This window comes from Nipponia nippon, unplaced genomic scaffold, assembly GCF_047370975.1.
Source record: "Nipponia nippon isolate SJK-2023a ecotype South Korea unplaced genomic scaffold, ASM4737097v1 scaffold_3, whole genome shotgun sequence".
Taxonomy (NCBI): Eukaryota; Metazoa; Chordata; class Aves; order Pelecaniformes; family Threskiornithidae; genus Nipponia; species Nipponia nippon.
The window spans coordinates 71111947-71184035 of record NW_028262347.1 but is presented as its reverse complement, the minus strand read 5'-3'; the positions used below and the strand labels follow the sequence as shown (position 1 = coordinate 71184035).

At 38.9% G+C, this 72089-nt stretch overlaps 1 protein-coding gene across 6 annotated transcripts; it reads left to right on the top strand.

The window, feature by feature from the left end:
• Positions 1 to 20863: 20863 nt before the first annotated feature.
• Positions 20864 to 57870, top strand: SLC15A5 (solute carrier family 15 member 5). Of its 6 annotated transcripts, none has more exons than XM_009471046.2 (10): positions 20864 to 20987; positions 22782 to 23218; positions 25041 to 25263; positions 31345 to 31514; positions 35443 to 35663; positions 37680 to 37866; positions 42581 to 42769; positions 47080 to 47211; positions 55399 to 55507; positions 57383 to 57870. In XM_009471046.2, exons 2-10 carry the CDS (start codon positions 22849 to 22851, stop codon positions 57525 to 57527), a joined length of 1746 nt encoding a protein of 581 aa, XP_009469321.2. In that variant the 5' UTR covers positions 20864 to 20987; positions 22782 to 22848; the 3' UTR covers positions 57528 to 57870. The 6 variants fall into 6 exon arrangements, with proteins under 6 accessions (XP_009469321.2, XP_087622750.1, XP_087622751.1 ...); XM_087766624.1 differs by lacking the exon at positions 20864 to 20987 and adding an exon at positions 21926 to 22031; XM_087766625.1 differs by lacking the exon at positions 20864 to 20987 and adding an exon at positions 22076 to 22174.
• Positions 57871 to 72089: the final 14219 nt, after the last annotated feature.

Here is a 72089-nt window from a genome sequence, read left to right as displayed (position 1 = left end):
ATGTTTAATTCCCATTGAAACGGACCTCCACACATATGGTTGTTTCCCAGGTGTTTCTTGTCCCAAACAATTACTAACACCCATGAGAGATCTTTCTCTCTCTCAGAGACCGTACATGGTGAAATGAAGCTATGTCCTCAGAAACTGCCAGGGAGGTGCAAGGGAGGAGCGAGTACCACCCTAGCCTTTTCACATCTCTGACCAAAGCTAAAAATAAGCAGGAAGCCAGGGAGAAGCTGGTTTCCCAGTGGGACAATAATACTGCTGTCTTCTTGAAAGATGCTTTATGCCACTTGTGCTCCTGGGGACAATGGGCCCAAGTGATTCTTATTTTGTGTCCTAAGCTTGTCAGTGACCTCAGCACCCAGCCACGTTGCACAGTTTTCTGTCAGATTACCCAAGGCAAGCTCATCTCTGGGAATCTAAGACAGTATTGCCAGGAACTCCCACTGATGCAACAACTTCCTTTCATCACGAGCTGCAAAGTTAAAAGCGCACTTTGGTCTTAACTACAATATCAACGCTTGGCCAGGCTCTGGAATAGCTGCATCTTTGTTCCAGCAGATTCTCATTCAAGAAGTTAATGGCTACACAAAACATGAAGCCAGTTCTAACTACTTACCTTCTTGAGGTAGTTTCACTAGGAATTAGATATGGTCCTTCTGGTCCCAAATCATTGCCTCTTTTTTTAATAGTTTCCATGTTTCATTTCCAAGAATTTGAATTCAATGAGCATGAAGTGACATTTTTGTGTAGTTTGCCAGTTAGTGCAATACATGTAACAACACTGAAAACAAGTTAGGTCAAAGAGGCAATGCAGAGGCCTTGGTTCAGAATTTCCTCACCTCCTTGCTTCCTTTAGAGCAAACAAAATATTGATTTTTGTATTTGCCTCCTAGTTCTGTTTCTCTGCATTTAACCCAGTGACAGGTGAGAGCTAGGCATAATACCTGCTTAACAGCAAATACACGCCCAGCTCTGCTGCTGCTAATGAAAACTCCTCATGTCAAAAATCAGGTAAACATTACTCAGTGGTTTTGCACCAGACTAGGAATCTGTGCACTTTAAAACATTTCTTCATGTGAACTTGAGGAAGCCTGACAGCCCTGGAAAATAAAGACCCAGCACTGTGTACCAAGGAGTTGGTAGAGGAAGATGTTCAGTGTCCTCCTGCCTATCTGCAAATGTGCCTTCAACTCTGACCCACTTTAATGGGTGGCATCTCATGTAATCCTTTGTCTTTTAAGATTTACATGCGTAAATAACTGTATAATACTTATATATAATCTCTTCTGTCAGTGTAAATAGGCTGCTAAGCTCTGAAACTACCAGGGTGTACTAGATATAAGGTTCATCTCATTTCTGGGGGTGTTGTACAAGTTAAGATCAGCTTACTAAAAGTACGGGAAGACTGAGAATTAGTAATATCTGCAATGTGTAGTGCTTTATGTAATATCTCTTTAACTGGCAGTATTTCGTTCAAGTTATTGCCTAAGATACAGATTCTGTTCTGCTTTCAGAAGTTCCATTATTTCCACACGTCTACAGCTAACTATTTATTTGTGGCGAACAAAATTGAACTACTCGTTGTCTTTGTCATTTTGGGCTGGTCAGTTTACAGTTGCTAAATATCTGAAGTGTAAAATTTAACATCTTTTCCAAACATTTGTTCCTCAAAATTAATAATTCTATATATAATTTTTACTCTCTCCGTAAATATCCAGTCACTTTTTGTATCTTATCAAGTTCCTGGCTTCCAAGAGAAATTAATTTCAAAGTCCAATTATATGCTGGGCAAAAAGGTATTGTTTTTTCAGGGTTGGATTTTATTCTTCCTAATGGCATTGAATTGAATTTGTCTTCTGATTCTGTATTATGAGACAGTGAGAAAATAAGCTCCCTATATCTCAGTTACTGATACACACTTTCAGGATTATCTGTTTTGTAAAGGACAGTCTTATTATCCTTCTTTAAATAAGAGACAACAGCTCCAGGGATAGATGCAGTGATTAGCAGATGAATCATACTTACATTTCAAGTTAATATTCTCAGGTTCTTTTCTTCCTTAGTATTTGCTACTGTCACAACCGACTTCCAAGAAAGGCTTTCCATCTGCTGCCTGTGACCCCCCACTTTACCTGCAATAGTGAACCCTTTTCTTCCAACCACACGGGCTCCCAAGTCCAATAGAGATAGTGGAAGATTCCTATCAATTGCAAAAAGCCTGTAATCAGGTCATGGTGAAGTGCAGTCTTAAAGAGACAGTCTTCTTTCTTTTTTTTTTTTTCCCCCCCCTTCTAACTCAGCCTGGGAAGATTTGGCACCGTTTCCAGACTGCTTCAGTCTCGCTGCCCAGGATTTAGCTTAATTAATGTATGTAGAAAAAGTATAATATGCAAGGTGACCTTTTCTCTTAAATCTGGGATTCTTTCAGTGCCTGTTTATTCTGTTTAAGTTTCTACTTAATAGGCTGTTGCCCCAAGTTGTAGCTTCAGTTTTCTACAAGAACTAACTTGCTTCATTTGTCTGCCCCCATGATACAGGACTTTCCTCCTGAAATCATAACCCATATAAGCCATTGGTCTAATCAGTTCGACTATTGAGGAAGCTGATAAATCAACAGTAATCTAAACCCCAGCCTCCGTTCAAGTGCCAGCCTATGTCAAAGGGCTTTGGAGTTCATGCCGTCCTGTGTAATGAGCTCTGCACTGGGAGGACGGAGAAAATATGGCTTGATAGCTGATGAATGTTTGAGTCTCTTTCCCCTTCTAAGCAGCATTATGATTTTCCTGCATTTCAGTAAAATGCTTAAAAGCTAATTTAGTCAGTGTGTTGGTGGTGGTTAGATGTGGATGCTTGACCACTAAAAACTGAACTGGCAAGCTACACGCTCCTTTCTCCTTAAAGTCACTTAAGAGAAAGGGAAATGATTATCTAGAGTGAGCTGTCAACCTTTATGCCAGCTTTCCTCCTGATATGATTTATAAAACAGCTAAGATAACCTCTGGGGGGGAGCTTTGCAATGGAAATAGCAAGTGATTCTTATTCTAATGAACATAACACTGTCACAAGTTTAAAGTTCAAATCTGAGGTACGAAGGTTTGGGGGAAAAAAAGAGCCCGTAAAATATGAATGTGACAGCATATGTGTTCATTGCCTGCACAGTGTATGAAACAGGAGAAATAGGCAAACTTTCTTTTTCTAATGAGGTTTAAAATATTTTTCAGTCTTTATCAGGCAGAAGTTCCTCAACACTGGTTGGCTTTTTGTTGTGGGTTTTTTTTTTTGCTTCACACTCGCCCCAGTTGAGACGAGGCATTTTTCTCAGAGCAAGCTGTGCACCCTTTGGTCCTTCAGCATTGCAAAATGTACTGTCACAATTGGCACTCATTAAATAAGGCTTTGTTGGTAGCTGCAGCCAACAGGCAGAAAGCTGAATGGACTACAGGAATTTAAACTCCTGGAGAGGGCTTGTCCTGACCAGCATTTAGAAACACCAAAGAGGGGTTTATTGGAGAACTTATTTCTTCCTGTTCTGTTAAAAAAAGAAAAGGAAAAGAAAGAATCACATTACTGGGTATCTGACAGCTTTCATGGATATCTAGCCTACTTCAGAACTGCTTTAAAAAATAAAACCAGACCCTTTTCTAGAAACTGTTTCATGCAAAGAATATATATATATTAGAAAGTTTATAAATCAATGGCAGGTTAACCTGTCCCTGAACTTAACCAGCATATTTCTTATGACGAGAGCTGTATGAATGCAATTTAGATAGTCAGTGAACCATAGTATCTGCAGGTTTGCTGAGGCTGATAGCTTTTAGCTTTTCACTGTCTGGTCAGTATCTTTCTGTCTCAAGGCTAGAGTTGCACTAGATCCTTGCTATCAGCTGAAGTAGAAGGACTCAGGTGAGTAGAAAAGTACAGTGAGCTAAACAAACAACAAAAAACAAAGCTCTAATAACACTTAGAGTAATTTTGCTTATTAGCCTCGCTTTCTGAAGGTACATCTCACTTTGAAGCGTTGTATTAGTAGGAAGCTCGCATGTACTAGCTTCTGGGTGCACTGCCCAGTTGGAAATGGTGTGGTGGTGTCCTGTGGCATTCAAGAAATCTGTGTTGGTCTCTTCCTTAATGGCCCAGCCACCCCCGTCCAGGTACGGAAGGGGACACCATGCATGTGGCAAACTTCTGCTCAAGGGAAGCATGGAACTTGTCAGTGGGACATCAGTTGAATGCTTATGACTTGGAAGCAATATTGAATGTATCAGAAATCCAAAAAATCCCATCTGCTGGTTTGGTAGGTTTTGTGTGAGTTGTACAGTTCACAGCCAGTAAGAATACATGCCACTGCCATGTACTTGCTTGCTGTGGAGTCCTGCCATGATGAAGTTCCATAACTAGCAGCAATATTAATTTGGTCCCACTTGTTTCTCCGTCTCACACATATTCTGTGTACTTACAAATGGGTACTGAATAGCCTGAAGACATGAAGAATTAAAAATGAGGAAGAGTAGAGCTAAATTACATTCTCCAGTGTGGCACGTGATTGTAGCTTACTTTATTGTGTTCTGAAAAAAAGTATATAGTCTAACCTACTTTCAAAAAAAACCAAAAACATGCTTGGGCAGTATTTTCTTAAGCCTTACCTGCTTAAGTAACTAACTGATGGAACAGATGGTAGATAAAAGAAAGCTGGATCTCCAGGAAACCCCAACATCCTCCTTGAATTTTTGAAAAAAAAAACCCCAAAAACCCAAAAATGAACAGATCCTACAGCATTAGGAGGTTAATATTTACTCTGGGAACCCGACTGCATATGGGACCTACCTGACATTCAGGGAGCAGCAGCCAGGTGACAAGTACCCTGTCCCTCTGTGGCACAAAACACACACTGAGTGGGAACGATGTAGCTCAATATTTCTTTCCACAATAATATCTCCTGAGATGTGATCAGTACAGGTTTGGATTAGGGATACAAAAGCTCAGTATCGCAGCTTGTTGAAAAATCAGGAAAACACTGGAAAATCTTTCTCTTTGTTTTTTAGCAAAGTTTGAATTTCCACAGGGGAAATAAAATCAGTAATTCCTGATAAATACCAAGCTTAGTATCAAAAAATTTTGATGGTAATAAAAATAAGCATCCTCTCTGTTTTCCATTAGCAGGTGTCTGAAACCTTGTTGGGTCTCTTACTGGCACAGAGAGATGCTAAATGCAGTATTTTGCCACGATCATGGGATGATTTATCTATGGAATATAATTTTTTATGCAGCTGTTGTACCTCAAGTGGTAAATAAGGCCTTGTCTGTGCTCCAAAATTGTGCCACTTTAAATATACCACCATAGTTAGAGTAATGCAACCCACTGGTTGTTGTTATAGCCCTGTAAAACAGCATTCAGTCATGTAGTCGTCCCTGTATAGCGAGGGGAGCTACCTGTGGTGATTTTATACTGCATTGCACACTGAAGATTTTATTGGTGTTACAGTAACAGCTAAAAGAAAAAAGGCAACCAAAATGTTATGCTGGGAGAGGTCTTGAGTGCAGATAAGGCCCAAATCTGAAAGATTGTGAGCAGCTTCAGGTACAAACCATGTTTTCCTGTGGCCAAGGATAATGGTAGCACATTATGGGCTGCATTAAATATCATTAACGATGACAAGAGTGTGACAAAACCAGTTCACTGAGGCAGGAAAATACAAGGTTTCTGGCAGTAACATCACCAGTCTTACCACTGAGCACAGAAGAATTTCTCAGGATCCAACTCTTGTGCAGAATAAGACCATCTTATGTCTGCTCACTATCGGAAGCCACAGTGTCACCATGTTACGAAGCCACTCCTGAGAACTGAGTAGAAGTCTGTGCCATGGTAAAAAATTGCTAAATCTTGCAATACTTGGAGTATAGTATTTGTTTTCTGATTTCAAAAAGGCAGTGAAAAACAATTCTTGCCAAGGGTTTCCGATGAGGATTACAGCTGGGTAAGGCTTATTTTAGTGCCTGATTTTGGAAAAATCAGATTCACTTAAATTAATTGCCTTTTTGCAAAGCAGAGCAATTTAGAGAACGTCTGCCTGGAAAAATTCTGTGGGTTCAGGGCAGCAGTTATTCTCCCAACAAGGTGGACATCAACATAATGTTCAGTACCAGTGATAGAAAGGCTTTAAACAGTGTGCCCCACACATCAAGCCTATGATCTGATTGTCGAATGGTTGGATATTTTTAAAAGGCTTTTTTTTTTTTTCCCCCTCCCATGTTAAATTTGGAATGGCTTTGATTTCATCCTTATGTAAGTAGAGTAATTACTTAGGATCTTAGTCTCTCCTCTGATCTTATTTAGGGTTCTTCATTTCTATATTTGGTCCTGCTGTTGATTTGCAAGGAAGCCACAAATTCTCTGTATCATAAATGACCCATCTCTAGTGTGGCAAATAACATTCCCTGCCTATCTGACAGAAACGTGCCAGACTTAATTAGCAACAGACAATGTTTTCAAAAGTGACTAGTTAGAGAGATCCTGTGAAAACTGAGACTCTTGAAGGCTATCAGGTTGAGCCTCTGGATACGCATTCACACTTAAAAATTCACAAATAAGTTGTTGAAAACCAGTTGGTGCGCTGATAAGATGCATTTTAAACACACTACTATATATCATAGTGAATATATTAATGGCTACTTTCATACACATATTCTGAAACCTAACTCTTTCCCTTATTCAATGCCACAGACTTGAAATCCTACCTTCGTTTGGTTGATATACTCCATTTTCTCTGGCAGAGAAGGGCAAACTCTGCCAGACCTACTGAGAGTTACCTGCAAAATCCAGAGGTGAAACAGACTATGGACTATGAGAAGAAGTTTTAAAACTTAATATTCAAGCTCAGATCTGCTCAGGGTTTTACAACTCCATGAAAGCGTGCTTGTGTGACTGCCGAAATCTTTCACTGTGAAAAATATGTATTATAATTTCATCACCAAACTGGAAGCAGCAGCCACTTGCACAGCACACACAAGTGCTATACAGCTGTTTTCATGATGGATCTCTTGCTTGCTGACCTGATTTCAACTGGTGTCAACTCAACACAACACTGTAAACTTTTTTGGATGATTAGAAAACATTCCTCTGAAGTATGCGAACAAACATGAGCTGCAAGCACTGTGTTGAGAGATTATCTTTCAAATGTAACTTCGCTGCAGTGGGACTATATAACTATGCTATTTTTTTCTTCCATCAGCTGCCGGAATATTAACAGTTAGTTGCAATCATATTAAACATCTCCTTGCCATTTTTTTCAGCAGGAAGCATGATTCTTTTCTCTTGGAAGGAGCCAGACCAAGGTATGAGCTCTATCAACCATAAGTAAATGTAAGAACCAATCTGAATTCAGTGTTTATTTTGATGTAGTGAGGTATGGCAATCTGGGAGACATAAATTCATTGCAAGTCTTCCATGAAATGTGAACTTGAAATTATGGAAAGCCACTGGAACTAAAGGTGCCTTCCTCATCCCTTGAAACACTTGCCAAATAAGCTAAATATCTGTCTGTATTTAGTAACTGTATATTCCTCTGAAATCTCAGTTTTGTACACCCCAGAAGAATTGTTGGATTTGTAGCACTGGCATCTTCAGAAGATTCCCTTTGCACAGACCGTACTCCATCCCCTCCTGGCTCCTAAGTGTGTGGCAGACTACGGACAGCAACTACATACATTTTTGCTGGTTTTAGTGCTGCTGGCTGTCAGAAGCTGCTGGGACTCTGGGCACTGGAATGCAGAGGGGGAAAACTCCATTTCCCAACTGTCCCAGCTAGCCTTCATCCAGCCTGCAGTGTGGAGAGGGTTAAAAAAAAAAAAAATTCAACTTCATAGAGTTAGTCAGTATTTCAAAATAGTGTTTGTGGCAGCTTTGGAAGAAGACCCCAATATTTTAAAGTTCTCATCAATGGAAGCACCCATGCTGGTGTGTTCCAGCTGTTCCAAAGTCCAGCTGTTGGCCTGAGGATCCCAGCCCTGGTAGATGATTAAAGAGATGTAGGTTCTGGAGCATCTGTCACTCCTGACTTGAAGGCAGTCCAGCCAACAGGCTGCCATGGGAGTGGTGGACAGCAAGGCAGGCGAGTCTTGCACGAGTCTGGCCTGACAAGCATGAATATGCCGGATTTTTGCTAATCTGGACCCATGTGGTATAATTGTTTGATTTTTGAAGAACTGGCATATTCTAAGAAAAATAAATTCTCACCAGCTTCTGATTTTTTTCATCTTTCTTTGCGTCTCCATTCCCCTGACAGAAAAGGCAGCAAAACTGTAGAAAGGGAGAATGAAGGAAAAGGTAGTGATAACAAAAAGCAGTCTGTGAACAGACTGAAGAGGAATAACGATACAGAAATCTCAGTTCCTGCTGCTCTCTGCAGAGGAATAATAAGAATTTGCAGGGGTAGAAAAAAGTAAATAAAGGCCACGTTAAATTGGAGGTAAGTAAAAATAGCAGCAGGGCGGAGGAATGGAGAGGATGGGGCAGAAATTATAGCAAAGGAAAAAAGGTGGAGACTGGAAGGAAAAGGTGGAAGCCAACCTGATTTCCTTAGCTTAACACTTGGGGTTAGTAGTAGTCTGTAGCCCTACCCCTCTACTTCATCCACTCAACACTTTCCACACACTGCAAAAAGTAAGGCTGAGTTTTACAGAAACTCTCATTTCACGGCAATTATCCCCCAAGTAAATCCATCTTATGCTTTGAGATTATTAACAAATTTTATTTTTTAATTAAAGACTATTCACAAATCAGGAGAAAAAAAAAAGACTGAACAGATTTGCACAGGTCATCCAAAGTTAAACGCTTACTATTTTTGAAGTACTTGTCTTAAACTCTTACTGTTCTCTCAAGTATGTTTGTGGTGTTTTGTTTGGGAAAGGGGACTGAAGGGAATTCTATATAGCAGATAGAGAGATACCATGGCAGTAAAAACTAAATATAATCTTTACTAAATGTCTGCTTGCAAGATGCTGAGGTATTGGTTCCTTTTACATGTGTGCAGACTGATTTCTTGGGCCAGTTCCAGACTTTTTTCTGTTATAATCTGAGGCCTTCCCTCCAAAATTGATGCCCACTGTTACACATGGAGAAAGGCAAGCATTTTGGTGCTCCGGCTGTGTCATTGCTAAACAGTGTAGCCCGTGTGGTCCCCTTGTGCATCGCTTGGCACCTAGGCTTCTCCTTCACCATTCCAAGTTGGCCAGAGGAACTGGGTGAGGAAATCAGGGTGTCCCTTTGCTTTTCTTTTCCTTTCAGATCCTGGTGTGATGATAACAAAAACCTGGTTTGCATTCCTCCACCGTCATCTCTTCTGCCACAAATATAATTACTTGATGTACGTCTCACTAGGAGATTTCGTATCTAAGATCTTCAAAAAGTCTGTCAAGGAGAAAGCAATAGGGAGGAAAGCTGAGAAACTCAAATGTGGTTTCAGGTCAATGTGTAGCATGAATGTGACAAAACTTTACTGATGTACAAACGCTTATGTATCTAATTGTAAAATGTGAGCACCTAATACCAAATTTATTTCATTATTATTCCCTCTCTGTCTTTCTTTTTGAGTTTAGCCTTTCTTCCTGTAACAGTATCAATTATTTTTCAATAGTGTCTTGCATCCCAGTCTTCCTCATCTCTTTTTCAGTACTACCCTTTTCTCTGCTAAATCATCAAAGATATTTTTGTTCTTTTACCTATTGCAGCAGAGTCCGTAAACACAATCTTACAAAGAGAATTTCTAAGTGTAAGCATTTGTGATGTATTTGCACTAAAAGCTTTGAATTGCTATCTTTGATAAAGCTATTTGGTCTGATTATATTGTTTTGGAATCACACATTCAAGTGCACCTCTCTGAAAAAATGAATTTTTCAAAATGTAGTATATTGCATGTCTCAAACTGGGGGAGGATTATTTTTAAATATTGTGTAATCCATGTAAGCAATTGTATTTCTATCCTGAAATTCACACACCAGCAATTAAGAGTGAAATTTAAAGTCCAGTGTTTAAAAACCAACAACTGCTAATCTTAAAGATGTATCAAATATGAACAAAGTTAATAATAATTATTCTGGTTTTCATTCTCTTAAATTGCTTCCATGCTTTGAAGACTGCACAGACAGATATTGCAGGCGGTTCTTGTATTGAACATGACATGCATTCTACGTGAGCACTGAATAGCAGGTGTAACAGCCATTGACGGTTGTAGTATATTTTTTAAGCAGGAATAGAAAACAATATTTCCAAATACAAATTCAGATCTCATAGACTGGAATTTAGGTGGGTGTAACTATACTTTTGGAAATTCAGTGATGTCTTTAAACTGCCATAGGTAGTTAGGAAAAAGTGTATTCAAGTCATCAAATAGCAGAGGCCCAGAAGTACAGCTTGCTATAAAGTTACACGATGTATTGATTTCAGCCTTTGAGGCATGGGCAAACCTTCCCTTCATAAACCTTTACAGCTGAAGACATCACTACCCTGGGACAGACATCACAGCACCCACCAGTTCCATCAGTGGAAAGGATTATGTGAGCCCTCTTTAATCTGTTTCAGTCAAAATCAGTCAGGTTAAACAGTAACTGAAGTTGAAAAAGTTAATCCACTATGTTTAGATTGAAGTTAATTATCAGGGTTTTTTTTTTTACCTGCCATGTTCAATGGCAAGACATCCAGAGGAATTAAATATAGATGCTGCACACACTTACATGTTAACAATATATATTTCCTTATTCTCACACATCATCAGTGCAAGCCATTGAACATACTCTGAGTCTCATAATGTCCATTGATTTTCAAAAGCACCTTCTTGTCAGAGCTGAGCACCCTCTACTGAGAGTTTCAGTGGGCCTTTAAAATCACGCTTCTGCAATAATGATTCCTTGGCCATGTCCTTAATTTTTATTTTTTATAGTAACATACTATTTTCACTCTCTACTAACTTGGTTTCTGGTATCCCTCTCCTTTTTCTATGTATTGATGGTTTTAAAACAAGGAACTTAACTGCTTTTAATAAAAAAGCATGCTTTGTTTGAAATGATAGCTAAATCACTTATAATGTGTAACAGACACTGATCTGTCCTGTCTCCAGTAATAAATCAGTAACATACATGATGTCTTATCATATTAAAAGACCATACATGATGCTTTATCATATTAAAAGACAACTCAGGGTGCTTTATTATAAGCTGTACAGCGATTTAAAACTGTGTTTTACTCTAGCTCACTAATGAAAGCCAGGGCTAAAATGAGTGAATCCAAGGTTTCCTTCTCTTTTTGCCTGTGTACAGTGTACTCAACCTCTCCATTGCATCTCTTTGAAGGACTGTAGGAAGAAAGTACTAGGTGGATTCAGTGACAGCATTTTAGTACAGCATTAGTGAAACTCATAAGCAATCAGCTGATGAGATGGGTTGTGTTGAAATCTGGAAGCATTGGTGCCAGAAGATTGGTGTCTGAGTACATCCCGTGCCTTTCCATGGGCACCAGGCAGCCATAGCCTTTGCGGGTTGATGTGAAGACTGGAGGTGCTGAGCACGTCTGATAAGACAAACCATTCTTGCATTGAGACTGATATTTGGACCAAGGATTCTGCCTTTTGCTAAAGTTCCTGTGTGCTAGTGGACTAACATGTGGAGGCTGTAAAAATCCTAGAGGCAGATGTGGTGAGAGCTAAGCCTCTGTGCAGCCCCTTTCTCAAGCTCTGGTACAAGGGTACCGGGAAAAGGAACAACAAGGAAGAGAAGATGGAGACTTTACAGCCCATGCTACTGACTGAATATGGTGTGCTATCCCAAGCACCGGCTGACTTCCTTGGAAACTAAATAAAACCGTTTATGTGACCTGCTGCTGCACACAGGCTGTGCTTTCAGAAGCTGTGCATGGAATTGCCCAGAATTATTACTAAAATATTGAGTGTTTGTCATCTGTGTTTGAATATCAGAATTTGGAAGAGCTGAATTGAACAAAATGTGTACCGTATGTCTGCAGACCAATATGCTTCAAACAGCCATATGATGAGGGTGGCCTTTAGTCACTTCTGTGGTCTCACTATGCCATACAGGGAGAAGACAAGCAAAAGGAAGGCTGATTATTAGGATGCATATACATCTACATCTAAACATGCGGAAGTAACATGATACAATCCTCCTCAGCAAGAGGGAAACTCCTAATGACCTGCCTATTTGAAATTAGGGATAAACCTCATATCCAGGGGTTTTAGATCTGGAATTCTTATTTGGGCTCATTTTTCTTCACAAAGGTTTCAAAAGACTGGAGAAAATAAAGTAAGAGCTCAACCTGGATTGTATTGTCTGTAGTATGCTAAGAGACCTTTGATTTCTTATTTCCATAATTAAAAGTACAACTGCAGCTATATATTTACCCTTCCTTATGCTGGATTAAATCCTAGCAGTAGCATTTTGTACTACTTGTACGGTGTGCTGGGACATCAGTCAAAGGTCATTACAATAGTTAAATGCAGGTGACAGAGGCCCTGATGTAATTGTGTGCCAGAAAAAAAAAGAAGCTGCATGTGGCTTCTCACTTTAGAAGAAGCATGTGGCTTCTACATTAAATGTCAAACATAAGAGAAAGCTTAAAGAAATGCCCACACTTGGGAGATCACATCAGGATCCAGACTTGCCCAGGCCTGTTCAGACTCATGGTTTCAGTTCAGATCCATGTCTAGAAGACGTATCCTGAAACCCTTAGCAAAAAAAATCTGTGTTTGGATCGTGCTTGGTAAAAAATTTCAACCTGTCTGTCTTTACTGCAAGAATAAGAGCTAATTTTGAAACAGTTCTACTGTGCATATGCCTAGATTAGGAGGGTAGCTTCAGTTTCACTCATTTTAGGCAAATGGCTGACAATGGAGGACATCGTACCCAGTACTCGCAGACATGCCCTCATTAGTGCCGAGCAAAGTGGAAGGATCACCTCCCTTGACCTGCTCGCAGTGCTGACACCTTTCGTAAAGACTGACAACTCCATTAAAAAAACAATTTTAATAAGAAAATATTGGCCGTTACAAGGAGAAGCATTTTCAATTCTACCAGTTTCTCCCTCAACCAAGCCACATGAGGTACTGTAGACAGGGTCTGTAGTAACTCACACAATTTTCAGCTTGTGCACATTCAAGTTTGCAGCTGAATAAACAAAGTTATGTTACGTTCTTTCCTGTACCAGTTTACAAGGCTGAAATGTGTATGAACAGATGAGGGAAATAAAAAAGGTTTCAAGATGGCTATCTGAAACTTTCTGTTATCAACTTTTATGCGATCATCTGTCTATGAGAATTTCATATGGACAGACGATCTGGGTTTCATATGACCATTGATCCATCCCATGAAAATCTGTGAGATTCCAAACATAATTTTGCGGGCAAAACTGAAAACTTTCAAGTATTTCTTTTCCCTTTTTAAAAAGATGTTCTGCCTGCTCTAGCATTCAGCTCTCATTTTCTACCATTCTCCTACATCCAATGTGCCAAACTGTGCTTTTCTCAGATAGTGTTTCCTCACTCCTGTCTATTGAGGACTGTCTATGTTGTAGACATGATTAAGTATTCATTGACAAAGAGCCTTGAATTTGCCTCTCCCGAAATTCCAGGAGAGCAGCCCTGATCTCTAGGTTATAAAGGCAGCTTCCTTACAGCTCATAAAGCTTTACACAATGTGTTACAGCTCCAGCAGGAGAGATTAAGAGACTATCTGGGCACTGCAGTGGTTGGAAAGCTCTTCAGTGAGGTAGATCTACTGTCATTCCCCTGTCCTGATGAATATTTGCTTCTAAAAAAGATGCTGACATCTTTTCATGGCTTCTCTGAAACCAGTTACGTTGGATCAGGGATGAATTTAGAGCAGAAACTCCGCCATCACATAGTACTTATATATGTGTTTTAGAATACTAACCAGTCTACTAAATGGACTAGAATATAAATGAACCGTCACTGTGGGAGAATAGTTGAAATAATCTTGGATGTACAGATAATATTGTCTCAACTGTGAACCCTGCTTTAGAATCTCATTTCAGTCTGTACCTAAAAATCTATATGTCAAAAGAAAATATCCCGAGTGACATCTACAAACTATAACATGACACAAAAAAGCCATTTTTTTATATGATAGAGCTAATTCTAATTTTCCCATTAGACCAAACAACATCATAAAGAATATCTGCCAACAACATGATATAAAACCATACCATGCATCATGAAAAATAATTGCAATTCAATTACTCCTGAATTATAAAACCGTCAACTAGGTGCAATAAGACAAGAGCCTTAGAACATATGAAAAACTGCTTAGCATAGATAATTATAGATGTTTGAACAAAATCCCCAAAATAAAACGTGTGCAGTTTGAAGGAACAGGGTAATCATGCCAAAATAATTCTCATTTATAGCAAAGGTCTGAGGATCAGCAATTTTAAAACCATATCCCTGAAAAAAAAATTATAAAAGTAAATTAGCAAACCTTTCTCACTCATAGAGGGCATACCCAGCAACTGGGCAAGAAACTATTTTGGTTTTTTCCTCTATCGTCTTCTTGCTTAGATTCTGCTTTAGAAAAGTATTTAATGTTGCTGCTCAAAATCACAGAATGGTTGAGGCTGGAAGGCATCTCTGGCAATTGTGTAGTCCACTGCACCTGCTCAAAGCAGAGTCAGCTACAGCAGGTTGCTCAGCACTGTGTCCAGTTGGGTTTTCAATATCTCTATAGGATGGAGACTCCAAAACCTCTTTGGGCAACCTCTTCTGGTGTTTGACAACCACAGAAGTTCTTCCGTGTGTTTAAATTAAGTTTCCTGTGTTTCAGTTTGTGCCTCTTGTCCTGTAACTGGGCACCACTGCAAAGAGCCTGGCTCTGTCCTCTTTGCACCCTCCCTTCAAGTATTTATATGCATTAATAAGATCCCCCCTGAGCCTTCTCTTCTCCGGGCTGAACAGTCCCAGCTCTCTCAGCCTCTCCTCTTATGTGAGATGCTTCAGTCCCCTCATCATCTTCATGGCCCTTCACTGGACTCGCTCCACTATGTCCATGTCTTGTACTTTCTTGTACTTGCACTTGCTTAGCAACTGTGGAAAAAGCTGTGGAAGTTTTGCTTCCTGTTAGTTCTGTGCTTTAGCCACACGCCCTGCTTGAACAGGAGAAAGAGAGAGAAAAAAATTACACTGCGGAAAAAGTGTACATTCGGGGAGAAATGGCTACAGTGGTCTTTCGTAGGACAAGCAGAGAAAAGAAAGCTTTTTGCAGAAGAGGTCCTGTCTGCACTCTCCACAGGGACCTCCTGGGCATTCTTGAGAGAGGGATTTGATTCTTGGCATGTTACCTGTTGGCAAAATGAAAAAGAAAATGGCATTCCCACATAATTTTTAATTATGACTACACAAGGAAAAATAAACAAATATACTTCTTAAAATACAGCTTTGCTGCTAAAAGTCTCACCCTGGTCTTACACCTTCACAGACAAAAGTTGCCATGGAACAAGACAGGCATTACATCTGTCCTGCAGCAAGACAGAACTGGGCTAAGGTTCCTCGTTATATCTGGCTAAAGTGTGGAAAGTTTTGCAAGAATACTTACCAAAGGGTGAATAAAATTACTCAAACATGATGTGGTACCATAGTCCCAGAACTTCCCAGAGAATTTCTCACATAATGAGTAATTTTAATAACTGATTATTTCATAGATGCTATTTTTCAGCCTTCAAAGTGTACTTTTATAACATTTAACAGATCTTTACAAAATACAAAACAATTTTATTTGAGTAGATTTGCTAATCTAACAGATTCCACAAATAAGCTTTCTCAACCTCCTGATGACTACATTTCAGTTTCTTAATTGACCTTTTACATTATTTACAGAGCACTTGTGTTTTGTGTCTGTTTGTTCTTCTGGTATGTTGTCAGATAAATATTAGTCAGCATTTTTACTGATGCTGATGAGATTCTTCAGAAGGATCAGATACGGGTTTCAAACACTGTGAACTCTAAAAGAAGCACCGTCATATTCTATCCCAGTTCTGATTCAAGGCTATCTGCACAGCAGCCAGTGATAGGCAGTGCAGAAGTCACTAAAATAGTTGTCTGAGGTAAGATTTTAAATAGAAGTTCCATTATTCCCCTGTGAAATAGGATATAGGACATAGAGTATAAGACAGTGTCCGAAGTGACACCTAAAGATGAAAAAAGAACAAAAAAAGGTGACAGAAAAGGACAAAGAAAGTTCATACTGGAAGTTAAATCTATTTTTTTAATATGAACCTTTGCTTTACCCCTTCTACAGTTAAACTCTGTCCTCACAGACATTTTGAAGTCCTGTGAAGCACATTCACAAGTGGCAGGTCATCTCCAACCTGTATAAGACCATGGCTTCCAGCACTTGTTTTCTATGCCTCAAAAGACTTGTAATTTGCATTTGTTGATTTTTCGCCTACTATAGATGTAACTGCAGGGAAGGAAAGAAAAGAGAGAAGGATATACGTAATATCAAAGTGTCTGACCCTTTCTCTGAGGCCACACATTGCCCTAGATGAAAGCAAGTATGAGCAGCACCTGCAGAAAGCGATGGTTAGCTACCCTTGCTGAAGGACACCCTGCAGGGATCAAACCGGGGCTGGTAACTGCTGTTATGTGTTTAACAGTGCATTTCTCATGCACATAAGAGAAGTAAATTAAAGTGGTGATTCTGTGTCGTGGTTTAACCCCAGCCAGCAACTAAGCACCACACAGCCGCTCGCTCACTCCGCCCCCCGCCCCCAATGGAATCGGGAAGAGAATTGGAAGAGTAAAAGTGAGAAAACTTGTGGGTTGAAATAAAGGCAGTTTAATAGGTAAAGCAAAAGCCGCGCATGCAAGCAAAGCAAAACAAGGAATTCATTCACTACTTCCCATCGGCAGGCAGGTGTTCAGCCTTCTCCAGGAAAGCAGGGCTCCATCATGTGTAACAGTTACTGGGGAAGACAAACACCATCACTCTGAATGTACCCCCCTTCCTCCTTCTTCCCCCAGCTTTTTATTGCTGAGCATGACGTCATATGGTATGGAACATCCCTTTGGTCAGTTGGGCTCAGCTGTCCTGGCTGTGTCCCTCCCAACCTCTTGTGCACGTCCAGTCTACTCGCTGGAGGGGCAGTGTGAGAAGCAGAAAAGGCTGTGACCCTGTGTAAGCACTGCTCAGCAATAATGAAAACATCCCTGTATTATTAACAGTTTCCAGCACAAATCCAAAACACAGCCCCATGCAAGCTAATATGGAAAAAAATAACTCTATCCCAGCCAAAACCAGCACATTCTCCACCCCTTATTCCATACCATTTATGTCATGCTCAGGTCTGACACTCTCCAATACATCTTCATTAACCACCACCCCCCTTCCCATTCTTTGATATAATATACAGATATCATCCCCTTGGTCTATGGACCACCCCTGTAAAATGTCCATAAAATGTCCACAAATGTCCACAAAATGTCCATTGAGTTCATTTAGTCCATGACCTTGGGATCCATCTCTTATGGTGGTCACTCAGGACAGGAGAGGTGGTGTGTTGTGTGGAGCTATTGGGCACCAAAGCCAGCTCCGACTGGATCACTGCTGCACTTGCACTGCCTCATGTAAGCCTTGTCCTCCATTTGTTCAGGTGGTTCTTGCTACAGTAATTCCCATAACATGCAACTCACATCCTGGGTTACAACAATTTAAAGGTATTTCCATTTACAATCTCCACCCGTGGTCCCTTTGGACCAGACCATCGGGTTTAACATTACAATGAACTCCTCCCATTGCCCCTGATCCGGCTTAGACTCATCCACAGACTGCAGTCCTGCTCCAGATGGAGTCTTTAAGCCACCATCTCTCCAGGGGTATACCTGCTGCAGCATAGACTTATCCATGGCCACGTCACTTTAAGGTGCACCTGTTCCAGCATGGCCTTATCCATAGGCCACAATGCCTTCAGAGATATACCTGCTCCAAGGTGGCCTTACCCACAGCCACAGTCCCTTCAGAAGTAGACCTGCTCCAAAGCTGCAGCCTTACCCATGGCTGCAGTCCCTCCAGGGGTGTACCTGCTCTGTTGAGGGCTTATCCACAGTCACATGCTTTGAGGTGCTCCAGCATGACCTCATGCACAGCCACTGATGCTTCAAGGTGTACCTACTGCAGCATGGAAACAGCAGTGATGCCCTGGCCATCTGCCAGCCCAGGCGCATGGCCATTGCTGTTATCAAAATGTTCCCAGGCACAGCAGAGTAAGATGATAAGCAGTGCAGCAAGCAGCAGAAGCAAAAAGCAGCACTAGACTCTAATATACATTAGGGCAGCTAAACAGCAATAACGGCTATAAATTCAATCTAGCATGTTCCAATCAAATCTATTGTTATCTCGAACCCTTCGAGCCCCATGTTGGCTGCCAAAAAGGACTGTTGTGGTTTAAACCCAGATGGCAACTAAGCACCACACAGCTCACTCCCCTCCCCCCCCCGGTGGGACTGGGGAGAGAATCGGAAGAGTAAAAGTGAGAAAACTAGTGGGTTGAAATAAAGACAGTTTAATAGGTTAAGCAAAAGCCGCGCATGCAAGCAAAGCAAAACAAGGAATTCATTCACTACTTCCCATTGGCAGGCAGGTGTTCAGCCATCTCCAGGAAGGCAGGGCTTCATCACGTGTAGCAGTTACTTGGGAAGACAAACACCATCACTCCAAATGTCCCCTGCTTCCTTCTTCTTCCCCCAGCTTTTTATTGCTGAGCGTGACATCATATGGTATGGAATATGGTAAAGAAGAAATTCTTTACTGTGAGGGTGGTGAGGCACTAGAACAGGTTGCCCAGGGAAGTTGTGGATGCCCCATCCGTGGAAGTGTTCAAGGCCAGGTTGGATGGGGCTCTGAGCAACCTGGTTTAGTGGAAGGTGTCCCTGCCCATGGCAGGGGGGATGGAACCTGGTGATCTTTAAGGTCCCTTCCAACCCAAACCATTCTATGATTCAATTGTACTTGCAAAGCAGGGAGCAAACCATGGCCAGAGAGAAGCTCCTTCACAAAGCCTCGGTGTTGAACCATTCACAGCTCTGCGGCCCCGGCTTGAAAATAGCCCTTTGGTCAGTTGGGGTCAGCTGTCCCAGCTGTGTCCCCTCCCAACCTCTTGTGCACCCCCAGCCTACTCGCTGGTGGGGTGGTGCGAGAAGCAGAAAAGGCCTTGACTCTGTGTACGCACTGCTCAGCAATAATGAAAACATCCCTGTATTATCAACACTGTTTCAAGCACAAATCCATGCAAGCTAATATGGAAAAAATTAACTCTGTCCCAGCCAAAACAAGTGCATTCTGAAAAGCATGAAGTCTACTCTTAACTTGTGCTTTACCACATCTCTTTTTTCTGTCAGTAGCCTGTAACTCTTCTAATTAGCTCTTCTGCAGCTGTAGCAAGACACTTGGTGCCAGAAGCGTTCCTCCAAACTCGTCTTTGCAACATCTTCCTGCTTTCTCCCTTTCTGTCAACAAGCTTTGAGCTTTGTTTCTTTACTGTGGCTGCCTGCTCAACCTACCACCTTGGACCTGTGTTTACACCACCAGGCAGCAAACCCCAGGCAGGTTTGCCCCTGTTTGGCAATGCTCTCCCCCAGAGCTTTTGCTCTGCCTTTCTAATGTCTTTGAAATTGCAGTCCTCAGGACAGTGGTCATTGAGCCGGCTTCTCAACCCATGCAAGTTAATGGGAATCCTGGTGCTAACTAGAAAGATTTGACCCATGTAATTTTTTATTTACAGTGTCAAAATTGTTGTGTTGCACTGTCAATCTGTCCATGTCAATTATGCTTCCTCCCCAGATATTTAGCAGGAACCTATGCTGCTATGATGAAGGGTAACACCTCTCACATGTTCTTTAAAAGAGTAAGAGTAAAACTGAATTAAATTTGCTAAAACATTAGAGAGACTGACCCTTCTAGAACATAAACAGAGGTCTAGAGCCACTACTGACTTTTAGCCACAGGAACTGTTGTGCTGGACACTGAAGTTCTACCCCTTCAATTTCAATAAACTACCCCTGTAATAAAAACACTGACAACAACTGTCATTTGTCAGAGAAAATTAGGAGAAAATTTTGGTTCCGACCTGTCCAACTTAATTAATTGCCTAATGCTAATTTATAGGTTCCAGTATGGATAGAAGTAACCTTCTGCCTTGGTTGATAGGCTATCAAAGAGAAGCTCTTTTATTAATGGCCAGACCTCTAATGAGCTGACACTATCATATTAGAGCAAGAATTTTTATAAACCTCTCTCCAAGATCTAACTGTCCCATTTTGAGAGCTATCCTTTAAAGATTTGTTTAAAATACAAAGTCCTTACTGGCAGGCAGAGGTACTGCCAGAAGCAGGGCTGGATTTTGAAATAGCAGTTATTTGGTGCAGCTAGTTTCTAGCTGCTTCAGTATATATAAAGCTCTACATATGTTAATACAAATAATATAGTTTTTCATCAGGCATGATGCAGTCCTACTGCCTTGTGTATTAAGAATAAGCCAAGTGAATGCCAGGTGATTCAATTAGAATTCAACTAAAACCATGTCAAGTAGTTAGACAGACCACCTATAATTGCTGCAGAAATGATTAAAAAAATAAATCCATAAAGATCATATTGTTATATGAATTTGTATATTCTCTTAGCATTGAGCATGTTAACTCGTACTGATTGTGATCTGTGACTATCATCACCACCACACCCATATTAGTCACATGCAAAGACAATTCAAAAGTAACTATGAAAATCACCCACTTCCTCCTTCCTATGACATTTATAAGGCTCAGTCAATTATTTCTTTTCTGTAGCTTGTAACCCAAATTTAGGGTAAATGAAACCACATGAGGACTAAGATACAGCTATCCCAGCTAGTAACCCTGCTGTCTCCACTGGTTCCCATGATATGATTAATTTTGAATTGCTAGCACCCATGAGAACAGGTAAACTTTGCATTCTTTTAAGAAAAATAATTTGTAGGAAAAGAGACTATTTTACATTGAAATGTTTATGGGAGCAAGCATGTACTTATCCTGATGTTTTCTATCTGATTGTAAAATAGGCTCATATTTCCTTAGGAGAAAAAAAAAAAAGATAATTTTCTTTGTGAACAGTTACATAAGAGTAGCTTCATGCAACACAAGATATATGTGCCTTTTAGTCAAAAAAATATCATCTTTCCTGTTTTGATTTGGGATTGGCTTCATTAGGCTTTGATGGAGAAGCTAAGCTGAGTTACAAGTGATTTCTAGTTTGGATTTCTCTGGTTAGTTCATCTGAATGAAGATTGTTTTAGCTGTCATAGATCAGAAGACAAATAGTTCTTGGCATGCTACAAGTCACAGCTGTTTTCATCCCTAACTCGGTATCTCTGAAAACTATAACTTTGGTGTCTGAGTTCTTGCTTTAGACTCGTACTAGATTAAAAAAAATATATTTCAGAATTATTTTAGGGAGCAAACTATTCCTACTTAAATTTAAGCTTCAGAGCTTCTAGGCTTTGTGTGTGAATCACAGTTGCTTTAGAAACAAGCCAGGGAAGTAAATCAAAACTTGACAGCAACATTCAGAGATTTTTTTTTTTTTTTTTTTTTGAGATAAACTTGGAATCTATCCATACTGGTTATATACTATTGTGCATCTGTTTTGGGAGGTAGGAGTTCTCATATACTAAATAGATCTGAAGAGGTAAAATTTTAGTAGTTATATGGACAGATGGAAACAAACAGCAGAGCCTATATCTCAACAAATGTCATCAGAGGCATTGAGAGCTCTATTTGGAGAAGCAGGCCTGATTTATCACTGCCTTGTAACATGTGTATGCATTTGCGTTTGTGCAAAATAAATGTAGAATACTTCTCATTCTTGGTTGGGAGTATTTTGAACAGGTGTTAGTGATCTTAATGAGCTCCACAAAATGGAGAAACTGATCTGGGAAGTCTGCAGACTTTTCTGTGGTTAAGGTAGCAGGAGCATTATAAAGCACTGTGAGTTTGGCTCTTCCTAATTTCTTTTCAAGCTGGTGATTCCTTTTGGTTGATATGAGAGAACCCATCAGCTGTGCCACTGCCTGTTATGATGCATTGTAGCTATGGTGCAATACCTGGCTAGAGAAACAGTTCTGGTTTAGGTTGCTTTTGGATTGCTTTTTTTCTTGGCTAATACATTCAACTGACTTTCTTTTAAAATTTGCATTTCTAACTTAAATGTAGTAGCATTACTTATTTTTATAATTAACTTTATCTGAATTTCAAGCAAAAATAACAAGAAATGTAATAATGATTAGGTACTGTTAACCTTTTTTAAAAAAAAAAAAATCCTTCTCTTTATCTCTACTTGCAGTTTTTCACTTGTTGCCTAATTAAAGTATCAGATTATTCTAACAAAATTATTTCCTTGATCTGTTATTTTAATTCTGCTGAAAACGTTAGCTTTCCTGTGTATTTAAACTTTTATCTTTAATGTACAGATAGAGTTGCACATGCTGTATTGGATTCATATAATTTAATAAGTAATATAATTCTGGGGGAAAATCGTGTTCACCCCCAAATGTACTAATTAAATAAACAGATTTAGTTCCTGAGTGTTGCTAAATTGAAATGTTGATATAGCTCTTTGATTTTTTTGATGCTCTTTGATCCTATATGTAATGTCACAAAAGTGGCAGGTGACATAAGAAATTTTAGTAGTGAAGTGTGGAATTCAAAGCAAGAGTCTTACCAGTTTGCTAATTACAGTGGAGGAGAAGAGAAGTATACCTGTAACTTAAGCTGCTCTACTCAGGCGTACTCAAAAAAGTCAAGTATGCCTGGTGCAGACAGAAGAGAGATGCAAGAGAAGCAACTTTTGAACCACGTGGCTGACAAGGAGCAAAGACCATTATCTGAGAGAAGCAATCGTGCTGGAAACCTATCTCAACCTGAGAAGAAGCTCCAAGAGGCTATTTGTGTGCTGCTGGTGGAGCTGTGCGAGCGATTCACGTTCTTTGGCATTGTCTGCAACATGATCCTCTTCTGCACTGTCAAACTTGGCTATCGCAACTACCAGGCAGCTATTGTCAATATGTGCTTTGTAGGCACCTCCATGTTGACTCCAGTACTTGTTGGCTGGCTTGCCGAATGCCTTGTGGGGAGGATCAAGCTTGTGTGCATCTGCATGTTTCTACACTTCCTAGGTAGGTGACACCCTGGGGGCTGTTTCATGTTTTAGTAATTCTGTTGCAGAAATGCATTATTGAGCGTTGTGTTTGAAATCTGACAACTTTCTCCAACCTTGTGGCCACCTTCTCTAACAGCTGCTTAGTTTCTCCTCTACAAAATGCACTGCAGTATTTTTGCCTATGTACTTTTGTGAGGGAGTGCTTTGAACCAGATTAAGGAACATTTGCACGTGCATCTTGTGGATAGCTGGTGCACAAACTTGACTCCTCTAAAGCGGCTTAGCTATTCAGAACACAGATGCTCAACTCTTAAGATCGGTCCCTCTAACAAGCATCTAAGGTTATAAGTGTTTGGGGCAAATGTGAGGCTTTAGTCAAAGAGATGGTTTGAGAGAAAGTTTGGAAACTGTTTCCCAGCTGTTGGTGGTAAGATTTTATTGTATGTAAAGGTATATGACTGTTGTATTTGGACAAGAGGGAAAGATGTATTTAAGCACGTACCAGTATAAACAAATTTTGCCTTCATTAGAGAGGCTGTATTGTAATACCTGTATTGAAAGCCTGCTTTCTGTTAGCACGTTCTGAATCTTCCCCACATGTTATTCTGGAGATCCTTTACATAAAAACACTGTTCAAACTAAGTATGACTGTTCTGGAGCAATTGGTGCATCTTACAGCTGGTGGTTATTCTGTCAACTTAAAAAGTATTTCTCTCAGCCTGGTTTATTGGACCAGTTGTTGAGCATAAGCAAGTCTGATTTCTGCAATAGCCATCCAAATTGTTACTTAGACATGCAACAAAGTAAGGAAAAAATCAGAGTCATTCCTGAAATGTTCTTGAGCTGATTGCAAAACCATTGTGCAAGCAGCCTGGAAAAATGATGGCTGTTATGTTCCACTGTTTCTCCCATGGGCTTCTAGTTTGGCATCTCTTTCTGGCACTTGTTCTTTCAATGCATATCTTAAAGTAGAAGACTGGTGACACAAACAGAATTTGATGTATTCAGGTATTGTTTTAACCAGAACTTTTTTTTTTTTTTTTTTTTTTTGGGGGGGGCATAAATCATTAAACATTCCTGATGTATTAGGGTTCGATGCACGGTCATAGTCTTAATCATGGCTAATGTTGGTGGTGTTGACACAACAATATATTTTGAGTTTATTCCCCAATTACGACTTGGAGGATCTGTAGCTGATTAAATCTGAAAGACTTACTTTACAGACTAGAGGTGGTAAATGCAATTCATCACATTGCTTCTATAGGTAAAGTTTCTGAAAATCATGTATTTTCCATGAAGATGCAGCAGAAAAAAAAGAAAAATTTCCACAAAAATTTTGAGAATTTACTTGTTAAATTATGATTCTCATTACAATTCTGGGATTTAAAGAAGATGCAAAAAAGGCTACACTCCACCATGGGGTGGTTTTTTTGTTGTTGTTGTTGATCAGTGGTTCATCGGGTGAAGTTACATATTTTAACTTGGGCCCTTTGGCAAGTGGAGAGCTACTGCTCTCTATGCTCAGGCAATGGGGAAGGCCAGTGAGAGGAGCTATGTTTCCAGAGATCTTCAGTTGATTGAAGAACCTGAATCCTTACAAGCATTTCAGAAGAAGATTGCTTTCCTGGAGGACCTTAGTGGTCTTGCCTTACTATATATAGCAACATCCAGAAAGGTTCTGCCTCTCTGCAGAATTAAAACTCTCCCTCTTTGCACTCCTCTGTTGTGTATCTTTGATTTTTCATCTGTCTTTTCAACATAACATGCTTAAAAAATATGTCTTATTCATCAATCTGATTCTAATCCATTTCAAATGACAATTTTCTTTCCAATTCCAGGCACAGCCCTATTACCTGTTGTGGCATTCCCCTTTGAAGATATTTACATTGACAGACGACATGTTCTTCATACGCTAACCAAAAGGGAGCAGAAAATAGTATTCTACTTTGCACTACTCACAGCTAGTCTGGGAATAGGAGGGATAAGAGCTATAGTTTGTCCATTAAGTGCATACAACCTTGAGGACTGTGGACCGAAGGAACTTCTTTCTTTTTTCAACTGGTTGGTAACAATGTCAGATAAATATCTGTTGGGGATGATAGAGCATTGCCTTGAAATTCACTGCTGACTTACTAAGCAGATTCTACAGATGGTGGGTTTCATGTTTTGTTTTTAACTGCAAAACATTTAGATTTTGGAATAGTTTCCAAGAATTTCTGTAAAACCTTTTCTTAAATTTTTCCTTTTGCTAGGACCAGTAGGTGGTCATCTCTTTCAGCCTCCTGTAGAAATCTTCAGTCAGGATTAGGATGAACTGATTTGCCCAAATGCTCACAGACTTGATAGCCTAGCTGTTGTTAGAACAACATATTCCATTTGGTTTTCTACCTTTTACATGTCTATCCCTTTAGGATATTTTGCTGTTACTCCCTAACTAACAGTGGCAAAATTCAATGATATATTAGAATTTACAGTAGAGTAAATATTTAGCAATGACAGGCAGCAGTAGAGTCTGCTAATTTCTTGGGACTAGGGATTGCTGGTAGTCTCTAACTACTAAGCTCAGTGGCAAGGATCTGCTGTATTGTTTCAGTTCTGTTGCTGTGAAGTTTTGGTGTCAGATAAACCACTTGAGGTTTGTGTATCGTCTTGAATATTTTAAAGTTTTTAAGAAAACTTTGAGGAGAAATTGTTCCTAAGATGGTTCTTAAAATTCAAAAATTTTTTATATTAACTATTTGCCTCTCTCAGTGTGTCAGAGAGGTCATTTTTTATGATACGTTTGCCTTTATTTACCACTTCTGTAGCACTATACAGAGTGCTATATACATTCACCTGTACCCTCTGGTTAAACTGTGGAGTAAGGATCAAACAAGTCACAGTGGGAACCTCCAGATTCCTGCTTTGAGGCAGGGTGAAATAAGTCCTAAACTGCCCCCTTTTCTCTTCTTTCCTTGTGCATGCACAGTTATTAAAATCAGAACTGAGCACATTTGCATATTGACAATGCAATGCTGAAGAATCAATTAAGATCTTAGTGAATCAGCTCTCTCTTCCTTTGGGAATGGCTTTCCTGGCTATTCCTTTTTCCTCCAATTATGTTAATATCAGAGAGTTTTGAATTAAATCCAAACTTCAATGAATAAGGCAGCTTTAGCAAAGGTGGATGAGACTGTTTAGTTCCTTAGAGCAGATTCTGCTTCCTTGACCTGCCCATAGGAGAAAAGAAAAAAATATATCCTTCCTTTTTACTCTATTCTGAGTTTTAATCCTTAATTAGCAACATCATTTTGATTAAATAAGACTCTGGGGGATTAAGACTGGAGAGCAATCAGTTGTTCTGAAAGATAGCTCTGGAGAATTTATTGTACTGTGGTCTTAACCATTCAGAATTGTGTTTAATCAAAGTGACATTTCTCAGTGTTGATTACAAAGGAGACAAAATACGAATAAAAAGTTCCTTGGGGGGAATCCAAATGGGTCAGTTCTTGGGACTTTGGAAATATCAAGAAAGGCACATGTGCGATTAAAAAATTAATAATTTTTGCAGTGGCATCCAAAGAGGGGCTATTTTATTGCAATTTCAAGATTTAAAAAATTCTTAACATTCTTAATCTCATTAAAACCTCTTGGAATATAATCGTTTTCTCTTGGTAGGTGCTTGTCACAGGGCTGAATTTTAAAATAATACAAAATGAGATGATTGCATACTCTTGGTGAGTGAGAGTCTGTGTTCTTAGCCAAGTTCTATTTAAACAATCAGAATTATTGGGTTAAAGATTGGGTTAAAAGACCCTGTAAATACCTGCTGTCTAATTCAATCCTTGAAGAAGATTGCTTTGCACATCTAGGGCCTGGTTCTAACCCCTAGTATGAACTATGAGTCTGGTATTTTAAATAAACAGAGTATACCAATGCTAAGTGAAGAAGGGACTTGGATTCTGCTGGACTGTTTCTCTAAGGATGTCTGCTTTTCTGAGGTTAAGGTTGTGGACTGGTACTATTTTTGCAGCAGGAGAAATAAATTCTGTCTATGGGAGCAGAGAATGAGAGCAAAGGGTACAATCCAGACTAGGGATGAGAGTTAGCAGTGTTGTGTCTTGTCTTACTGATCTGCCAAAAAAAAAAAAAAAAAAAAAAAAAAAAAAGCAGAGAACATGGAAACAGTAATATTTTCCCTTTCCCTTCCCCTCTACAGCAGATCAGTTTCTGCTGTTATCCTGGATGCACTTTACTTTGACTTTTTAATATGTTTTTCTACCCCTTTGGGGTTTTTATTCCCCCACCTTGTCTTTGCAGAGAACTCCATAGTGACTCTGAAAAAAATGACCTCCTCCTACAAAGCTGTAGTACAGAAAAATATATAGCTTGGATACTGGTCCATACATGGAATATCTGGGTCTGAGTTTAGATAAATCAAAACTTAAATTATGAGAACTAGACATGCTTAAAAAATAAAAGCAAATAATATTTCAAGTGACAGGAAATCTACTGAGTCTTCAAAATTAATCTTAAAAAGTGACAAAAGGTCAATTTTAGAATATTTTCATATATTTTACTTGATATCAGATTGTTTCATTGAGCAGCTTCATCTCAATTGTTACATTAAGTAAAAGCTTTCTGAGTAATGTATGAACAAACTATTTTTAAACACTTTTAAATGGATGTTACTGGATGTTACTTCTTTAAAGTTATAACATTTTACAGAAATGTATTCATTGTGATAAGATTATTAAGTTTTTATGGGCATGTCACAATAACATTTAGGTTTGCATCTGGACTGCATTCTTGAAATTAACTTCTCAAGTTGGCATTTGGCTCTCATTGTGTGGAGACCTCAGAGTGCTGAAGCTCCAGGAATGAGCTGTTCCCTGCAAAGTTTGACATGATATTCAGTTTGCTGTAGTTAACTAATTCAGCTGTGCCCTACTGGGATCTCTGAGGCACTTTATGTAATGCAAGTCCAAATATTGCAATATTAGATAACTATGGTATATGAGAGCTAGCAAGATGTGTTTCTGTTAGTGTAGGTTCTGATCAGCTGCTGTCACTATGATTTGAGCAAATCACAAAATTCTGATGTGTGCGTTGAGGTTAGTTTATCTTTCTTGTTTGGTCCATAGGGATTGCTAAAACACATTGGGGTTGGGTTTGTTTTTTTTTTTTTTTCCTCATTTCTGCAAGAGGACGGGAGCTTTACATTTCAGTCTTACATTTCTTTGCTATATGGTGGTGAAAAACAAAAGCACTCTCCTGTACTCAAGGGTTTTCTTTGAAGGTTCCTACTTCCAGTGAAACAGTCGTAGAGTCATGAAAAGTGTCAGGACTTCAGGTAGCTCAGGCACATTTAGAAACTTTAGAAAGTTAGGAAAACAGCCACTGAAACTTCTAACTTCAAAATTGTCAGTTAGGAATTGTTTCAAAACTTCTACACAAGTTCCAGCTGACCCAGTTGTGTAACTGTATATATATTTTTTTTTTAAAGCTTTAGTTGAACAGGGGTCAATGTGTATGTACAAAATCCCTCCAACTATACCATCATCACAGAATAACATAATTCCAAAGTGCCTAGAGACTGCTTTCAGTGGAGTGGAAAAGTCCATGATTCTGATGAGTATCATCTCCTGAAAATGTAAATTACTTAAAGGAAACAGTAACTAGTTTGGAACTTCAGACATGTTTTGGTGTGACTTCAGAGAAATGCATGAAGCAGGAGACCTCACTGCTGTCCATGTCCTTGCTGCTTCCAGGAGAGCTGCTGCTGTGTGGCTCTTGGCAGCACAAGTGTTTGCCCTGGTGGAGTACATCATTTTTCTTCTGCCACTTGCCCTGGGTCCTGTGAGGCAAGCTGCATAGGCATGTTCCCATGCCTGTTGCTGCACAGCCCTGTGGTCATCTCCAATCCCTTAGCAGTGTGAGAGAGTGTTGTCTTTGTAACTGCGCAGACCTGAGTAGCATTACCAAGGTCCCTACTTCTGACATGATAAAGGTTTTGCTTTCTTGGCACTAGGTAGATGTGATGTAATGGGCAATGTCAGAACAAGTGGAGGGAGCACAGCAGGCACTTCAATACTTGCAATATCACTGTGGTTTGTCTTGGCAGTTATGGCAGGCCATCTAGAAGTCATTTTAAAGGAATGAAATGGGGTTGAGGAAGTCTCCTAAGTGTCAAGAGAGACATGCAATCCCCCTCTTAGGATTTTCAGCTCAAAATATTTTGCTGAGATTGCTGATACAGGGAGCTGCAATGGTAGGACGATACCTTGCTCCTGACCTACCCACTCATTTGCAGTTGAGGAGGGATCAAGCTGGAAAGCTTGGAAGTTGGATTGTTGAAGGGTAACTGGTCTTCTACAACATGTTAAGATTTTTCTTTTATTTTTGAGTAGGTAATTCTGGATTAATTAGGGACATAAATACTCAAGTCCAAATAGCATACATGAGGCAGAAGTGGCACCAGACAAGAAAGCAAGCTTTGCTTCCTCAAGCAATATGTATTAAGCTGTATAATTATGTATCAATTTATATTTTGCCTACAAATGAAACCATTTTGCTAGGTTTCCAGCAAAGGTGAAGGAAACTCCTCTTGCAGTTGCTTACAAAATGTAATTTGTGATATATTGAGGTAGTACTACTCCACTATGGGTCCCTCTTCTTTGTTTAAAATACAGTTGTTGTCTTTAAAGCCAACTTGGAACTTGAAAGTTTAGTCAAAGTTAAAATTCTTAACTTAAAATTTCAAAGGCTAAGTCTGCAAGCCAGAGTCAAATCTGAAGCAAAAATTGCTGAATGACTGACGCTGACTCTTCAAATGAAGTATCATACTAATCCCCGACAAGTTAGTATTTTTGGAAACTATGACTCCAACAAAGCAGGTCCTCCCTAAATCTAATCTCTCTGCTGTGAGATGCTGAATATTCACTGAGTCTGTTCTGTAGCCTCAAACCCCTGTTTTGTGAGAGAGTTGTGTTCGAAGGGAAACCTTGGCTAAAGCTCTGCTGAAAGCAAAAAGAGAATGTAAGTGGCATGAAGAACAGTGTAAGGGGAGCACCTTAGAATTTAAAAGAACTTAAAGGGGTTGTAACTGAAACACTTGTAATTATGAATGGTAGAGTAAAAATTGGTCAGTCATGTTGTAAGAAGAGGGCTATGCAATAGAAGAATAAGCAGTACGTTTTGTTTCACTTATGTTTCACTTTAATAAATAGCTATACAGTTAACTAACTTCTTGAAAAAAGCTGAATTTTAGAAAAACTCATGATTTAATGTGTTATGTTGGAGTCAGAATCCAAGGAAAAAAGTGTGGTGACAATATACTCCTAACTGTGCAGATACAAACACATTTGCTAACATAAAGAAAATAAGTAGCTATCTGTTTGCATACTATCAGGGAAATGCATTGTTTTGGCACTTCTTATTTTTTGGAGTTGATTTTTGCTATCCTTATAATTCCTTAAAGAATATTTATTGTTCTATTGTCAGGGGTTCTAGACTGCGGTACGCCTATCGCTAGTGGTATGCCATATGCTTCCAAGAGTATGCGATTTTCATTTGAATATATTCTGTGCACATGAGGGGCTCAGCACTTACTTGGGAAGCTCCTCTACTGCCACAGGCAGTCTCAGAGCAAATTATGTTGGGGAACCTCCTTATCAAGATATTTCTAGAAGCCAACAAAAATTCATGCTGAGCCTTGCAACTAATGGAAAAGCCATCCCTTCTGAGAAATCAAATTCTAACATTTCTTTAACAAGGGATGGTGGCATACAACATTTCCTCTTAAGCTTAAAGTATGTGATTTGATGATATTGCATACACAAAACTTATGTTATCAGATATTAAATGTGTAAATGGTAAATGCTGATGTATTTACTTACTCCAATCCACAAGAAGATTTCCAGTACTAGATTGATAATTTGTTCAAATCTACTGCCTCAGTACCGTTACTTTAATCATAAACTTCTTGGAGCTAAGACATCCAAGTGAAATTTGATGTTCATTACTGTGTCAGTGTGTGCATGGTACTGATGCTGTCCATGCTTACTATACTTACCATGCCTTTAATATAATGTTTTAATCTTCTGTAAAGGCCTTATATTATTCAGACTCTCCACTCTTCTCTCTCTTGTCTGTGTCTACTAGGTTTTATTGGCTGATTAACTTAAATTCAGCACTTGTCTTTGTCAGCATTTCTTATATCCAGCAGTCTGTGGCCAGGAACCTTGGTTTTCTTATCCCATTCGTGTCCGTGCTTATGGCTACGATCACAATTCACATGGTGCGTGGTGAAATGATTTACAAACCCAAAACAGGTAAGAGGCAACAATATCTTGGGAAATACCTTTAGAGGTTATTTTCACAGAGGAGATCAACTTGCATATCTAAATGAGTTCTTCCACAACACTGCCCTGTTTGGTTGGAGATACTTGGGTTTTAACTCTACAAGGTCTGTGTGTAAGAGACAACATCCATCCTCCGTAAAGATGGATCTGGAGATTCTGGATAGGCTGAAAAAGTGGAAAACGGTCTCTGGTAAACTTATATGCATTTTGTGTCATATCAAGACGTGTCAAAGCATCTGCCTGTGCAGGAAGAGGTATATGCATGCTGCTGGTGGACTTTATTTTGGCATGTTTGGTTCAATGTATGCACAACGTGTTTTGGTCAATTGAAGCAAAGTTTACACCTATGCTAAGGCACCAAGCACACTTGTGTTTTCTCCCTTAAATGTGCTCCATACCTTCACCTGAACTCTCACCTCAGCACCCAAGCAGTGTGGTCAGTCAGCTAAACAGGAACATGCACTGGTAGCAAAGTCGTTATATAATGCCTTTATCTTGCAGAATGTCTGATGCTTATTGTTATTTCAATGTCCTTGCTTATACAACATCAAGTGTTTTTACACATCTGAAAATAACTAGAAATACTGAATAACTCTAAATAGTTCCTATGCAGACTGTGGAGATATTTTAAAACAGAAGTTCCTACACTTCTGTGGCCTCACTAGTTAGTATCTGAGCTCTTCAAAATCCTTTAATGGCAACTACCCCTCTCCATTGACCAAGCACAGAAACATCAGTGGAGCGTAGGTGACTTGTATAAGCCTGTAAGTGCCCAAACCTTGTTATTCTTTTTCCAATAGAACCCAGAAACTGCAAGCAAATAGTTATTTCAGTCTTTTTGTTGTAAATATAATCTAAGCAAAAATATATTAGCAGTGAGGGAATAAATGCATAAATCAAATGCCTGGGAATATCATAGTGAGGACGTCACTAGAGAGGTTTATTCAAAACAAATAGAGCAAAAGAAATGTGTCCCCTCTTCAATACCCCAAAACCATCATGATAATACGCAACGGAGGTCTGCAAAGACTAGCATCAAATTAGCAAGCTGCTTATGGAGAGAATGGTGGCTGTCTGGCTCGCTGGGGCTCACTACAGGTTTTACAACCTGAGAAGGTAAAAAGATTCATTAGTATCCACCCCTGAGCTGGACTATTCATATGGACTAAATCTGTAGTTTATCATCTAACTAGTTTAATTCTACTAAGTGGAATAACATAAATTTGTAGGTTATGTCTGTCTTGGCCATCAACAAAAACAGCAGAATATTTTTTTTTTTATCAAATGTTTTTCCCCTATGAGTGTTTGATTTATCATATATTTTCCAAGTCTTTGCAGAATGCCAATCTCTACACTAATATCTGCGAAGTTTTTTATCTCCTTAGTCAAGATAAATGATAATATACTTGTACCTTCCAGTGAGATGATGAAATTTGGAAATTCTTCAGAAGTGCAATTCAAATCCATAGGTGACCTTAAATGATTTTTATATATGCTGCCTTTTTTATTTTAAGGTAACTCTTCAAATATGGATCATGCATTCAATTATGTTTAGCTGTCAAGCATGGATTTCATTTGCATTTCTTCCCACTGCTATAATTTTGAGGACTGGCAGGTGACCAGAGATGAGGAAAAAATGTGTATCTACCATCTAGGGTGCAATGTAGGTTTTTTATTGTAATTAAGTAGCATAGATATTCATTATTAGATCAAGGTCAAAGTAGCAGAACATTACAGCCAAGGACTGAAGTATAAAGGAGAAGGAAAATCACCTTCTGAAAGCTGCGATTTAATATCTATAGAGATAGATTTTATTTTTTTTGAGAAAACATTAGAAATACAAGTATAGAGTATACGATGTTGATCTACACAATGTGTACTGGTATAAATATTTATGCTTTTAAACATATCTCTTACTAGCTGATCAGATTTGTAATCTGAAGAATTCACCCCTATGGAGTTCTGTGGGGTTTACTTGTTTTCTTTTAAAGAAGGGGTGAGATACTTATTCTAACTACATCACTGGCAAAATCCTCTTGATATCGATTAGGTCTGTGTCATTCACGTTTATTTTTGAACTACAACTTCAAGCAGCTTTATCTTCCCAATTTGCTAGATCTTATAATCTGCTGGAATTCCATGCCAAGAAACACAGCTAAATAATATAGTTGTCATTATTTTGCATGAGGCAAAACAGACTGAAATTACATTAAAGAGGGCCCTAGCTGATCCATTAGGAAAGGCAGTGAAATGTCAGGACTTGTTGTCTATTTTAGTCTTTTTCTTCAATGAGAGTAAGTAAGAAGAGTCTGCCCAACATCTTCCATTCCAAAGGAAAGGAGATGACTGTGGCTGTCTTCAAGACTAGATCAGATAAACCAGGACACAGCCATGTTGTTACTTTGTTTGAACTGTCTGCTAGTCTTGTCATGGGGCATCATGTGCATCTTCTGATTTCAATGCTGACTGGGCTCAAACCCTTGTAGAGCAGTAATAACACCACTTTACTGCTTTTAATTCCTTCTTTGTGAATGTCTATCCTCTAGCATGCAGCGAAGCAAAAGATTATCGCTTCTCTGACCTAAAACATGTAATTACTAGTTCTGCCAATGAGTTGAGCTGATACTGACTTTTCTGCTACCTTTTTTTTTTTACTTAATGAAATTGACTCTGCTTTGACAAGAGCCCCAAGTCCCACTTGTTTTCTGGTTAGCTTCTTAGTCAAGTCACTCTGGAAGGCTGCATATTTTTCTTTTGGTCTTCAGATTTGGTCTTGAAATGGTCTAGATCCTAAACTAAAACATCACTTAAAGTAAGTGTTAAGAATAGCTGCCTGTACAGTCATACAGAACAATAAAAACTGTACCAACTCTCTGTGTTTGCAAGCTTTGATATGTTCTCTATTTCAGATTTTATTCAACAGTGCCAACAGTCTACAGGTTAATGCTAAACAGTCAGAGTTTTAAATGTTAGTTATCTAATAAAATTCCCTTTCTTAATACTCTAGAGCAAGTGCTTCCAATAGGTGTCAATGGATATTTCTAGAAAATAGTTTCCATACCAGAGATAGTAGGGAGACATTTTTCCCTCTACCATCTTCTTAGTTCACTGTAGTTTTTTGAAAGTATTTTTTATAGATACCCCAGTTATTGTAGTGCTTCAACACTCTCAGAAAAGCAAAGAAGCGCTATAACCCCTATTTGCATGGATTGGCAACTTAGCAAAGGTAAAAGAACCTGCATTCCCAAGCCTGAAGCTAACAGTTTTATCCTTGTTTTAGTTCCATTGCCTCTGAGTTTGAGAACCAAGTTAGCAATTCCTGAACGCAGTAACCAGTGGGCAAGTTTTAATATGCCAAGTACTAGACTGGAAACTTCTCTCCCACAGGAAGCTACCTGGAAGTCCTGATATAATATTTCTGGCTTTGACATGCATCCATGAAAATTCTCTCTCATCAGCCCTCTTTTGAGCTCCTTTCCTTTCTCACTTCACTACTACCCTCCCCTTGCTAGACCTAAGTGGATATGTAATATTTCATTACTGTCTTGAATTAAAAACTAACCTCATTCAATCAATATAAAGCAAAAGCAAAGTAATACTTTATCTGCTCAACCACAGCAACAAATTGTTGTGGTGTGTTAAATAACTGGTAGCAAAAGGCAGTTTTCTCTGTGGATGTTGGCCTGGATTGCTTTTTTAACCATTAGGTTGTGAACCAACTGGCTTCCAAAAAAAGAATGTTTTAGAACAAATCCAGACTGTTATTGCCTTCCCCCTCCCCCAAAAGACATAAAGGTGAATGTATCAGGTTGTATTTTCCTTCCCAAAATGATCTGTCTTGTCTTGTTTATTTTGGCAGCAAGTAAAAACATATCGATGTCTCTCTGATTGTTTGCAGACAGTTCCCTGCTGACGACTTTTGGGGTAATCGCTAGTGCACTGAAAACGTGCTGCATGCGATATCGCTACTTTAGTGGAGGCGTGACAAACTGGCTAGATCATGCCAAGGAAAACTGTGGTGGTCAGTACAGTGAGATTCAGGTGGAAAGCACAAAGTCGCTTGCCAGGCTCTTCCCGTTGTTTGCTTTCCAAATTCTATACAGAACATGTATTATGCAGGTGGGTACTCAGCTTTTAAACAAAAATCTTGAAAAATACAGTGACATGTGTTTACAACTATGTTTCTAGGCATGTTTTTTTTTAACTGTTGTTTTACCAGCAGAGCAACCTTGCAGAGTAGTTTTAATTACATGAGAATATACCTTGTTATATCCTCTCATCTCATGAAATAAGTAAAATCTACTTGATCAAGACTCATGAAGGAGCTTGTGTGACTGCTTGCTACTTATTTCTCTGAACCCTTACTGGCTGAAACATCTAGTGCTGAAGTCCTGTGCCCCTCACACTGCTGTGTTACAGTTATCAGAGACTCAGGCTCAGCATTCTTTTGAGAGGAAAAAAAAAAAAAAAAAAAAAAAAAACACGAAAACAAAACCAAAAAACTAATTTCTTAAATTTTCACTCACTTTTTGGGAGAGGTAGAAAATCTTTATTTTTTCTTTTGGTTGCTTATTTCTCTTACTGTTTTGGCAGGATTATGTGGGTAGTGTACCTACACTGGAAATGCGTGGTTTTCCATTTGTGGAAAGTACATTCCTTTCACAGCCTCTCTATCAGGCTACATGGTTCTTTCCACTTCTGAGTGTATGTATGTTATATAAATGTAAATGTGTCAAAAAGCTACTTAAGCTGACCTGATTCCTTCAGGTTCATTTCTGTCTGGATGATCCTGGCTAAGCAGGAGTTTGAGGTAGCTTACCCCTTGGCAACTGGCATAACAAATTTATGAGCTGGCTTGGAAATTCATTTTTACTTATTGGTGTTAAAATGCTGCTTAAGGAAATTCTTCCAAATATGTAGTGTATACTGCTTTATTGACACTCCCTCTTGCCATCATTTTACATTCCCATCCATCTGCCTCATTCTTTTTCCTCTTCCCTCCCCACCCGCCCAAAAGTACAAAAAACCCGAGCAAACAAAAAAACCCCACCCTAAACCAAAAAACGCACACATATGGCTGAGGCTATGCATTAATGACCATATGGAAGTTAACCACATATCATTAATCAGAGGTTTAATAATCAGGTATATGTCTAGAAAAGATAGAAGTATTTGCACTGCTGAAAGAGGTGACTTTTATTCCTTCGGCAGAATTTCCAATAAGTTTAAGGCTCGCTCTCAGGCTTGGCGATAGATCAGTATGTTTTTTGTAAAGATTAATAATATTTTCTCCATATTATTAAGTTAACAGCTTTCAGTGCCTGTGATTCATGTTAATGATATTTTAATTCCTATTAAGAAGTCAATTCTGATTTGCAATAGGCAGTAGAAAGAAGGAACCAACAAAATTTGGCTCAGTTCTGATCTTTCATAGTTCTGTTGCCATTTATGCACCCTTTTACAATTTATATCTTCTTTTGGAGGTGGAATGTAGGTGAAAAATATTTTTATGAAGACCTAGCATTTGAGTCATTCTTTAGCACTGAACAGACTCCCAGTGAGTAGGTTTGACTATAAGCATTGATGAGAAACCCTAGATGAGCTCAGTTACTAACTATACATTAATTTTCAGACAGCTATAAAGCAGTAATATTCTACCTGGATTTGGCATTGCTAGTCATGTTGAAGAGCCATGTGCTGGTAAGAGTCTTAAAAATTACTCCCACCTTGAGCACACAATCAGAAGTGCAAAATAACTGCATCTTGCTATTCTGTTCTGTTAAGCACCATCTATGAAGAAGTAGTGACTAAAGTATTGGGCAGAACCATTTAGTATATTGACTGATAGCTCTAACTAGGAATGATCAAATAAACTAATGGGCTGGTTCTTAGATTTGTTAAACTGAGGAGCAAATGAAATAGAAGGAAATTGTTACATTCTGGCAGAGAACAAGAATATCACTATCTGAAAGGCTTTCATCATGAAAGGTTGTTCCTTTTGGCCAGCAGGTATTTGGTTTACTGTGATTTCTTCAGAAGGAAAAGAGGTGGAGAAGTTTCCAAATATAGTAAAAAATCCTATCCATGAAAGGTTACTGGTATACTAATGGAGTGGGTTTTTATTCTTCAATACAGATTCCTTCAGGATATTATCTCCAAACCATGAATTCCAACTTGAACTTCAGTGGATTTGTCTTGCCAGTTGCAGCAATGAATGTGATAAGCATCGTGCCACTACTGATTCTTGTTCCTATTTTGGAATGCATTAACTCATGTCTCTTTAGTTCCAAGGACACTGGACATTCTCCAACAATTTACATCGGTATGTATAAAGAACATGTGTTTATACAGTTTTAATATGTATTCTGTTTTTGAAAGAGAAACTGCAGTAGGTGATGGATGATCCTACACAATTGATTCTGACTATAAATATTAAGATGGACCTGTTTTCGGATGACTCTGAAGTATGTTTCAAAGGAATTGTTGAAAAGACAGTACTGAAAAAACATGTTAGATATAAAGAAAAAATGTTTAGGACAGAGATTGAGGCTCTTCTGATAAATGAAAAATTCTGATACACTCACAAATAACTGAGAGTCAGCCTAAGGAACTGGTGAGAGAAACAGTATTAACCATTTAGGCTTGAGACTTACTCTGACTTGGTTCTCTTCTGTATGTTTGTTTATCCATTAACTTTTGGAAAGTTAATTTACTTTGGAAGTCTTTTTTGGAGATGGGAGAGTCCTTCAGTTGCTCTCTGATACTGGAGAAATGTTCTGTTGCTCAAAATGGTGAGTCTGGACTTAAATAATTAGGTTATAAATAAAAGCTTGGTTTTTCTTACATTTTTATGCTATAACTTCATCAACATTGGGACTGCAGCTTATAAGAGTGAAATTGTATTATCACTAGTACAGTTTATTCTAGTTTCATCCCAAGTGAAATGAAAGTATCAAGTCTAATTCTGTGTCTGCAATAGGTGTTTTTAAAACTGATGAGCAAAAGAAAACATGCAGACAACTGCGTAAAACAAATGGATGTGTGTCACTGGACTGCTGTTCCCATTGAGCAGGCTGAACATTTCACAGGTTGAAGGTTACTGGGAGAGATACAGCTTTCCTTTCTAGTACTAGAATTTTCATTTGAATATCTAGTATGGGATAATCATTCAGGTGTTTAATAATTTTATTTATTAAAATCCTAAACTGAAACATACCTTACTGTACACTCACCTAAAGTAAAGCAAAGAGGCATCTGCAGAGATGAAGTATTGCCTCTTTCTCATAGAAGTGGTACAAAGAAGTCTTCTCTGTTGTGAGTCCCAACATTTTCAGCAGTAAGCATTGTAAACTCAGGCTTGCAGGTTGGTGCTCATTTCAGAGAAGTTCATAGCCTAGAAGTCATGATGGCTTTAATAGGGGTTGGTGTTCCTTCTGTTTTATTATTATTTTTTTTTAATTCCCCCCTACCCCCAAACATCTTATGTTCTAGGATCTGGAGGGACGCTCTGCAACCCTCTTCTGATATCAGCTACGTCTATACCACCAGAAAAGCAGCTTCCATTCTGTATTCACTTAAAACTATTCCCTTTTGTAGATACTATCATTAAACTTCCTACTTTTTTTTTTTTTATCTTCCAGCCTGCATTACAAACTGCAGACAAAAATACTTATAAACAACTATTTTCTCAGTGTGCTACTATTAATTCAGTGCCCCATGGCAAGCAGCACAGTGAGTACTGACACACACAGAGGTATTAATCTGACTAAATTAGCCTAATTAAGAGTGTTATTAAGTTTTATACAAACCAGATGCATATAACGCAGCAGGTTGCAATTACCCTAGTTTTTAAAATAACATCTGCATTAAAACACAAAAAGCACATTCAGATAATAATTTTCCTTAAAACCATGGAAATTTCAAGTTAGTATTAATGTTCTATCCTGTTACGTTGAACAGCAGTAAAATAAATGCAGTGGTTTATTCTTAATAGCTTCATTTATTAAAATAGCGTCCTGTTAGGGGTGATAAATTACCTGAGGCATAAAAATACCTGTGAGTACAGGCGATGGCTTTAGGTATCAAGGTATATGACTGCACCTGCAAATATGGTAGATGTCTAAGTGCCAATATTTTTGCCAACAGTTAATTAGGTTCACAATTATTTTCAGGAACAAAACTGAAAGTATAAATAGACTGTTGGTGTTGAGCCAGACTATAACTATATTTTAATTCAAGTCTTGTAGGAGGAAGAAATTTAAATAGTTTTCTGGAAATTTTCAGTATGTTAAGAATAACAGTTTTCAAGGACGAACCATGTAGACAATGTTGAACTGAAATATCTGATTGCTTTGTAATAAGGATCTAAGTGAAAACTGTTATCTATGTTACTTTCTCTATAGTTATTGGTTTATTTGTAAATTAGGTGTAATCTAAAAAACATTAAAATCTTAAAATGAATTTAGATTGTGTCCCAAATATATTGAGTATCTGGACCTCTTTATGAAAAACATGAGTATTTGGTAAACTTAGAGTTTGTCCAGTTTCATAGTTATTTTGGGTCTGAACTGAAGGTGTGTGTCTGCTGGGTAGTTGTCCTTCAGCTACAGGCAGGAGGCTCTAGCTGAAGTGCCTGAGCCATAGAATTTCTTGCTTTAATATTCTTAATGCCTGATTATACTGAATTGTCATATAAATCTCGGATTTACTCCATCCAAGAGTGATGTGGGGAATAGCTGTCTGTACACTACACAAAAGCAAGCCTCCAGTCCAATGGCTATTTCAGATGATTTAGGAGTTGATGATGACCATTTCTCCCTAAAAGATGTTCTAGTTTGAACAAGTATTCATTTCAGGAAAGCTTTTTGACGAGTTTTACTCAGGATATGAGATTAGGTAATAGCAAATGTCCAGTACAACCTTAGTGTCTAGATAATTTACACTACCTTGTCCTAGAATCAGCCCCAAGCGTTCCTAAAGCAACCTGTTCTTCTGTAAAACCAAAGCCTCAGATGGTCATTCCAAACTGCTTGTTTTAAAGAGGACTAAAGGGGGAAGAGGTAGGAGGAAAACCACGTCTTCACAGCTCTTGGTTTCTTCCTCTGCCACATTATGTCTTAAAAGAAATATTACAAATGTTGAGCATTCAGAGGTTGCTTTTTCTGAAATGTTTTGGCTTTTAGTAAGGGAAATGCTTAAAATATAGCACTGTGTAGTAATACTGAACTGCTTGAGGTTTCTTTAGTACTAACATAATTTTTCACTAGGAGAACTCTTGCGTTGGTAGATTACAAGAAGCTCCTTGAGGGTTTTATACCTGGCCTCAATAAGGTGCATTGGCTAGAAAATGCTGTTGAATTCCCTCTCATCATCAATTTTCAAGCAATAATTCATTGATGTTCTTATTAAGCACTAGAGGGGCCTTAACAGCAAAACAGCTTCTAGGCCTCAGGTTGGGGGGGGGCAGGTATTTAAAGTTCTGAAAAAGCAGGAAAAACGTGCTGGTGGAAGGGTGCAAGTTTGCTGCTGAGAGAAGAAACAGATGCATGTAACAACATAACAAGGCTAAGGCCACTTAGCTATATGAGTTTTCTGCCTGTTCTGTCCTGGCACCCAAAGAGAAATTTTATATGTATTATACATATAAAATGAAACAAAAGCCTTTGAATGTTGACATCAAATCTTGTAAGTTTAACAATTTCCAGTCATGAAGTGAGATGAGGTTTCTTATGGGGAAAGCAGTGCGCAGTCCAGGTATTTGAGCCAAAGCTGTGAAAAGAAACCAAATTCTCACACCTGTACTTATAGCTTAGAAATGCTGAGGAGTCACAAGCGTAGTCAAAATCAATGGGAGCTCAAAACGTCAGAAGTGTAAATGTTTCAAGTTCAGGAGTCTTACACGAAAACTTCGCATTCTTTGTGTTTTTCTGACAGGCTACAACCACTTCATACTGTCAACATCAAGAAATAGAAAATAATACATTTAAATAGTATCCTCTAGGCAATGTGTTGTGAAGTGTGCAGTATTTAAAATACATCTGAGTTTATTAGATTTTTTTTTCTTGCATTATGAGGCTAAACATATAGGATTTTTTCCTGACCTGTGTGCTTGTGCAGTACTTGTACTTGTGCCTTACCACTGAGGCAAACAGTAAGACTCCACGCATTGCACGTGCAGTAACATATTGAAATGTGTTATGGATCCAGCATGTTATGGTTATGCATCCAGTATATTGTGGATCATGCAGTGATACTTCTTCAGTTGCCTCCTGCCTTCTTCAGTTATCCTGTAGTCCAACGGCTTATGTGTAAATGCTTAGAAAGCTGGAGATTATGTCTTTGAGTAATGCAGCTCATCTCATCCCAAAATGTTCAACAGGCCAGCAAATGCACTATCCAACAAACTTTCAAAAGTAGATCAGGAGAACTCTATAGTGGAGGGAAAGGGGAAAATGTAGGAATGCTTGATCTCCTGAGGTGTGATATGCACTGCTCATTTTTTTTCTTTCCCATCTACCATGGCCTGCAGCCTTAGAAATCCATACTTCAACTGCCTGCACTACTACTTCTTGCGTAGAAAGCAAATGGGTAAAACATACGGTGTATATGTATATTTCAGAATCTTATTGCTGCTTGAATAGCAGCAATTCCCACCCAATCTCTTGTGATATCTGGAAGGGCTGCTGCCTTTACTTTCTCTCCTCCTTTATTACCTCCACCAATCTTAAAAATAAATAAATAAATAAATAAAATTGTTCTTTGTGACTTTACTCTTCAGAAAAGTTTTTCGTCTCTCATTTATTCTGCATCCCTAAGTTCTTTCTGTGTTGAGCTGGTGTCTCTTTGCCACATATTTAGAGTTAGGCTTGTGGTGCAGCAAGTACTCTTTGTCCATGTTTGTGTCCAGAAAGGATGTATTGGGGAGGAGGAGGAAGAAGAGAAGCTTCTTTTGCATCTCCTGGGACTCTGCTTCATTCTAAATACATGATAATCCTGTAACTACAGCTTGGTGAATGCTCTCTGTGCTCTTTATCCAGTTGTAGGTCAGTTATCTGCTGCACTTTCTGTGATGGTTGCTGGCTTCTCTGAAATACACCGAAAGCACTTCCCTCAGGTGGAGCAGATGCTTTCAGAGGAGGTTCTCCTGGTCTCTTCCATGCCTTGTTTCCACTTAGCTCCTCAGTACATCCTACTTGGAGTGGCTGAAGCTTTGGTAACTCCCTCCTGTAAGTAAAATCTAATAGGCTAAAGCAAGAGTGTCCTGATTTGCAGAGAATTATATCAACTTCCTAAAAATAATCACTGTCATCTGATATTTTATCCCTGGCTCTCTTCCATGGGCTTAATGAGCAGATCTGTGCTTTACCTGCTTCAGAGTAGCATAATTTGCCTTGCTGGCTGTAACTCAGTGAGCAATGACGTTGTTCCAGATTAACTAGAAGGTGACACAGCCAGGTCAGGTCCCTGGGCTGCGTAATCCACTGTGCGGTGGGGGGATGATCGGAGCGGTGGGACTCTGGGCTCGGGTGCGTGACTGGTCTTGAAGCTGAACCTGCTTCAGGCAGGGGCTGGACCGGATAAGCTCCTGAGACCCCTTCTGACCTGAACTCTTCTGTGGTGATTTTCTTGAGACAGAACAAATATGCACATGACAGCTGAGCTGTGGTTACGGTCTATGAGCACTTTTTAGGCCACAGTCAAAGCAAGGTGAAGCAATTTAGCTTAATCCTTTTCATTTGTGGACCTAGCTAACAGAATTATTAAGCATTTTTCACTGACACAGAGCATATGCAAGCGGGTAACACAATTCAACTGACAGGCTAACCTGGAGAATATTGTAAGCAGATGCAAGATTTTTGTTTGTGCTCCAATCAGGAGTCATGCGAACATGCTTGCACAGAGCAACAAGCCTTAGCTTGTGGCATGGAGCCAGAGACAAACACTCCTGCTTTCCAGAGCACAGGCAGAGCTTAGCTCACGCCTGCCACCTGTAAATTATGTGGACGTGCTCTTGATTGTGAGTCTGAACCTTCTCTCCCTTCCATAATTTACCTTTCCACATCTACACTGACATTCCTGAGGCTTATTGTCTTCTGAGGAGCACGCAGAGTGCTTACCAGTGTTTTACCTTGCAGAGCTTAAAAAAATGTTAGTATAACAAAAATAATCTAATCAACATTCACTTAAAGAGACACAGGTGAAGTAATTGACTAGCTGATCTCTGCAGGCATTTAATTCTACAGGTTGAGTGTCTATTGTTCCAGTACAACCCCAGAAATGTTCAGATTTTTATTTAAGAGTAGGAAATAACTTCAGTGTCTCAGCTTCATTCTTATACTCTAAGACTACTGAGAGCTGTGGGTCATGGTCTGTCACTAAAAAGGTAATTTTCCCTAGTTTTAAATACTTAGCACTTTCATAATGCCTCTTCATCCGATAGCTCTCAAGTACTTAACTGAGACAGGTTTCTAGGCAGGTAATGTGGTTTCTAGGTTACAGGCTAAGTGTAAGTGAAAACTGTGACCTTCTCTGTTTAGCTTAACAAAAAAAGAGGTTAGGAGGTGACTTGCTTACAGTCTTCTCATGCAGAAGCATGAGAAGAATATTGCTGGTACGATAAAGCTTTTTAATCTAGCACACTGGGACACAACAGAAGTTCAATGGCTGGAAGATGACATTAGCCTTTAGAAAAGAAATAAAGCTCCATGTTGTTTTGGTTTTTTTCTTTTTATTTTTTTTTTTAAATCTCTTTAAAAGATTGTGATTAGAATTTCTGAGGAAGAAAAGTTGTCTTCCCCATTTAAATAAAGATTAAGCATCTTGCTAAGAGCTGCAGTTAGAGGTGTGATTCAAGAACCTAGGTAAATGGGACTAAGCCTGAATTTGACTTGCTTGTAGAAAACTAAAGGTAGGCACCTAAAATAGCACGTTACTACTGTAGTCGATGGGGATGCAGGCCTCCACTTGCCCCCACATAGGTGTCTGGCACCATTTGTCATGGAGTACCTAGGCTATACCCGTGGGGCAAGCAGGCTCTTTACGGTACCTGTGTGGCCTCCAGCTGCTGCTGGGGAAGAGCGCGGTTTTCCCGTAGGTCTTGCACCTTATCGGACAGCCCCGTGCAGATGGCTAAGGGGCAGTAGAGCATTTCAGGCAGCGCTGGGCATCTGTGTTCAAACTACTGAACTGAGCTTTAGATTTCTGCTTCTATTTGACCTGAACTGCTGTTCAGGAACCATTCAGTGGATCTCCATGGATGGTAATGACAGCCTAGACACTTAAATAGTTGTTTCACCTTTGCTGACATTTTACTGCCTTTGTTATGCAGAAGGTCAAATTCAATTAGCATAATAATTTATTTGACCCGAGTACATGATCCAAGTTGAAGACAGAAATGTTCACACTTGTAATTAGAGGGAAGAGAGGAGATAACTCATTTCTGAAGTACTTGGTTAGAAGAGCTAGATTTGGCATATTGAACTCTTTATCTGTATTTGAGTCCTGATACTTACAGTTGTGTTTATACAATATATTTCATTATCTTGTTGATAGGAGTTTTATATAATCATCTGCTTCAGGTGGCATGAGCATCTTTTAGAATAATATCAGCATTTAATGTTTCCCTAGCATTGAGGTAGTCTTTAAAAAATAAAATAAAACTGATAAAATAATTGCTCTCCTCTACAATGTTAGAATGCAAGATCTCTCAGACCTCTGACAGCTTGAATTTGTAACCTTAGCTTGGTTTAAACTAGGAAATTACTCTTTTAAATCCCAATGATTTAAAAAAAAAAAAAAAAAAACGCAAACTCCCCCCAAAAAACCGAAAAAGATACTGCCACAAAAAAACAAACAAACAAAAAACCCCAAACAAAACCAAAACAACTTCATCCTGTGGGAGAGTATTAGCAGGCATTTGCCCCCACAGCGCATGATATTGCTGGTGATGGGAAGCCAGCCTGCTGGCCACAGCAGCTGTGTTACACTGCCAGTGTCCAAGCCGCCTGGTGCACTGTAACTGCTTTGCCCTACAAAGGGTTAGCAGATTTGCAGTGTTTGCTGAAGTGCTGCAAGAATATCATCCGCCCATCAACATGTCTCAAAGCACTTAGAAATGGGAAGCCTTATAACAAACAGCTCTGTTAGTTAAAGGATATATTGGGGATCACTTCACCCACGAATGAAATGCAATAGTCTCCAGGGTGAAATGCAGCAGCTGTTTAATAGTTCCCAGCAGCACCGTGGGAGAAGCGAGGAATGGAGTATGCAATTGAAACAGCAGGGGTAATTTAGGTAAGTAGGATGCAATTACCCAGACAGAATTTGGCCAAGATGCATGTTTTGCACCCCTGGTTTTAGAAGGGAGGAATAACCAAAAACTTTTTAGGCTCTCACTGATTCAAATTAGCTAGGACACTGACTGTACAATGTTTCTGACTGTACTGTTGCATCTACAGATGGTGTCCCGGTCTCACCTGCTTTATCTTGCCCTCAGGCTTTTGGTTCCTATTGTGAATGAGGAAAAAACACTGCCCATGGTATTTTTGTCTTTTCTTTAATATGTTTCCAAAGCTCTCATTTGGACATCCAAATTAAAAAGGGTGGAAGATGATGATTGCAAAGCTTCATTTGTATTCAGAGATGCTTCAGGCAACTCGGCATCCAAATAAGATCCTCTGCTGTCAAGTTTCTCAAGCTGGAGGTCATTCAAACTCAACTAATAAAGCAGGTTGGGAGACACTGGAGCTTGGAGAACAAGTGTGGATGAGGGCTCAAGGTGTGAAATTAGGAAACAAGAGGCTTTGATAATCAGGGAAAGTTGCTCAAAAAGAATAGCTATCATAAAGACTTACTGTTACCCTAACCTAGTTCAGCCAATTTACAGCTGGTGGGATTATTTATAGTCATCCATGCTACAACAGCATGTTACAGCTCCCCCTCACCACCAAAGCTGTTGCTTCTTCTGGTTTAGTCTTCTAGCAAGAAAGTGAAGAACAATGTCTTAAAAATTAGCCAGTGACTCTGGGGGTTGCTGTCTGGGGAAGAGGAGCATTGTCCAGGCTTAAGTTAAAGCAAAGTGACTCTCCAAGTTAAGGTAGAGCTCTGGATTTTGGAAGTATTTACTAGTGGCTGTGCTGCATGGGCTCTGGCATAGGAGGTTCCACTGTCCTGCAGTTAAATATCACATCTGCTGTCTTCACACTTGCTGACTGTGGTGGTGTTTCTCTTGTCTTGCTATGCCTGAGGTTTTAAAGGTGAAAGCAGCTGCCTGGGTGAAAGATCTTTATGTACTTGTGGAATATCGACACTTGTATGTGGGATGATTTTTTACGGAGGTTCATTTAAACAGTTGAGATAATCCTTTGTTAATAGAGTACATGCTAACACATCTGCCCGTGTGCAGCAAGAACATTCTCTGTGTAAAATATGGAAAGTCCCTATTAGAGACACTTTGGATTTTTTTCTCTTACCTATCTTCTACCACCATTTACTTTTTTTTTTTTTAACCTGTAACTCTATCTGCTTCCTTTCTAAGGTTCCTTACTTTCATTCTGGCTTGTGCCAGAAAGAATTAGAGGGATTTCCATGCATTTTTTAACTCTCTTTAATGGAGCTGGCTGCTTTATGGGAGCTTTCTTTGTTCTGACAGCCCACGCAGGCACTCAAGGTAAGAATATGCTCATGACCAGTGTTCCTGAGCAGTTTTCTAATATTGATTTGGAGAATTAGGCAGCAGAATTAAAGGGGATGCCAAAGTTTTATTGATTTGCTCTCACAATTAAGATGGAATTAAGATAGGAAATAGCCTTCCAGCTGTATTCATCCAATTTTAATGAGTCATCTCAGTTTTGATAGTTGGAGTAATTAGAGGATGGCATCTTGCAGGAAGCCCTCACCTCCAATCTCTGTAGTTCTGTTCTGGAAGACAAGAAAATAAATTGTCTGGGAAGCACCTTTTTGTGTTCATGAAGAAGTACATTCATGTTAGCCACGCTTGCGTGGAAGCCTCTGGCCACGAGAGCAAGATTAGTGCTTCAAAGAATGGAGAACATGCCTGCCTTTCTGCTCCACAGTGTTGTAGGGGAAAGGAGGTTGGGTTGAGTGTTTCAAGGCTGTCCAGGGAATTTGTTTCCCTAGACCCATTACTTCTCTCTTGCCTTTTTTATGCCTCTCCCTTTGCCCAGCTACTGGAAGAACCAGATTCTGTGACAATATGGTCTCACTGTGATTTTACCATTTTGCAGATGGATACTGCAATTCCCAGAGAATTTATTGTTTCAAAAGGAGTTATTTCAGATTCAGCCTGTTGAGGAGTATTTAGTGTAAGCCCTGAACTGGAGTTTTTTCTGGGTTGCTGACTTTCTAGATAGGCCAAGCGTTTCTTAAAGTCTTTTTTCCTTTGCTGATGAATCTTTGTTCAATAGAGAAAAAGACTTGTTTCATAAGTACATTTAAAAAGTAAAGCACTTGCATTCTCGAACGAAAGAACAGGGAATCCTTTTGTTCACATATCTGAAATAGTTCCACTTGCTGAAGCAGTACTTCTAAAGATGCTTTCCATTGATAAGCTTTGTTGTTATTGCATTACAGAGAACTGTTCTCTTATAGAGCACAACTGTCATGCCCTAATGCACAACACTGTTGCAATTACCATGGCTGCAGAATTTTGTAACTGCTTATGGTTAAGTTTTGAGTTCTTCTCTTACCTACATAAAGAACCATGTAACTCAAAAACAAGAGGAAGTGTTGTGTTTTGGTTTTTTTTTTTTTTTTTGAAAGTATGACAAGAAATTTTAATTCCTACTTGCAAGATCTGAACAAAGGAATGGTTCTTTGACATGCAGTGTTGTTTTTAAGCTAACAATTCAATTAAAAATTTCTTATGAGGTATAAAAGCATCACCTAGAGATGGGTAAAAAACAGGAATGCTTACGCAAATGAATCAGGCAAAGAATTATGAAGTACCAAGGCATCCAGTGTGGAAAGCAGAGCTCCTTGAATGTCCCCCAGTGGAAGAGATCTTTTTTTTTTTTTTTTTTTTTTTCTTTGGGTAATATGGGTTCAATGAAACTAACACTTCAAGAAAGACTGTGTTGCTGACTTTTTCTTCCCCTCCCCCCAAAAGTATGGAAATTATTAATTTTTATACGGTTGAAATATTTTTTTTAGTAAAATTGATGTATTTTACTGCAATTTGACTTTGGGTATAATTAAATATTTATAAAATAATTAAGCATAATGTCAACATCAAAACATTTTGACTATGTTGTGCCACTATATATGTAATTTATTCCTTCATAGAATATTTTTATACAAAATGGTAGAGGAAAACAATTTTTGGATTTGGTTTGCAATTCAGTAGATTTTTGCTGATTTTATATCAAGGTGATTTATTCTTTTTCTGTAAGTCTGTATGAAAACATTTAATTGATTCAAAAAAGACAATGTTCATTTCCTGCAGAAATACTGTCTTATCAGAGCCTTCAAATTCTTATCCTGGTCAGGATCAAAAAGCCTGAACTCTCCAAATTCTCCACAGAGTGCAGTTGCCATGTTCTAACCCTTTTTGCTCAAGATTTTTGAGCAAACTGAAAAAGTTTCCTGGCTAAAATACTCCTCACTTTCATGAAGTTGGGTGGCAAGCTTCTCCACTTAGCTTTGAAAAAAAAGGTATAACTTATGTCTTTATTTAAGTTGGTCAGACCTGCCAGTGCTGTAGATGGAATTGACCGCACCATTATCCTGAGCAAAAGACACTCTTAAATTTCCAAGGGTTCAGTGACAGTCTGTATTCAGATTAAGGTGCTGTAATGGGACTAAATAAGCCCCTAAATAGGGGAAGTCCTCTGCAAAACTTGAAAATCTTTAGAGAAAATATAGTGAAAAATGTTTAATGTTTGCTCTGTTGCTCTAGTTAGAACCATTAGAGATTACTTTCCCTATTAGTATGTAAACAACATATTCTTGGACTCTCACATTTTATTTTTAAAAATAAGTGGAATCTCGCTGCGTATCTCTTTCCCAGTGTTCTCTGCTTGAATGAGATTAATTAATCTGAGTTACCACAATTCAGGCGATTCACAGCTTGTAAATAATGGAGATAGTCCTGTATCTTCATTTGTGTTATAATGGTTCAGACTGAAGACTTAGAGTATTCATCTACTCATCACAGCTAAACTTTTGTCCTGCTGACTCATAAATCAAAGTAGGCTTGGGATCAGACTGCTGGAGCTGGGTATAGACTATAACAAAACCGAAGAGGTATTTAGGCTTGGTTTTGTTTTTCTTCTAGTTACACAGGGAATATTATACACAAAATTCTCTTGTTCCATCTGTATTTTTTTCAAAACTCTTCCATTGTGCTTCTTACGGTGTTCTTTGGTGCTTGTGATGAAAAGCTTAAGATCAGCAAAATAATAACTTTTTTAATTTATAAAACTTAATGGTTACCTGTTGAACCCTCTAAAGATGACAGCGCTTCAGACAGTAAAATTGTGAGTTCTCTTAGGTCAAATAAATTAAGCTCTCATTACTCACATTGGGTATTTTTTTCATTTCTGTTTAAAGAGCTTGTAAAACATTTGGTATCTGGACAATTTATGGAACTGGAGGTAAAGCAAACCAAACGGAACTTTTATTTTTCCCACCTAAAAAGCTGAACTGATTTATTTATATTGGAAGACCAAAGTTCTTTCTCTTTTGCTGAAAGAAGATGCTAGTGTTTATGCAATGATTTTGTAAGATTTAAAAAGGCTTCGTGTGTGACTCTTGGGCTATGGGTGCTTTTGTCTTGTCCCATGATTCTTGTTTCACTAAGACCTGAGCCAAGACTATTTCTGGTTCTCCCATCTCTAAGCAAAGAGACCATGTTTGCCATGAAGCAATTCAGGATACAATGAAGTAGATCCTCCAGTGTGTATTTTGAAGTGCTGAAGCACAGAGGGTGTTGACAAAATTTAAACATTTTTATATCCTATTTCATGTCACTAGTTTAGAATTTTATTTGGGTTTTTATTGGCAAAGTTGATCAGATATCAGTCACAGTCAAAGCTGCATTAATCATTTTTAACGCATCTATGGAGGATGGTGTGAATATGATAAAATAAGACTTTTTTTTTAAAATCTGACGAGTGCAAACAGATGACGGGTGACAGTGATATTTTCAGTACAAGCTGGGAAACTGCTTTCTTTTGGATCTCTTACCTCTCCTAACATTTTAACAGAAGAAGATGCAAGACAAAACCTGTCCTCCTATGCCAATCATTTCAGAATACATTTCTCTAAAAATATTAATGTAAATATGTAAGAAAGAAAAAAGAAAAAAAAAAAAAAGGTCAGAGGAAGGAAACTGCCCCAGACACAGTTTTCCTGTTTGTATTTAGAGAACCAAGGATTTTTTGTGGTTTGGTTTTTTGGGTTGTTTTGGGGGTTTTTTTTGGTGGTTTTTTTGGGTTTTTTTTTGTTGGGTTTTGTTTTTTTTTTTTTCAGTTTGGAGCCTTGTGTGATTCTAAATACCAAAGATGATAAAGCTAAAGGATATTTCTTGCAGTCCAGATGGTGGTGTCCACTGGTGCCTACTTAGCTAATAAGGATTAGAGGCAGACTGAGACTTTAATTTGGATATGATTAAACACTAAATGTATGCCCACTAACTTGATGAAATGATGGAAGGCAATACAATCCTTTTCTAAGATGTGAACTAAATTTTTCTATAATCATAGTCTGGGTTGCAGGATAGGTGTAAAAATGTGGGAATCATACAGAATAGACTAACTTCTGGCATGTGACTGTTTTGCTTTGTCTCGTGTGTTTTCCCAATGCTAAAATATGATGGTGTTATTCAGTAAACAAACTGAATGCCTTCCTGTGCAACTTTGGGCTTTGTTGTGAATCCCTTGAGGGCTCCAAGAGTGCCATGATAGCAACAGATATACTAGTGCACACAAGGTATGTCAAAGACGGGCTTACAGCCCTTTCCACATCTTCTTTGATGGCTAGTATTGCCAGCAGTTGGTTGCTGTCAGTCATCCACCAGAAACAGCCCAGGAAAGTGTTTTTGTCCATGTCCTAATCCCCGCTTCACCTACTTTTCTGCCTGTGTTGGCAGGATCAGTTGTTTTCTCTTGGTGTTTTATAATATTCCTACTTCTTGTACTACCTGAGCATTTTTGATGCAAAATTGATAGGACTGCAAAATGTCAGTGAAAGTTTACTGGGTACTTTACTTCAACAATGTATGGTATAGCAGGCTTGAGGAATTGATTCTGCCTAGACTTAATCTTCTAATTTGTTCTAAATTTGCCATGAAATGCATAACCAATTCACCTCTAACCAATAAGAAAAGGCTCTTTAAAACATACACAGCTAAAGGAAACTTCTGATTCTCTGTGGTGACTCATGCTACAAAGTATTTCCATTGTTGGAATAAAAATGGAACTCAGGAGCTTGTTGTAGAAAGTTAATTCCCAGTGAGCAATTATCTATGTGACAAACCAACCTTGTAATTGGCACTTCTGTTGGCAATCTCCATAGAAAAGGGAAGGATTGACAGAACCCAAAGGCAGTGTCTTTGGGGGGAAAGTGTATTGTTAGCATATTGCATGCTGATTCAAGGATGAGAAAGTGCTGGACTCTTCAAACACAGTAGTGCCCAGGGCATCTTACTCCAACAAAAACAAACAAACTGACCCAATAGGTTCCTGACGTTCATGGCTGAGAGTAAAATCCTGAAAGTGTAAACCCCAAACCCAGTCAGTGGAGGGTGCTGGAGTCTGCAGACAGCTTGTGGAAGGTGTTAGTGGGGTAAGTGGTGAAAATGTCTAAAGGGAGTTTTGCTGCCTGAAACACATGGCTGATGTTTTAACACCGATGGCTGTTCTCCCAGGGCTTCCTGCCAGCAGAGGATTCTCTGTGCAGTGAGTGTAAGCAGAGGTAAATTTAGTCTAGGCTTATCCCCTCTTTCATGGAAAACCAACTTCCATTTGAAAAAGGAAAAGAAGGAAAAAAAAAAAAAGTGAGAAGTAAATATTTTTGGCTGAAAATAGGAAATGGTTACATTAATCTTTGCTGTACCCAGTGATGAAAATGAATATTGGCGGTAGGATAACAGTCTGGATATCTCTAGGACTGCTACCACCCCTGTTTCTCTGTAGAGAAAGGCACCCCTGACAAACCTTGTTGCCCCTCACTGAAAGGAAAAGAAAGCCTTGCTCCTACCTCTTGCTTTGGATAGCGCGGCGAAGGGGAGAGAGAGAGAGCACACGCATGCTGTAGGAGCTCGAGTCTTACCATGCTCAATCTGATTTTGGCCCTGCCTATGCTGTTGCTTATTTATAATACAGGATTTTCCAAAGGCTTTGTGTCGTTATCCTGGCCTCACTGTTTAAACACTGGCAATTATTAAAAGAAAAAGAGAGGAGACAGAGCAATGGTCTTTGACCCAGGCCATGGAGGAGACCAGTGGTGAAGTGGGGGCAGAATCCAGATCTCTTGCTTGCCGGGCTGCCCTCCCACCCTGATAAAACCAACCATTCCCACTTTCAGTGCTTCAATATGGTGCCTTTGCTAGCGTTAAGACAGTTTCAAAGGTCCATTTTACTCCGTTCTCTTAGAAGCTGCTAAATTCCTTTTTTTTTAATTTTTTTATTGCTCAGTGCTATTTTTAAGTACATATTTTCTGTTCAGGTTTCATTGTAAACGCCGTTCCATTAGGAAGCTCCTGCTGCTCATATAGTTAGGCTAGCCGATGTAAATAACCTAGCAGACAGTGTGAACTCTGCTTTGACAAGCTGTAGCGCCGAACCCCATGCGTGCTTTCTCTTTCATCAGATAGACGCACTCTCTCCGTGACTTCTATTGGCCACTGGGGGATGTGAAATGAAAAACTACCTGATTGTGAATTATGACAGTAAAAGTTTATAAGCTACTAAAATGAAGTTATAGCACCTAGGAGCTCAGTCAACTGACAGTGTTAAATGATACGTTTTAAAACTCGCTCTAAGATAGTACTACAAAAGGAACCGCGCACACAGAGGTGAGGTGGTGCTGCTCTGTGACAGGCAGAAAGGTAACGTGGCACGAAGCAAACTGCGGAGGAGTTAGGGAAAACTGCTGCACCGATGGCAGTTGTTCTCTGTTAATCCCAAGAGAGCTAAAGGTAACTGCTTTGAAAAGAAATGTGTTTACAACTGCAAGATGTGGAGGGAAGAGAAAAATGTAAATATATGTATGTGGTGGGGTGGGGTGTAATCTTTTGACTGCTGGCTCTCCTGGGCTGTGGAACTGCTCTTTTTCTCCAATTAGAAAATTTTGACAAGCTAAAAGAATGGCATTGGATGGGTAAAGATGGCATTAGTGGCCAAAAGATCGGTTAAGGCTGTCAGGTTTGTACAGCACAGCTATGGCAAAGGTGGCTGTTTTTCCTCCTCTCCCTTTTAGGTCATCCAAGTGGTGAATAGCCACTCTGTTGAGATGGCTAGGATTTGATACTAGACTTTGAGGGAGCAAAGAAAGGTGACTTTGGGCACATTGATGCTGGTGGTTTAGTTCAGATCAGGAGTGCTTTTTTGATCTGAATCTCCTGATCACCTCTGATTTGCATCACAGCATGATCTTGGAATATGAAAAACCTGCATTCCTTTTGGCTGGAACTAAACCAAAAAAATGCTTGTGCCTGACGTGTTCGAGCTGTTAGTGGGAACTGGTCTATGTGAACCCCCCCTGAGCTGTGTATAGTGTGGACATCACGTTCTCAGCACCAGCTGTTTCACGCTCTGCGTTTGCTCCTGTTGCACTTCACTACTTGCTAATGAAGACAGTCTCTCTTCTTCAAAGGCAATAAATATCCTGTATTCCCAAATAATGTAAAAAGGTCGTTACAGCACTGTAGATCTCTCTCTGATATTCTATATCTACTGTAACTTCTTTTTCACCTTGGTTTTGTGTTTTTGCTGTAGTTGATTATGGTACTTCAGGTACTGATTGTCTTCAAATGCAGGCTGACTGGGGCTGGCTTTCTTTTTAAGCATCTTGATTTCCATAGTTATTTACTACCTGAGCTTGGTTGCAGGCTGGTTGCAATGGACATCAAAAGCAATACAGTTGCAAACTAAAGCACACAAAAATACAGGCAGGGAAGACTCTGCATGTATATAGGTGGTACTATCCTCTGCTGAATGGAGTTTAAGCTGCCAAAAAGTCCCAGACACTATTGCCAAAAGCCTTGGTAGAAAAAGGTTTGATTCATGCAAATAAATGCCGTGTGCAAGACAAGGACACGTTGCAGGCTCATGGCTAAAGGCAGCTATAAAGAAAGGTGAAGTAAAATGTCAGGTAGCATCTTGGTGATGGAGCACCGTCCAAGGCACTGAACAAAGGCTTTTTCTGCATGTTTTGGCGTTTGGTTTGGTTTGTTTTTTCTTAAGAAGGGCCTATTAAAAGCATGAGAGATGTGAAAAAGGATTTCTACAGACCACCTTAACTCTAGCTCTTCCTAAAATTTTCACATTTGACATTCATTTAGCTACGTGCACAGGATAATACAGAGGGAAGATGGCCCAATCATTACAGTAGTAGCTGTGCAGAGTTAGGTTTTCCAGTATGCTTCAGATTTGTTAGGAAAGTTCTTTAGTTTCTCTAGATCTCTATCGCCTGTCTGCAAAGCAGAAGCAAAGTACAATGTAGACTCAAAAAAACATAAATGCTGTGAGAATGAAGTCTGTGTAAAGAGCTACGGGGGGGTTCAAAGCACCTGCTGTGATTGTGTCCTACACAAAGTTATCTTCGTGTCTTTCATATAAGCCACGTCTCATCCTGCAAGGTAAACTAATTCTGCTTCAAATATCTGCTGTGCCAGGCAACTGGTTTCCACACTTGCTGCATGAAGGTAAATTGGAGAGATTCTTCTTCTTCTTGGCTTCCTTAATGACAGTGAACACCCTGGGGTTCTGGACCATTGCACACAGGTATGTGTGAGAAAATGAAAGCTTGATGTTTCATTTGTAGATATGGGTAGAAATTCTTGCAAAACCTGTAAACTAGTGTGTAATAAAGAATTGGTAGTGATAGATCATATGTTATCGTTCAGGGTTCAGACTTCAGTATTTTTCATCTGCCTTGAGGAGAGAGATTTCACAGTAAAAATTATGTGGTAAGGTTATAAAAAAAAAAAAAAATGGTGTAATTATCCTTAAATATTTAAGAGGTCTTTATTAGTATGAAAATGCCTTGAAGAAAGAAGAGCATCCTGTTCTTTACAGAAGGACATCAATATGTTGGTATGGAGTTTAGATCACAGCACCAAGATGTCTCTATCATAGAACTGACCTCCACTGCACTTGGCTTTGTACCAATACGTAGAAAACATTGCTGTTGTCTCAATGAGTTTACATCTGTAGTTTAGGACAGTAGGCAAAGGGGCTGCAAGAAAACAGCAGACTGCTACTGGTTAATGCTGTATGCAGTGGTTTCAACAGAATAACCCTGAAATACTTTCTGATACTCTACTGGGCAATGAGATAAAAGCAACTTTCTGCTGGATACAATGGAATTGCCCCAGTTAGCCCCCGCATAGGAAGCAATTTTAGGCCACCTGTAGAGCCTAGGTTTAATGCCTGCATATTGCCTGCAAAATGCAAGGAACTCACAACTGCAATCCCCTTTTACATCCACAGTGGTTTGAAAGTTGGTCTGCCTCTTGTATTCCAGAATAAATTATTTAACCACAATTAACTTTCTGTTGTCAGTGTTATAAGTAATACTTGTAGCTAAGAACAAGGGAGGGGAGCAACCTGTGTCACCATGAGTGGGGAAAGGTCACATGCAAGTGGCATTCTCTCTTAGACATTGGGCTGCAATTCTATGGAAATCCTTCAGAAACCTTGACAAAGTAGTGATTTGATAATGACAATAATAGAAAATTTCCAAGGGCAGTGTACTTCTAGAACTCTTGAGAAAAAGAGTGCACTAACTTTGCGGCACCAAAGATTACTATAGTGTCTTGTCAATTATTTCAATGTAACCTGAGACACAAGTGTCTATTTATTCTGGTGGGTAGTTCTTGATTCTCTTATTTTAAATGTGACCTGAGTTATGACTGAAATGTTTCTTCTGCATGTACTTTGTTTCCCTTTTATAAAATGGGATTTTTTTTTTTTCCTCTGTAAAATGCAGTTTTCATTTGTAACACTTACTGCTGAAAACTAAAAGGTTTTGGTTGTCAAAAAGTGGCCATAAAATTGGGTTGAGCTCACAAATAATTTTGCCACAATTTAACATATTTTATGAGGAAATTTGTTGACCTCCAGTCTTCCTAAAAAAAAAAAAAATTGTATTTCAAATTGGTATTTCACTTCAAAATGAAGGTACCTCATTTTTCAATAAGACAACCAAAACCTACATGAAATATGTTTTTCTGAAGTCAAATGCAATTGCTTCATTTTGTGCTGGATAAGAATTCTTCCAGAGTGGAGAAAAAAGGGTGAGGACTATTCAGATAAACACTGATTTAGGGGTGGGGGGAAATCAGGCTTTAAAACTCTGAATTAGAAAAAATAGACTAAAAATTTCTCTGAGGAAAAAAGCATGTTTCTTTTTTAAATTTGTTAAAATGACACATTACAGCTCTTATTAACACCTACATCCCATTTGGCACTTCTCATCCTGAAGTTCTGAAAGATTCTAGGAAAGCACATACCACTATTTTATTCTTTTGGCTGCTTAGAAGTCCAGGACCCAGAAGGCCCTGTAACTTGCAAAATATTACCTAATAAACAATGGGTGAAGCTAATCCCAGAAAGGATGATTATTTCAGTATTTTCCTTCCCTATCCTCCCTCCCAGATACAGCAATCTGAATCAGAAATACACCAATGAATTCAGAGGAAGTCTTCCTGAAGAAAAACTTCTGAAGCATGAAAAAGCCATCAAGCATTATGATAGTGTCCTGGAAAGTTCTCCCATTTTGTCTCCTATGGAGAAAACCTGACAAAATTTCACCATTGTTTGAAATTTTAATTGTGTTACCAACCAGCTTTCTAATGATAAATTACCTAGCATACTTAAGTGGAACTGCCAGTGTATTTATGAATTATCTTAGGAATAATAATGTTATTTATAAGTTTACAAAATAGCAGTTGTCGTAGGATTTGGCCTCGTAGGATGCTGCACTGTCATAATGCACGTCGAGGACTATGAGAGCTCACTGCTTGGCATGGATCGTGGAGAGAGGTTTTTAATCTCTATAGGGAAATAAAGAGGTATCCACATGTATTTGTACTTAGTAATGGTTCAAAATTAATAAACTCATGTATACGTTTGTTTGCAAATTACTTTGTGACAGTATCATTTACAAATAATTTTGGAGTCTGGTATTGGCTGGTTGATGCTTGCAAAGGCGGGAGACTTGTGTACTATTCTTGGCTACGCTACTTATCTGCTACCCAGCCTTCAGCAAGTTGCTTCTTTACCTTAGTTTCCCCATCAGTAAAGTGGACACAGCCATACTAACCTTCTTTGCAAATTGCTTTGAGATCTACCAAAAATATACTAGAAACTATATACCAGAAACTATATACCAGTAATAAGTCCATAAAGTATGTCATGAAACATTGATGCTGAGGCATATAGTCTCTTACTTGGCAGAACTGCTGTCAGATTTGTCATTCCTAAAGGATGATATACAGAAAATTGCTAGTAGGAGAACTGGAGACTAGAACTTATTTACATCAAAATTACTAATTGTAGACCAGTTGAAGGGGGTGAAGGGAGTTAGGAAAAGAAGACTGGGAAAGGGTAGATGCAGTTGGAAATGGGAGAAAAAATTATTAGTAAAATGCATTCCACTTTAAAGATCTAAACAATGTTAAACACTCCCCAAATTGGCTGACTTGGGTATAGCGAGCGATGCTAATCTAGCATTTAACTTTTTTTTTTTTTTAAGTTTTTTGCTAAAGAGAGTGAGTATGGAAGTGGGGTCTTTATGTGATAAGGAAACATATTGAACCCAAAAACTAAAGGAGCACTTTGATATCAAGATGTTTGTATTGGAAGTGGTAGTCAAGCCAGAATGCTTGTTAGATATGAGGAATGCTCTACCGCAGGAGAAACTACATTAAAGTCACTGAAGTGACACAGAGGGTAGTTTGTGAGCTGAAACTATGAAAGAGCTGGCAAAGGAAAACATCTCTCCACCATTAACCATATTTAATGCTGTAAGCTGGGGTTGAGCATTGCAGGAGGGGGAGAAAAATGTAGTAAATACATCTAAGAAGTAGGAAGGCAGGCAGTCAGGAGCTGTTAGTTTGATCTCACTGGTATTTAAGGTTTGGTTTTTTTTTTTTTAAATTAAAAGAGAATATTTAAAGTTATGAGATAAAAGGAAAATTGACTAAAATGCAACACAAATGTATCAAAGGTAGATTTGCCAGACTACCTTAATGTCTGTGTGCAATGAGAATTCATTTGCTAAACAAAGCATAATAGACATGATCTGCCTTGATTTCAGTAAAACATTTGACATGTCCCATGGGAAATAACTTGTGAAGATGGAGATCAGGGTCAGAAGAGCTACAAGGTGGATGAGGGACCTGTTAAAGCCCAGATGGCAACAGATATTGTAGAAAGGGGAGGTACCCATCTGGAAGCTAGTTTTTTGTGGAACTTGTTTAATATCTTCCTTTGTGGTAAAAGAGAATGTGATCCTAGGATGCACTGGTGAAGATGGAAGAAGTAAGTATATCTTCATACAGGTTCATCTGAAATGGTCATCCATGTCAAAGGTGTGCTTTCTGACTGGTGTGGGATGTCATGCCTTGATGGCAGAGCTGAGTGTACAACTCTGCTCTGTAAGAAGTGGTGTTGAGGGAAAAAAGGCTGCTTGCTTGCTTTGCCCTGGCTCTTGCCTTGCCAGCAAGAGAGACCCTCTTTCTCCAAAAGTGACTGCATAAGCTGGGCTGGTGCTGGGGCTGTGAGAGGGAGACACAGTGGCAGTGAAAGGGTGAAGGACCTAGTCCCCAAGGGCACCGGAGAATGGGAGGCAGACTAATTTCCACATATTTGAGTAAATCTGTCCATCCCAACTGACAATTATTTGCTTGTAAGGTATTATTTTCTAAATGGTATTTGTATTGCAATAAACCCAGCTTTAAGCCACGGAAACTCCTAGTTTCTTTCCATAAAGAAAAAGTGAGAAATTCCTGAATGCTTGACTTGACCTTTGTCTCGGCACAGAAAAACTGCAAAGATGCTGGCTGGAGTATGCTGACAAGAGGTATGTGGTCTCTGTCAATGCATTTGAGAGTTATACACAAATGGAAAAGAACTATGCAATAAAAGAGTAAAAATCTAAGATGTGAGCCAGTGACTATAATTGGGCTGGAGTTGCTTTTAACACCTAATGATTTTTTTTTTTTAACTGCAAAAATAAAAGCAGTTTGGAACCATTTACATCAAGAACAGGAAACCTAACTTTCTTTTAAGATAAAATGTTTCCTCTGGTGCATGCTCAGGCTGAATGATCTCAAACTTCCTAAGACCCTAAGACCTTTTTTCTCCGCCCCCCCCCGCCCCCGAAATCAAAATGTGAGAACAGATGACAGCAGAGAACGGAATGCAGCTATTGCAATTTAATTGTCTGATGAAGATCATTCTGCAAGAAAAAGAGGATTAGTTAACTCCCTGGACAGGACCTCTCTGTCATGTAATCATGCAAGAAAGGCTTTAAGCAATGGAGAAGGAAGCAGTTGAGTAGCCATCATAAAGAGGTATTCTGGAAGATATGGGTTAGAATGGGCTTTGGGATGAATAGTTGAGTACTGAAAACTCTCTGCCTTAGTCACATGGACTAGAGGGAAGGCTTTTTCTATCAGGTTTAGTTAAGAATTTGGCCTTTTGGATGGATGGCAAAAGAAAAGGGGTACTGATTGCTGGATTTTGGCTTATTTCAGCTGGTGGTGCAGAGGAAGTTATATGTAAAAGTCTATCAATCACGCTCGCTGTTGTGACAGAGCAATTTAGCAGTTATACCCAACAGGCAGGGATGCTTCTTGAACTGCAGCATCTGGGACTCCATACAAAGCTGATGGAATCCTTTGTACTTTCAGAGCACTGCCTAAATTTTATAAATCTTGTATCAGCACACAGTGAAATTAATATAAAGGACTCCATAGGTTTGGTCTTGACTTTGAAAGAAGTTGCTTTTTACATCTGGTTTAATACATTAGAAAAAATGAGGGGACAGAAAAAATAAGGAGATGTGTGAATATATGAAATAATATAAGAAGCAGCTGGAAAGTGTTAGAATAGCCTTCTTTTGTTCAGCATTTTGTTGATCTATGGCAGTTTTCATGAGAGATAGCAAAACATTCAGATCTGATTGCCTGTGTTTGAGGTCACCTGTTGATGTTTCTTTGCACAAAATAAATCTAAGATATGCATGTTTTAATCCTGACCATAAAGGATTATAGTTTTGAAATTTATTGTGGAAAAAGTTGTCTCCTAATTGAGGTTAGGAGTGACCAGAAACATACTAGTTCAGTCTTGTACTTTGAGTACTGCCTAAATTTTGTAAATCTTGTCCCAGCACACAATGAAATTAGTATAAAGGACTCTGTAGATTCAGTCTTGACTTTGAAAGAAACTGCTTTTGTGCTGTCTATCAGCTCTGGTTATAACTATTTCAGTAGGTGCTGTGCTCAGCAGAGGTCATTACTAACCCCGAATAGCCATATGTATTGCTGATTACTGCCGGTACAGTTTTGGGGATTGTTTTAAGGGTTAAATGTCTGGTTTATACTGTATTCATGTATGCACATACAAAAAATACAAGTTCTGTCCCAGGCAGTTCATTGAGCACCTCAGTTAAGTCTAAATGCATGGGACACCATTTTGAGTGAGGGAGGGTGAAGAAAGCTCGATGGAGAGGATTAAGATCTCCATCTGTTAAGTTTGCACTGATGATAAAACACATGCTCCCAGTTGGAACAAGATGCATTAAAAGAGCAATTTCACTTCTACTGCCTAGCAACAATGTCATTGAGCACCTGCAATAGTTTAAACATTAAGCATAATTGGCTTTGCTTGACATAAATCTGTAGTTTTGTAAATAAGAGCAGTTGAGTTTCCATGTAATACCAATTAGCTATAAGGAATGCTTTGTTTGCTGAAGCCTGCAGCTTTGCAGAGGAAAGAGGGAGTTGTTAAGACTCAGCAGTATTAGTCAGAAGGTAGAACCCAGATCAGACATTACATAGGCTTTGAGTGTCCTTGTGCAAGTTATGTAATCTCTTTCAGTCAGGTTCCCTAGGTATGAAAGGAATAATAACATTCAGAAGGCTTTTTTTTGGTAAAGAACCTTGAGTGTGTCTGACTAAAATACCTTGGTGGTAATTTTACAGCATTAAACTGAGCTGTCTGGGTCTGCGCTCGATTTCTTTCCCCTTCTTTTAGTTGGAGCTACTGTTGCATCTTGAAAGTTCCTGTAAATTTTCTAGAATCGCTTGCTTTCTGCCAGTGATGGAAGAAAGAGGTGCGTGACCCACTTGATATGAAAATCAGTCTTGTTCAGCTTCCGTGGGAACTCTGAGTTGGAAAGCTGAGGTAGGAGAGTGCCTATCTTGAGGCCCTAGACCAGAGCTGCAGAGCAGAACTAAAGCTTTTAGACTTCAGTGTGGTGTCTGTTTGCTATAACATGTACTAGATTTGCCTTGGCAAGCACAAATACAGCTACCTTCCAGAGGATGTTTTGAAAGACTGCTTTTATTTCATCTTTAAAAAAAAAAAAAATAAAAAATTCACAAGTTTCCTCATCATGTCTCTGTTCTGAATAGAATAAAAATGACCTTTGCCTTTCTATCTACCTGGTCTTTAGAAAGTCTCACCACAGAAGTCGTATTCTGTTGGTGTAGTACTTTAAATTCTTCTAGTTTCAGTATCTGTCTGTAACTGTAAGTATAGATTTCCTTGATTCAGAGAAGGTTGACAGCTGAACCTTATCTAGTATACTAGTACTGGTGTTGACTCTTTAAAGTTAGTTAATCAGTTCTAATACTCAATGCTCGTAAGACTGAAAGGAACTGCTCTGACAATGATTTTTTCAGTGTTTTGAAGACACTTCATCTCTGCAGCGTACTGGATAATGCACCCTAAGACTACCAAATCGTAGATACAGTCTACACATTTTGTTGGGGGATACATGCTCTCAAAAATAAAATTAGCAGAAACTTTTTTAAAACTATTGTATGACCAGCATCTTTTCCTACTTTGTTTTGGTTTGGAGGTTGGTTTGGTGTTTTTTTTTTTTCTTGGGAGGGTGTCATTTGTTTGGTTTGGGGTTGGGTTTTTTGTTGTTTTGTTTTGTCTTCCAGATCAAATAAAAAATGTAGACTAGGCATACTTACAGTTTGGTTGAGGGGTAGTCCACCACCTTTCCAAACACCAGGATTTTGTGTCGAGCCAAAATATGCTCATTCCAATTACCTAATACACTTCTGAAAAAATGAACATGTCTAGAAAGTATTGCAGATATTAACTTTACATTTTGAGGGTTAGGCTTCTTTCCTGTTAATATGGGAAACTCCTGTTTAAGTGCTTGCTCTATCACATCTGGAACAGCTTAGCTTAGAACAGAGGTTTTGAAACTGTCTTGTATACCCAGCCAAGTGTGCTGACTGGATGGAGACTGAATGTAGGTGTGCATATTTTCCGGATGCTCATTTTATTATTAAAAAAAAAAAAAAATTCCCTTTCAGATCAGAAGAAATGTTTTGAAATCTGAAACACTTAACAAACCAACCAAAAAACCCAGCTGCCAGAGAGGGGGAGAAGGAAGGGCACAGAACCAACAAAAAAAACTTTAAAGCAGTCAATGTTTGTCCTAGCTGCTTTGTCACCTGGTGAAAAACATCTTTTTGAAACCAGATCCTGAGTGCTTTCATTGTCATGTCATGTGAACTTCAGAAGCAAGATCGCTGATGAGGTTGGGGATAGTAGTTATAGTAGCACTTAGTAAAAAGGCACAGCAAGTTCTCAGCTTTGTTTTTCGGATGGTCAATGAATACAATATGAAGATACTGTCTATTTATCTGGCAGAAAGAGGCAATCTTTGATACCAAGCAAAATCATAAATTCAAAACAAATGTTGAATATTAAACCAAAGGTTGCAAGAGGATGCCACTTGAAAGCAAATCCAGCATTACATGCAATTCTGAATTTCTTTACCTTGGCTCACAGAGTTTTCCTATTGTCTTGAAATTGTTCCTTTTTAAAATATTCAAGTGAAAAACCTGAGAGATCTTAATATCATGCTGACAGATGATAACCCCCTCAACAAGCTTTGTCACTGTTTGTAAAGAGCTGTCATTTAGTGGAAACGCTCTTTAAGCGTAAGCTGTTTGTAAGCTAAACTTTAATGGTGAGAATATTGTGTAAAACCTCAAGCAGCAAAAAGTTCTGCCTTACATATTCTGTGAAAAAGAGCTAGGGAATGTCTGTGACTTTAAGGGAGAAACTACATTGCAGAGATCCAAGTACAGAAATAATGCAGGTCTTGCAAAAATAAGCAAATAGTTTCAACAACAGAGAGAGCAGCAAACTGTACCAAGAGGGGAGGAAGGCGATTATTACCTATTTGAAAATGGTGTTGCTTCATTATGGAAGAGCTTTTGATTGCTGCTCCTTGCTTGGGGTAGGAAATTCATGTTTATGAGAATATGTGAGAGTGGATGAAGGTCTTGTCTGTTAGATAGCATAGATGTTAAAAAGACTAAATACAGTGGCAGTGAGGGCACACCTAAAGTACATATTTCTTGTATTTTAAAAAAATTGACCAGAAAGAGGGTACTCTTGTAGTTCTGGCTGAAATAATTGAAGAGTATAACTTAGTAAATCCTGTGCTTCTTTTCTTTTCAGTTCCAATGTGAATTACCAATCAATTGATTCTTGCTTTTGCAAAGTTTGTTCATCTGATTAATGGCTAAAGTGGACTATTCTCTGCTCAGTTATTTAAAATAACAGCCCCTGTTGTAGTGAGGGTTAACTAAATCATGGTAATTTTGTTTTTGTTCTTTCCCCCAGTTAGCATTTTCAAGCTATCTTGCTATGCACACAGGGATTGTTACGCCTACCTTTCGACATTCTTTAGAAAACAATATTTTCACTTTCTTTGAGCCTTTTTAAGATGCAGTGAATTCCAAATAATCACTTGCGCAGATGCTCATAAATGCCTATGCCTTTTTTTTTTTTTCTTTTTTTGAGATACTTGTGTGGTTCCGACACAGGCTCAGGCATGTAGATCCTTCAGAAATGCTCAGAGAGAGTGGCCCAATTTAAATTATCTATTGAATGCTGAAACACAAATTGCACATGAAATCCCCAGGCTTCAAGGGTCTCTGGCAGGTCACATCCTACCAGTCACTCAAACATTTAGTCAGTGCTACCCCCATGCACCTATGGAACTGAGGCTGTTTGACACCTCTGAGAATATTTCTTATGTTAGATCTGTTGTAAATGAGCACATGGTCCAGAATAATTAATGGTAACACTTCAGTCCTTTTTTGACAGAGTTGTGTTTCTTATGCAGTTTGTGCTGGTCTGTCTATTTAACTGCAATCAGCCATGCCTGAAAGACAGGAAAGAACAAGACGGACAAGTGTGTCAGTGAGTGAACCTCTTTTCTGTAATTAGAAATGCACAGGGAATAAATTATTCTCTAATTCAAGCTGTCCAGCTCACACTAATAATAACAACCCAAGAAGCAATCTGTTTATAAAAATTAAAAGTGAATTTGTAAGACTCCTTAGTGCAAGACAGGATTTACTGTGTAGTCTTGTTCTAGTTTATCATGCTTAAAGGGCTCTGTCAAGGCATTATGAATGTTTCAGGCTGGACTACATAGCAATTTCATGCATGCATTTTCTATCACACAAGATTAGTTAAAACTTAATCAGATATAACTGTAGCAACTCTGGGCCAAATTCTTCTCTGCTAAATTAACAGCTGATAAGGAACAAATGCCGTAGAATAAAGGTATGAGCAAACTTGGCCTAAGCCATTTGTTTTAATTCTGTGGACACCTTTTAATACTTCTCCATTCAATTGTCTTCCAGCTTGCATGGGCAAAACCTTTTCTGTGGAGGCACTCAGGAGGACCCTAGAAATGGCTCGATAGGTTTTGTTTTCTTTACCTAAGTATAATTCCTACGAGTCTGGTAATTCTTTGTAAACACTAATGGGGCTTAGTTGTATCTGTAATGGCTAAAGATTTAATTTAAATTACTCCATAGTGGGCCTTACAATTTTCAGACTGTGATAATATTAAAATTTGAGGAATCAGACTGATTCTGAAGGGTCTATCTTACTATCACAGCCATAAGACTATAGGCTAAACTCTTCCTTCTGTGGGCTCTAGGGCAAAGAGAGTGGATGGGATCTTAAACTTTTGGGTCCCAAAATGTTTGGCTCAATGGATTTTAACTGTTTCTTGATATTTTTTTCTATTATTTTTTCCTAAACTTACATAGACCTTAATTATGGCTAACTTCTAATTGTAGCACCTGATTAAGATGCAAAAAGCTGAGTGCTGGAGAGTGCAGAGCACTCTTACTTGACTTCAGCTTGGAGTCAAGTGGACACGTAAAATCTTGAGAGTGGAGGAGGTGCCAGAGAACCAGCTTTCCAACAACAAGTCTAAAAATGAGAGTGCAGTCTCCATTTTAAACCTGGAAAAGTAATCAGGTCTTGGGATTAGATATGTTACTTATCCTCCTTTAGAGCCAAAAGCTATAAAGAAACTGCTCAGAATTTGAACAGCTGTCATAAAGCATCCCTGACATTTTTAAGCAATCTCAGATCTTTGGATGAAGAGTCATGATAGTAACTCCTATTTTGGAAGGCTGAAACGTACACAATGAATTGTCTCTGTCAGACAACATGCTGCAAAAGAGAGCGTTGACTACAAGAAGTCAGCCTAACAGGTAACAATTTTTTATTACTATTGTGAAATCTCAGCAAATCACTTTATCCATTTTATTCTTCATACAAAGCATATGTATTATGGTCAGTTGCTGATCTGAAAGTATAGATGAGATCCAGGGGAGGGAACAAAAGCTATCTAGGTTTTCTGGCACATTTGTGTATATACATCACTTCAAACCGAGTAGAACAAGCTTGAAGAGTCACTGGCCAGTAATTCAGAGTACCTAATTAATTTAATTGCAAACCATGAAATTCTCAAATTAATTTATTATTCAAATATATTCATGCACTTCCCTCCCCCAGGGCTCTCCCCCTAAAAAAAACCCTGCCTTTTCAGTGCAGCTCTGTTTTGTGAACATCTGAAATCTGAACAAAAGAATATCCACAGTGTGTCAGACCAGTCATCCTTCTAACGGTGCGTGAGGGGAAAAAAAATACAGAACAAAACATGAAACCCTTCTGGTAAACCCTTCCAGGCATCCAGGCTGAAGGAGTTATCCTTAGTTCTGTGTTTCTATTTGTCCCAATAGCTTAAGTAACTAATCAGAATACAAATAATAACTAAACGTAATACTAATTGCCAGTTCAGCATGTTCTAGTGAACTGTACGATTTAGGTACTTGTTTTCAGTTTATATTTGGTTTTAGTATCCCTCTGCTAGTGTTTGTGCTCTTGCAGGTTTTTTATGCCTTGCTGTTTGAAGTCCGAGGTGAAGTCAGCCGACTCCTCACTGATCAGGCTTCTAGAAGTGGTAGGAAGGGGAAAGAGGATGGAGGAGAGAGAATAAACTCACAGATCACCTTCATAGAGTGCAAACTCTTCAAATATTATTTTGTATGAGCATCTGCTGCCCTTCCCATAGCTTTGTAGTTCAACATCTAACATCAGTGAGCTGCGCTAATAAAAGGAGGTGTCGACAGAGGAGGAATCTGGTGCTTTTTGTGGTGTAGCCTCTCATCACAAGTGTGAAATAAGTCATGAGCTATCAGAGCTTGAGCTTTCCAAGTCCACAAAATAAACACATAGTTGATTTGAAATTTGCTTTTGAATCTATTAGGAAATTCCTTCCATTAAAAAATAGGATGATCTCTTCCCTTTTTATCATAGTAAGCAAGGCACTTGGTCCTTCCTTGATGGCAGAATTGGGTCTGGCTTTCTGTCACGTGACAAAATAAATAAAAATTAGTTGCTGCTAACACCTCAGCTTCCTACACCTTCATATGAACTTAAACCTCTCATATGACCTGACCTCAAAAGAAGGATGTGTAGAAGTAGTCTTCCTGGTGTATTTTGGGGTTTGTTTTTGTTTTCCTTTGCCTTCTCCAGCTTTCATCCCACCAGTGCCCTCAAAGCTTTGATATGAAGAGCACCCCATGGCGTTACAGTTGTTCTTTTGTTATTTCAGCTCTTCTGGATGCTTTTGACTGTCAGTTGCTCAGTAGTCTTGTGCTGGCACCCCTGCTCCTGCTCACATTTCCTCTCACTTGTTATGGCACGAGGGTCTTTTCCGTTTGGCCCATTGCATGCCACACTCTAATCCAGGCTCCCTGCACATCTCCTCAGAAGTAACTCTGCTTTCCAGGCTCCCTCTGAGGATCTGTCACCCAGCCTCACTTGGCGTTGCATTATTAAGCATCAAGTCGACACCAAGTGAACTTGGTGGAAAGTGTATTCAAAGAGTGTTTCTCTCTCGACGTGTGTGATCTGCTGTTCCCCTGCTCTGCGGTTTGCTCCTGCACATGCGGGCGCATGTGTGCATCTGCATGTGTTGGGGATTTGATTACTATGGGAATCATCACTACCTGTGTCTTTGCACACTCCCTGCTCTTTGTCAGGTCTGCTGGTTTTGTAACTGCCAGGTAGATGGTGTCTGTGCTGCATTTGAGGAACAGTGGGGACATCCAGTGGTCACATGGGTTATAATTAATTACTCCCGATCCCGTCAATAAGATGAAATTTCCAAGCTTTCTTGTTTTCTCAGTGTTTGACTTGTTTTTCATCATAGCTCGTTATGCTGTAAAGTGCCTGACAGAAGGTTGGGATGACTTCTTTCTCTCGTCTTTTTCTTTTTCTTTCCCACTATGTGATGTTGCTTCATATCTGTCAACAGCTGAAATCAGAAAATTGAGTCTCTCTCAGAAGAATATCTGGGGACATCTTTTAATTGCTTTTCAAATGGAGAATTTGGAAGAAAGAGTAAGGAAAAATATTAGCTGTTATTTTGAATGCATAACACTGGAATAACTGGTAAAGAAATGTTATCACTAGAGATGGCAGATTTAAAAAAAAATGCTGACAAATAATCAGAACTTCAACTTTTTAAACAACTTTTTCAAATTACCTCCTGCATAATTCATGTGTACCTTGGTTCATCTGGAGTCTGTAATGAGACAGAGGAGCTGTCTCCTTCCCTTTTCTGAGTCTGGCGGTGATCACATTCAGTCACTGCTCATTGGGGGAGCAGAGTCTCCCATATTTCTGAGTGGGATTTTCTGGAATAATTCTGAATGGGACAGATATTAAAATAAATTCATAAAAAAAGACCTATTCTGTGGTTGTCATAATACAGAATAACAACACCAGTGAATTCCAGACCTTTACATCAGATGATAGAAGATGTTTCTTGCCCTGCTCTGTCTAATGACTACTTCTTGTATGATTGTGCAGAGGAGTCAACTGTCCTTTGCCCACGCAGTAACGCCAGAAATGGCACTAGCTGATCTTCTAGTTAGTAGTATCAGATCAGCAAAGTGTCTATGCACTGTGCATCAGTATAGCCAACTTTGCTCCCTAGTTTTGTTCAGAAATACGAAAAAAGAATATGAACCCTCCAGGGATTGAGAGAGCACATAAAAATCTCACTGAATTTCTTAATTTTTTTTCTAAAGAAAAAAAAATTATTATAATTTTATGTAATATTACTATAGTCCCTCTGCTACTGGAAACACTGCCTTTTTTGTTGTCGAACTATGAATTAATTTAAACAATATGATTGTTTCTCTGCTGTTTTTTGTTTCCACATGGAGATAAAATTTGTGGAAGCCATGGGAGAAATTCTAGTAAAGGTTACTGGCTTAATCATAAAATGTCTTTAAAATTTTTATTATCCTTTAATGGAGTGCTATTGGATAATTCCTTCTGGAAAGGATCTAGCTCTGTAATAAAGACTTTTGAAGGAACATTGCAATTTTTGTACAGCTCTCAGCAACTCTTTTCCCCAGGTTTTGCATGTGGTACCATGGTGGCAGTGACCAGTAGAAATGCCTTAAACATTTGGAAAAAATATGGTGCAGAAGTGAAGCAAGAGAGAAGTAGTGGATTTTAAACGTTACCTTGATGAAAGAGTATGACAATTTCAACAATGAAAATTCTTATAAAGGAAAAACACTTATATAAAATGCATTTGTCATCTGAGCAAGTCATATCAAATTATCTCCACTTTATTTGTGAAATGATAACTGGCTTGTTCCAGTGTATCATGATGGTTGAATTTCAACAAATCCTTAATTTTGTCTGGGTGATGAAGATGGTGGGAATGCCAGACTGGAAAAGCTGTGGTGTTCTCCCATTTTCTTTTCTTCTTTGCTGGTGTTTTCTCATGCAAATTCATCTTCAATCCCTGTTTCATCTGGGTAAATATCATAAGGTAAATAATGAGTGTGACTGAATGTATGTCAGAAGTGAGCATTTGCATACCTTAATTTCTAAAAACGAGTTTATCTTTAGGCCAGCCCTGTGCCTTTTATTGTCTGGTGGAAATCTTCCGAATATTGAGTTGTTCTTACTGATACCGAGCTTTGAAACAAACTAATTTCGAAGGGCTTAATAAATGTTATGTACTTGGTTTTTACATGTTGCTGACAATGCAGTATTGACCGTTCTTGTTATTTCCTTAAAATAAAATGGAATTCTAGGACATTTGAGGGGGCGCTCAGGAAAAGTCAGGGCTGTACATCCTGTGTAGCAGGTCATTAATCAGCTCAGTAGCAGAGCTGAGACTACACGGCAGCTCACCTGTTTCCTCCTCCACTTCTTTCTGGAGGGAGCTGCTACTTCTACTTAATGTCTCCAAACAACCTACAGTTATATGCATTTGAAGTTCTGCCAAAGGAAAGCGTAACAGTGTTTGACAGTCGCGGATATTGTGAAGATAGGGGGGATTTTTGTTTGTTTTTTGATTTCTTGAGATGAGCCTTTCCATTTTTGCTTGAAGTTTTTCTTGATTAATGCATTCATTAAAGAGGAGTGATGGTAATGATTAAACAAAAACATCTTTAAAATGCAGAGTTCATTTCAACCCATTTGGTTTTGTTGCACACAAATTGGATTGGCATTGCATCCTGCACAGCAGGTACTCCACTTGAAATCAAAGACAGATGCTTGTATAGGATTAGAAAGGATATCTTGAGGGGTGGAGGAAGAGTTGAGGTTGGGGGGTTTTGTTGCTTTTTCTTGTACTTTTTAGTAATAATAGTAAATGAATAATGATAATACTGCTGTTTTGTCTGCCTCGAGTACTAATAATATTGTTTGCTTACAATTAAAAGGAAAGAAAAGCTCCATTGTAACTTGAATTGTTAACAAATCAAGAATACTTAATTGAGATTCTTTCCCTCATGAATAGCTAATGACACCTGAGTTTGTTTGAATTTTAATGCTAAATATATCTGAATGAAAATATTTGACTGCTGAGTCATGCCAGGCAGCCACATTAATTTTTTTTTTTTTTTAATTATCTGGCAGTGTACATGTCTTTTAAGAGCTTCCTGAATCACTTAACTTAAGTGTCTGCTCAAACAGAAACCTGGTGAGGGAGCTGCAGCTTGCAGGGGATTGTAGTTGGTTATAATAAATACAATTGAAGCATGTCTCTTGAATGGGAGATCTCAAAGACTGAGTTGTGTGTAGAACTGCTGAAGATGCTGATCTTCCTCAAATCCACTGCAGCCAGTTGACTAAGGAAGCAAAGAGGGGGACAGGTCTAGGGTCACTTCTATGACTCCAGCAGTACCTTCTGGTTAAAATGCCCATTGTGGCTGCCCTTTAAGAGGTGTGATCTACAAGAGTCATGAGCAACTTGTGAAAATCAAGTTCGGGTGAAATATCATCTTGAGCACCCAGATACCCTTTGTCAGCAAACTACAAGCCAGCATTTCCCACAGAACATTTTGAGATTGTTTGGCATGAAAAATGACCATGCCACTATGTTGGCATTGGGGCTCCTGAGTTGGAGTATCTTCCTAGTACTCTGCTGTGCCTAATCATCCAGTTTGTATGCACATTACAGCCTTTCTGATAGCGGCTACCGTCGCTTGCAATGTTCACTACTTTCCATGCAACCATTCCATTCCACGTTTATGGCTTTACAAAATATTTCTTATTTAATCTCTTTCTAAAGATATAATTCAAAGAGCTTCTCCTGCCTCTTGACGCTATGAAGCATCAAAACCATTGGGTTTTCCCCTGAAAATACAATTATTTTTTTTTTAAATACTGTATTATCTTTAGTCAAATCTTAGCCTGACCTGTACAGAAGAGAGTTGAAGGGAGGAGCAGCTTGCTGAGAATATTCACTTTT

Excerpts from the sequence above, each read along its gene's own strand:
- SLC15A5 (XM_087766623.1), top strand. Across the intron at positions 23,219-25,040 it reads CATGTTTCTACACTTCCTAG|GCACAGCCCTATTACCTGTT; the intron begins GTAGGTGACACC and ends TTCCAATTCCAG. Across the intron at positions 47,212-55,398 it reads AGCCCACGCAGGCACTCAAG|GCAACTGGTTTCCACACTTG; the intron begins GTAAGAATATGC and ends CTGCTGTGCCAG.